Below are 66,731 nucleotides of genomic sequence, written 5' to 3' on the forward strand. Positions count from 1 at the left end.
TTACGTTTTTCATTTGTGAAGAAAAATGTGTGCATTTAACTCATTGAGTTGTACAGAGCAGCTACAGCAGAAAAACTTGGGAAACACTGCCCTCTTTTGGTAACACTATAAAGAAGCAGAGCAGATCATAGTCAATGCTCTACTGATCAACAACTATTTAAGTCAGGCAAGTCCATGTTTAAACCATTTTAGTTAGATAGTGTTTAATGTCCAACACAAGTGTTACCTAGAGACAACTTCATCAGCAGGGCTGTGGTTTCTCAGCAAGCACTGCCTTTCCAACTAAAATGTGTATCTTTTGATTGGACTGAAGTCAACTTGGCCGAGCTGTAGAAATAACTTTTTTTTTGATGGAAAAACAAAGGATAGCTATCATGTAACGCCACACAAGATAAAAGCTGAGCGTTACAGCCAGGGAGAGCTCTTTGAAGTGAACTGGTTTCTAAATGCCCCACCAAATGTGGATAAAAGTACTTATTCTTGCCTTGTTTTGTTTTTCCACTTAGAAATTGCATGACCCATGTTTCCATGGGTGTTTAACACCCATGAATGCTGATCTTTGTTACATTGTCTGTGCTGGTCACTGCTGCGACTACAAAAACATGTTATTTGTGTTATTTTCTTCATCTTTTCTGCATCTTAGTGGATTATCTGCACATACCGTAGAAACAAAAGAATGAACCATCAAGCTTGTACAATTGAAATATAATTTTATTATAATACATCAAAAACATGAACTGCAATAGCATAGTCTGATTTTAGTGCAACTTATTCTGGCAAAGACAAAGCTCACTGAATGTGCACGCTGTTTATCTGACACCAAGTTTACATGTATGACAGACAATATTTGGGTGTGATTGACAATAGCCAGCCTTGTTATGAAATGTGGCTAATTTGTGCACAAATAAGAAGTTGGGAACTGGCCTGAGTGAAACAGCACTTGCAAATCATCTTTGTTTGATTCAACCTATGTGTGCATGACGGTATGTTTGCCATAAAGGCAACATCATCTGCTCCATCTTAGGAAGTATTTTAACGTAATCATCTTTTATGCAGCTGATCATCTGAAAATCCAAACTATCGTTTATCTGAATTCCAAAAAAAAAAACACTCCATGCAACATAAAACTGAATATTATTTGCAACTACTATTTTAGCCAGGTCCAGGTCAGGGTGAATGAGTATTTTAGAATAAGGTTCTACTTTTTGGCAGTCTGGAGACGCTCGCTCACATTCTCCCAGTTGATGACATTCCAGATAGCCTTTACATAGTCTGGCCGCACATTTTTGTACTGTAGGTAGTAGGCATGCTCCCATACATCGATACCAAGGAGGGGGATGAGACCTGAGGGTCACAGACAGGACATCATTACTCTAAGAGCTCTATTTCATAAGGGTCTTATGTCTACTTCAAAGCTGTTTTCAACTGACCTGTAGTTCCATGCAGAGGATCCTGATTAGCACAAGCGGCGATACGAAGTCTTCCACTGTCCTTGTCGAAGCCCAGCCAGCCCCAACCCGAGCCCTGCACTGCCACTGTGGCAGCAGACATCCTCTCCTTCATCTTCTGGAAGGAGCCAAAGTCCCGCTTAATGGCCTCCATCAGCTCCCCTACAAGGAGCGACACAGACAGTTGCTACTTCAGGGCAATACTACATTAAAAGCAAAAAAAAAGAGAGAATATAAAATCATTAAGCATTTTCAGTAAATTAAGTTTTAGAAAGTTTTAGACCTTTTCATTGCCATTCTGTTGCTAGGGCAACAGCTTTGGTCCAGGTATACATACTACATGAGCTGCTGTTCACTCAGGTCCAGCTAGCAACCTTTTGTGACCATGTGAGAGCTAGACAGATGCCTTACCCTGTGGCTCGCCTCCACCATTTGGAGAGAGGTTTGTCCAGAAGATAGTGTGATTAATATGGCCTCCTCCATTAAACTTTAGAGCCGGCTGGAGGGCAACCTGAGCCGTCACATCTCCTAAAATAGAAGTCAAATGTATTGTTTTGTGTGAGCCACATGAATACAATTGCAAACACACATTTAGAACACACTGACGTTAGGACACATACAAAAGTTTTCTGCACATAAATGTTAAAAAAATTGTACCCTGATAGCCAACATTTAGATTAAAACACGATGTTGTAAAGTGAGTAGTTACTGTGAGTTTGGTACCCTTTGCTAGCGCCTCCTGATATTTCTCCTCTGTAACGTTGAGGTTGTTCACATATGTGGCATGGTGCTTGCTGTGGTGCAACTGCATTATCTCTGCATTGATACTGGGCTCCAGGGCACCATAGTCGTAGGTCAGGTCAGGGAGCGTGTGCTTCTGCCTGGATGCAGCCGCATGGTTTACAGTTTGGCTGAGGCCGGCTGCACACCTGAATCGAAGCAGAGGACACACTTATCAACCATTGCTATTGGAAATAAAATCCAACTTTTAGTCTGGTTGAGCTGCTGGATCTTAAAACGTAACTATCCCTATTTTCAAAACTCATGAGATACTCCTATGATCTAAGACAGTCTAAACATATTAGTAAACATGAACAACTCCCTCCTTAATCTCAAAATTAGAGCACCAATTGTGACGCAGAATTATCAATTAAGGTGGTGCTCCCCTTTAAGGGCATTTTTTGTTTCCAAATATGTAAAGACACAAACATAACTTGCTAAAAGCTAACAGTGGTGTGCGAATAAATTGCACAGCATTAGCCCAAGATAGCCTGGCACAGTTAGATCCGATTGGTTCATAAGCCCTGAGCAACCAGCTCTAAGTGACCTAACTGTAATTGTCTGGTGTTGATTGTGGACTGACGTAATGTTACAGTAAGTTAGTTCACCTATACACTGGTGGCGCTGAGTTAGCTAGGTACGAACAAGTGAGTCCTAATTTAATGACATTCAATTAACACTTGACAGGATAAGCCAGAAGTACACCACTATCTGGTAGTTAAACACAATCCTTGCCGAGCTGCTGAACTAGGTTAGCATCGTGGCTAGCTAACTGTTAGCTCTGAATAAACAATTGTCTCAAGTTCATGAGCATTCCCTGCTAGCAGGAGTCAGCTGTCCTAATTAATTTCGCTCTTTGAACAGGGTAATGGCTCTAAATAGTAAGTCGATATTCGTTTTACCTGCGTATCTGGCCAACTCTGCACAGCATGGTCATAATAGTGCTCACAGGATAGCCAGGACAGAGTAACCACACTTGTAACTGCCCTTGAAATGCGTTTCACTTGACAGCACAGCCGACCGTACCATTATTATCCTGTGGGGGTGTTGACGGGAGTGTATAGGAATGAGATAAACCTAAACTGGTACAAATTAATGTACTACTCCTTTCAGAAATATTGATAGGTTTTATATAATACATCGTGTGATGAATAAGTGATGTATCGAAATATACGGTGTTTAAATAAATCCCTCCCTTCTGTATAACATTTTTTAATTCACCCTATTTTGTTATAGAAATAATATGCTCGTGTCTATGAATTATATTGCAGTCTATATCAGTTTTGAAACATACAATGTCAGAATAAACAAATCATACATAATAAAAGGAAATAAGGTCATAGAAATTGTAAATAATACGCACAAGTTAGCATGATTAGCAAAACTACCAGCAAAACACCATGATCACGTGATCACCTCTCCTACCACATCGGAGGCAATCCCAGAGATCGTCTATGACAACGCAAATGAATCACTCAGAACAAACCACGACACCTTAGTATTTCTGATACTTAGCAATTCATCTGGACTACATACTTACATTTTATGGATAAATAAGAAAGGCCAAAACAATAAACACAACCAACACAAATCTAAATATATTAAATGTATTATGTTAGGAGATTAAAGGATACATATATAAAAAAAAAAACTAAGAAGCCTTGTATTAGTTTTTAGCTGCGATCAGTGCATTGCTTACAAAAATATACAATTATTATTATTAATCAACCTACTAGTTCTGCTCTAAATTACATAGCTTTCAAATATGTGCCATACACATTGCAAATCTGAAATTACAATAGAAGTAAAACTAAGAGCATGAGGAAATACCATGATTCCATAACTTTCTTCTAAATAAATAACTATTTATTTGGGCCGAGGTAAAGTTATTCATGGATGAGGACCATGTTCTCCAGTCATATTTCAACGTACGTCTCAGCTACCGTTATTGATTCTGAAATCGCCGCGGAGTGAGACATCTGTTTTTCTCTCCCCCCTCTCTGGTTGTACTCTGCAGCAACGCGAGTGCAGCAGCTCGACCACTGTTCTGCCGTCAGCGGAGGAAGATGATGGTGATTACGCCGAAGCGAGTCAACCACACATAAATCCACGGCTATTTTTAACGTAGTTGCAATTTTGCGTCTTGTAAAGAATTCGCGAAGACAAAGAGGTTCGTGTAACGTCGAAAGAAAACGGGCCTGGTAAGTGCTTTGATGGGGCGAAGGCCCGAAATCTGCAGCCAAGAGCCCGCTAGTTTCAGGAAAAGGAGCGCAAGGGAGGGAGTCATTTCCTTCACCGCCATTTTGTGATAACAAGGAGCCGAAAACAGAGCCAAGAATTGCACGCTGCCAGGCTGTACATAAAGGAAATATCGTAGCTTTACACCGTAGTTTTACAGCCTCTATTGTTTTGCTAACGGATGCTAAATGTTATTAGCGCCCGAGAGTTGACCTTTTTATCGCTTATTTACGTCCCCTTGCCATCGCTGTTGCCTGCCACACCAGCTAACGTTAGACTCGACAGCCCTTATTGACCGGTAGTGTTAACTTTTATTTGGTCGGCCGTGCAGTTAAGTTGGCCGCCGGCACACCTTTTTTTTCAAGCTTCGTTTGTTATTCGGAAACCACAGCATCTGTAGCAAATCGAAAATATGACCTGCATGTCATATTTGACTGCGTTGTAGACGGCCAACGCGTTACAGCTAAATATGATGCAGGCGCTTCAACACGCGACACCAAGCTGTGATTAATGGTGATGCTCTTTCTTTCATTTCTGCTTATAGAGCTCACAATGACCAACGAGGAGCCTCTTCCCAAGAAGGTGAGTGTCTTTTTGTAGTTCTCTGATCACGAGCTCCTCTGTGTCTAAATCTGAGTTTACTTATTGATGGCCTTTAGAAAAAATATCAACAAAAAAGAAATCTAACCAGTTCTTGTTTTTCTTGTCTTCAGGTTCGCCTCAGTGAATCTGACATGAAGACCTTGACCAGAGAGGAGCTGTGTTCAAGGTAGATGACAAGCTCTGCAACTGCAAAATGACGATGCTCTGGGGAAACTTGATCTCCTCAGATGGAGCTGTTAATGTTTACACATGTTCTGCTCCTCTCAGGTGGAAACAGCATGAGGCGTACATCCAGGTCCTGGAGGCAAAATATACAGAGCTATGTTGTAAGTACACCCGCTGCTACTTAAATGCAATCTCTCACGATGTGACCTCTCTCGCCAGTAACCACTGCATTTTGCAACACTGTGTTTGGATGTTGCCCCTGATGCCTTTCCTTTTTTCCCCCCTCTCGCCACCGTCTTAGCCAACGACGTGACCGGGCTGAAGGAGTCGGAGGAGAAGCTCAAGCAGCAGCAGCAGGAGTCTGCACGGAGGGAGAACATACTGGTCATGCGACTTGCCACCAAGGAGCAGGAAATGCAAGAGTGCACAGTATGTATCTATTCCTCCGTCTTCTTTGATGCCTGCTCAATGAACACTTAGGCAGACTTTTATTAAAACTACAAGGTATCACTACACTATAGCTTGTGTGCATTCATTATCCCGGGATGTAGGCTAAAGGTAAAGTGTGTCAAGGAGGGCCATCTCTAGCTCTTATCAGATTGACAGCTCAGCGGATCACCGAGTGGCTTTACGGTGGCACATGCCATTCTTACAGGGCAGCTGACGTGAACATAACGCACGCATTCACACGCTGCTCAAGGCTAGAAAGGTTTGTTGTTTCTATTGCTTATGACCGTTGAGCTGTAATGGCTAAACTCACAGCCTTGAGGCATATTAGTTGCACCTGTTGCCTCTCGTATAAATATATTCAAATAACTTTTGTGTGGAAATTTGAGGTGGTCATAGCTGTGACTTTGGCAGGTGAGTTCTGTTTGTTTTGATCTCGTCTGGTATTCTTCTTTGCTGGGTGTGTCCAGGAAAGCATTTCATTTCTAATAGCAGCTATTGATATAGATTAGAAGTGGCTTTGGTTTAATATAACATTAATAATATAAAGTATACTATTCATCTTAATAGCCATGACTAATCATGCCGTTTATTCTCCCGAGGCTCAGGATTGAAAAGTTATCTGAAAACCTATTAAGCTAGATTTTAGAACCAGAATATTTAAGTGCATCTGATATTGGGGGAAATTGCTAATGTGGGTCAATTAACTGTAGATTGCTAAAGGATGAAACAATCAAAAGTTCTTAATTTCTAGTGATATAGCACACTTAACTGATCAGTAACACCCGTTTGTTTTATCCTGCAGACCCAGATCCAGTACCTCAAGCAAGTCCAGCAGCCGAGTGCGGCCCAACTGCGGTCATCCATGGTGGACCCAGCCATCAACTTGTTTTTCCTCAAAATGAAGGCTGAACTAGAACAGACTAAAGACAAACTGGAGCAGGCCCAAAATGAACTGAGTGCCTGGAAATTTACACCTGATAGGTAAAGACAATCAAAATAACCCCCCCTCCCCCCCAAAAGTCAAGACTTCCTCATGCCCCCCACCCTCACTCTCACTGCAGGCATGCAGGGACAATGGTGGGGGGGAAGGCTGACAAATGCTGTACTCACCACGAGGCTCAGACTTTACAGAAAGCCAGTCACTGCAAAACAAAACTCTTTTTGTACTCTTGCACTGTGCCAGCTACATATCACATAACCTAAAGTGAAAAGACAGTATGGTCAGGTGACACTTGTGTTTCAGCTCTCCCCTCGTATCCCCTCACCGTCCAAGGGCCTGAAGGAGTCCGGACTGTTCCTGAAGAGGTGGTCACTCACTTCCCAACACGGATATGCCCACCCGCCCCCTCAGCTCAAACCAGACAGTTCCCATATTAAATAGGGGGGTTACGGTGGAGGTTGAGTCAGGCAGGGAGCGTCCCTAGCCTAAAACAGCAATTGAACATTTGACAGACAATTCTCATACGGCTTATAAAGACATTTAACTGTGGATTACGCCACACACATACCCTCTAGTCTGCCTGAGAAACAAAAAGACTTTTTGGACAGTCTAGATACATTGCAGTAACATGAGGAAAGTCTCTAGGATTAAAAGTAAGACTGTGGGGGGAAGAGCCACTAGAAATAAGACTGAGCGGAGCCAGATCCTCGGTCCACAGAGGACTGTGGTTCAGGGATGAGGGTCCAGTCGCCTGTGTCTTTGAACACGGGCCCACTCACGGTAGAGTGTATTTACATGTTTTATTTTGTGACTTGTTTCTTTTTATTGCCATTTCATTTGATCTTTCTCTTGTTTCTCCGAAACAAACACTTACTGCAGTGTGTGTGTGAACCCAGACGCATGATTGGCTTTAAGTTACACTTGTACAAATATTTGCACTATTTTTGATGAATTAAGCTTTGCTTAATTCTTCACACACTTCCTGAAACACACTGCTGTAGGTGCACTGAGTCCTGTTTTCAAGTTGTGAATGCCAATGTCTTTAACAAGTCATGTTATGAGTTGATGAGAATGTATTTACTGTATTTCTGTGTATTTTTGTGATTGACCTCACAATCTCTCCCTCAGCCATTTACGCTAATAGCTCATTATACTTTCTTTCTCACCTGTGTGGCAAAGATCTTAAGCCACTGTTTTCAGAATGAAACACATGTGCAATCTGTTATGTGTTTTCCTGTCTTAAAAAAAACGAATTCATACTGAGGTCTCTCACACTTCTGTGAGGCTGAGATTAGAGCTGGCAGTGTGTACACCGCCGTTTGAGAGCTAAAAGCATGTCTCCCCAGTCCTCTAGGGAAAATAATGGTTGTGATCATCATCACGAGAAGAAATGCAGCAAATGCCGTTGACTACATAATGTTCTGTGCATAATTGCATATTGCATTTATGACGAGTAAGAATGCCACCTGGTTTTTGGCTAGTTTTCCAGCTGTTACCACTGTAAAGACTGCTTCTATAGGTTATAGTTGCTGAGGTACTTGCCGTTAATGTTTCCTTTTCCTCTGGCCAGATGACTTTCCTAGGCATTTATAGACTTAAGTAGATGGCAGTTACTTATGGTTTTAAATAACATGTTTGCATGTCAAATTTGGCGTCTTGATTAGGGCTTTTGTAATGCATAGCAACAAAAACGGCTAATGTAAAAATTACAGGTGTGCTGGACTGTTGGAGAATTCCTTGACCTGGTGTGAAGTTGAGAACGCCTTAAGCTCTTTGATTTTACTGCTGAAATACTTTCTCCTGTGTGTTTAAAGTGATGACTACACAAAAGCAGTGCCTGGTTCTGCAGTGAATATTTCCTTCATTTTTTTTTTTTTTTTTTTGCTACTCATAGTTAAGGTTTGATACTGAAATTGTAGGGTTTCTTGCAGCGTGTCATTCTAATATTACTCTGTTCCATCATTTATTCTGCTTTTTCCACACAGTGCGTTTGAATTTGAGAATTGGCCGCGTCAGAATTGCTACTGTTGTTTTTAACTTGCTCACTTTTCAATAAGCAACATGGTGAATTAACTTAAAGTTTAAGAATGGATGCACAGAAATGTGGCTCTACGTAGCTTGTTTTGGGATTCAGCCACAATGAGGACCTTTATATTTTTAATACATACTCATTATGTAGCTTTAAATTGAGTTAGAGAGAAAAAAAATGTAAGTTTGTACTGTTTTTACAGAAAAAGATTGATATTTATTTGTACAGAACAGGTTTATGTCAGTGATTATTTTATAGCATTGGAATCTGATGAAAAGCCTGAGTTATTTAGGGATGTCCGGGTTAGTGTTTGTCGATATATTAGCAGTTGGAACAGATTAATGGCATCTCTTTACCTGTTGTTTGTCTCCTGGTTCACTGTGTGATGTGAGACTTGTTTCCCTTACAGCCAAACAGGGAAGAAACTGATGGCCAAGTGTCGAATGCTGATTCAGGAAAACCAGGAGTTGGGTAGGCAGATGTCTCAGGGACGTATCGCCCAGCTAGAGGCTGAGCTGGCCCTGCAGAAGAAGTACAGTGAGGAGCTCAAGAGCAGTCAAGATGGTGAGAACATGAGCAGCATCTACATCTCATCATTTTTACTTTAACAAACGTGACCGCTTGTCAAACGTACATATTTTAACATTCTACTGTCTGTTGATTTTCTTTTACCTTTTTCTATGTTCCTTTGTCTCTCCCAGAGTTGAATGACTTTATCATCCAGCTAGACGAGGAGGTAGAGGGGATGCAGAGCACCATCCTCGTCCTGCAGCAGCAGTTGAAGGATTCTCGCCAGCAGCTGACTCAAACTCAGGGCGCAATAACCGGAGCAGGACCCAGCAGGACTTCACCCACTGCCTCCTGCTCGTCTGCCGAACCGTCCACCCAGCCCGAGCCGGCCTGCACACCCTCCGAACCAATGGGCAAAGACTACAGGAGGGTCTCCAACGGACCAAGCAATGGCAACTCATCCCAGAGGAGCGAGACCACCACACCCAGCCTTTACCGGGAGGTCAGCAGCACCGAGGAAGACTTTCCCATGTCCCCCATGGTTTCCAGCCCCGGCGAAACTGAGACCAAACTGTCCAACCACTCGGAGGAGGCGTCAGGGAGTCAGACTGCTGCTGGGAGAGTTGGAGGACCTGTGGGTTTCGGGAGCCAGCTGAGTGCAGGGTATGAGAGTGTGGACTCTCCAACAGGCAGCGAGACATCATTGACTCAGCACTCGAATGACACAGACTCCACCACCGACCCCCATGAGGACAAGGCTGCCCTGGTGACCAAGGGCACCAGGACTGCAGGGTCACGGCACACTCAGAACGGCCTGGACTCCAGCACGAGCGACAGTGTGGTTTTGTAATGTACTTTGACATGTACAATCTTTTCTTTTTTTTTTATACAATATACAAACAAGGCAACAAACGCATAGTCTGTAACACAGCGCTGCTGTCCGAGATATTTTGTTTTTCGCCCTCCTCCCCTTGCCTATCGTGATGCCTCTGTCACATTTGTGTTGTTAAACAGGGATATAACAAGTATGGGTTAATGTTAGATTTGAATTGAATGGGTGTATGATTTAAAACTAGTATGTTTCATTCTGCTGTTTCTTTGAGCATGTCTATGCTGTTCTTGTTTGAGCTCTTGACACTGAATTCAGGCATCTGGTGTTGTAACCCATCGTCAAAAGTCAGTAAGTATCACTGAATTACAGTAGCTTCGCAATATTCAAGGTCATTTTTAGATGTTGACTGGTGTTTTGTTTTGTTTTTCTTTTTTTAAATGCAATTTTAATTTTTCATTGACAAAAAATTCTGTTAAAAAGACTGTTGAATTGTGAGTAGTTTATTTGCGATGTTCATATTATTCTGACTTCAGTCCTTTTCATGTACTGACCAAATACCAATAAAGATTTTTAATACTACAGAGTAAAAGCCATTATTACTACCCATCTAGAACATAAAACTCAATCTCATGACTGGGATGACCTACTCGTTCATCTGGAGCATAAACATTTAAAAAGCCTCAGCGTGTTTTTGCAGAATAAAAGTATTTGACCTTTGCCTTATCACTTTACTGTAATGAGAAGGTGATGCATGAAAAAGGGGGTTTTCCCTTTTTGTGTCGTGACTTAAATCTTAGTTTTAAATCTCTTGCATACATTTCAGATTAACAAAGGGTAACAGTTATGATCAGACTTTATTAAACGCAATATTATAGTAGTACAAGGAGACTGAAGGGATGGAAAATAACAGGAAATTGCATGTGGTTGAATGAAAGCTGTATAAAGTTTGTTACACTAACTGTTACAGTAAAATAGATACTTAACATTTGAAAAAAAATTCTTGATTAAACAAACATGTTTCAACATAAATTCAGCCCAATGGAACTTCTCCTCCCAAACACACGGTGGCACTGTGGCGCATTTCTCCACCAGTCACACACGCACACATCCTACTCGGTCCGGTGTGACAGGACACCGACAGACAGAGAGGTAATCAACAGAGTGCGCTGCAGTCGCTGCGGAACAACTGGAAGCAAGACCTTCATCTTCAACTTCTCAAAATGAGCAGCGAGTCTGTTGTCATCGTCTCTGCCGCGAGGACAGCAATAGGTAAGAGACAAACGTCCCATTTCATGCCATACGCGCTCGTTTTAAAAAAACAGCTTGCAAACTTTGAGACTTCACTGTTATATTACGGCTGGTTGTCGCGGTGGTCAGAATGAACCGTTGCGGGCATTCATTTTGAATTAAATCGTTTCTTTGTAAGAGATTCTTACAAACACGCGAGCTGCTTTTTTAAAGATGTATTCTCTCGTTTAATTAGACGAAGTGCTTGGGGGCATTCAATCAGACACACCGAGAGCTCTGGTTGGTTCGCTCACGCGTTAGGAGTGTTCCGTGGCCAGTGATTGGCTGGTTGGTGCTAGTGCCACGAGGCGCGAGCGTCCTACCATTGGTTATCAACAAACATGTCGCTAGGTGGGCGTGTTTACGCTCCTAAGTGCTTGAACCATAGAACCACAATAACTGGGTTCGCCCTATCTGCTCCTCACCTTATCTGCTCCGTATCAATGGTAAGACCTGGTTATCAACCAAGCGGGGCCGAGGAAAACCGGTTTGATTCATGCAAACCGGTTTGATTCATGCAAACCGGTTTGATTTATGCAAACCGGTTGAGTCTGTATTTGACACTTCCGTAAAAACATCAGCAACCTGTGCCGACGGCGTCACGGAACTAAATCCAACTTGTATTTGTATAATGTAAATTAATAAATTAGTCGATCGAGAGAGTTTTTAAAGTTATTTTTTTGACAATGTTGGGAAAATAAAGAAATATATATAATATAATAAGTAATGCTTATCTATTAAATATGTATATACAGTGCTATATGAGCACATACAGCACTTTATATATCAGAGATCCAAAGATGCTTCACAACTTAAGATAATAGCAACATATGGGAAAAAGAAATGATGTAAAGGAGGAACTAACTCACCTCAGAAAAATGGTTGTGTGAATGAATCCAACGGCATCAGTGAACAGCGGTAAGATCTGCTTATCTGCCCTCCTTTAAGTGGGGAAAGATGAGTATGCACCATGGTGTAAAGTTAATCTAAAACACAAGGTATGTAGACCACAACCAACCCCTAGAAGTAACCTTAAAGAACTCCCATTTGATAGTGCGTTTCCTCTCCACGTACACTGCTGGATTATAGATGTCCCCGATTATGTGCTCATGCTACAATACCTTCCACTCAATTTTTACACAGGGTCCTTGAACGGTGCTCTGTCCACTGTGCCTTTGCCTGATCTGTGCTCCGTGGTGATCAAGGATGTTCTGAAGCGCGCTGGCGTGAAGCCAGAAGAGGTCTCCGAGGTTATCTTGGGACACGTCCTAACAGCAGGTGAAAGAATTTCTATATTCCATATAGGCTAATATGTGTTGTGGTAACGGTTGTTGGGCAAGATGTGGCTTCTCTTTCGCAACATATCCACTCACTCAACACTTAATTGCATTTTCCTCTTTCTGTCCTCAAGGTCATGGGCAGAACCCGGCACGTCAGGCCAGTGTTGCCGCAGGTATTCCCTACCCTGTCCCGGCCTGGTCGTGCCAGATGGTGTGTGGCTCTGGGCTGAAGGCTGTGTGCCTGGGAGCTCAGTCCATCCAGACTGGAGAGTCCGCCGTGGTGGTGGCCGGGGGCATGGAGAGTATGAGCAGGGTAGGTGACGACGCAGCTAGCGTCAAAGGGGAACATGAAACTGCAGTCAGTGTGTGGGTATCGTCCTTAAAAGACTATTATAAATATACAGGAACAAACCTGTGGTCCTGGCAAATCATATAAGCCATGAACTGCCTTTCAACACGGGGCAAGAAAGAATCACAAAAAAATAATAAACTATAGTTAAGAGTTGGGTGAATATGACTTGCACAAAGAGATACATTCAGATAAGAACACAGAAATGTTTATTATGAACGTTTTCTAGCAGTCATTGTGTGAAGAGTTATATTGCCTTGATGATAAGACATCTCAACTGTTCCACCTTAGACTCCTCACACGCTGCAAATGAGAACGGGTGTGAGGATGGGCGACGCCTGCCTGCAGGACGCCATGGTGAGCGACGGCCTGACGGACGCCTTCCACTCCTACCACATGGGCATCACAGGTGTGCACGGCTGCGAATAAACACTCCCACACATCTTGGTGTAGTATTTGTTGTTGTGACACACCCTCTGAATATATTTTCATCAGCTGAGAACGTGGCAAAGCAGTGGGAAGTCAGTCGAGAGGAGCAGGACCGGTTTGCTGTCCAGTCCCAGAACAAGACGGAGGCTGCACAGAAAGCTGGACATTTCGATCAGGAGATCGTCCCGGTCGTGGTGTCGTCCAGAAAAGGCGAGAAGTTGCCCAGTGATTTATTTTCAAGAAATAGTCTAAAATGTCCTTGGTGGGCACGCATAGTAACGTTAGTCTGTCATCTTCAGGTCCAGTGGAGGTGAAGGTGGATGAGTTTCCTCGCCATGGTAGCAGCATGGAGAGCATGGCCAAACTCAGTCCCTGCTTCATTAAGAACAGCAGTGGCACCGTCACCGCCGGCAACTCCTCAGGTTCCACTTTGTGCTCCATCATTTTTTTTTTTACCTGTCCCTGAGGTTTATCTCACTAAGCAGATGTCTGCCACTGCTGTAGTTTTTAGAGCCAGCTCTGTCTGAATGCATGTTTTTGTTTTTACTGTAGGTATTAATGATGGAGCGGCAGCAACCGTCCTAATGAGCCAATCAGAGGCTGTAAAACGTGGTCTAAAACCCATGGCCAGTATAGTGTCATGGGCTCAAGCTGGCCTTTGCCCGTCCATCATGGGTACTGGACCAATACCAGCCATCAGGAAGGCGGTGAGAAATCGGAAGCACCGAAATGGACGCAATTGGGGAAAAATGGTTCTTTGTCTTATTCATGTCGTCTCCTGTGACAGGTTGAGAAAGCAGGCTGGCAGCTGGACCAAGTCGACTTATTTGAGATCAATGAAGCGTTTTCTGCCCAGTCTATTGCTGTGGTTAAAGAGCTTGGCCTGAATAAAGACAAGGTAACTCTCGGGGCCCAGCATCATTAACAGTATATCGTGTCATCTTGAGATTTTAACTTTGAAGCTGTGTTTAAATTAAAAAACAACCAGTGTGGAAACTTATCATTTGTGTCCTGCTCTCCTCAGGTGAACGTGAGTGGTGGCGCCATCTCCCTGGGTCATCCCATCGGCATGTCTGGCTGCAGAGTGCTGGTGACCTTGTTGCATGCACTTCAGAGGACCGGAGGCAATAAGGGCGTGGCGTCTCTCTGCATCGGAGGAGGGATGGGCATCGCTATGTGCGTGGAGAGGGTTTGAGATGAAAACCTGCTTCGCAGACTGCACTTAATCTTTAATGTATAAAAGGGATACTTAAACTCATTGTTTACACTGCGGGACATAATGTAAAATGCTTTACCTGGGTTTTTCCAATCACTGGGCACAAGACGGAAGCGATAAGCGTTGTAATTGATGGATCTTATCCAACAATAGCCTGGCATTCTCACTGTGAACTTTAAACCCCCCTTCCTCAGGTTATTGTCGTGTAGAACGTTAATGTTTGAAGATTAAATGTCCAGATAATGTAACTCTAATCTATCCCAACAGCTTAAACATATTATGGTATTAGATATGCTAAGTAAGGACCATAATGGAGTTAGTAGTTGTTGGCAAGTAATCCATGAAGATCATTTTTTACTTGTAGTGTAATTTATTCCATCAATGATGTTTCAAGCTCTATTTAGGTTTCTCTGAATACAGATTCTGATCAACATTCCACATCCTATTCAATGACGCAGACAGCAGCCTTGAAAGACAGCTAAGTGGCATACGGCTAAGCATTCTAGCATGTTCTAAACTAGTGCTTCCTAATGTGTTTGTGAAATGCATATCAATAAAGAATTATAAGCCATAGAGTAAAAAAAACAACCTTGTGTGAAACTAATTTATGAAAGCCTGCACAATAACCACAGCTAGTCAATGTGATTTAACAAATGGTCATTTCCAACCATTGGAGCTTTATTAAGTGTCCGAAAAACCACTTACAGATCCTTTGGAAGCGAGAGGGAGTGGGAGAACAGTAAACAGGCAAAGTGCACGGCCTACACTACAGTAACAAGCCTCGAAGAGCCCCTTGCTCATAAATACAGATGAACATATCAGGACCGACCACAGCCTTTTAACCCAGAGATCCCGACTGCACTGCCTCCTGGTACGATTGCCCGCCCTCCTTAGGCTCTGGGAAGAGTTTGATGAGGTCGTCAATACGAAGGATGGTGATGGCAGCCTCAGTGGCAAACTTGAGACTCTTTGTCTTGACCATGGTGGGCTCGTACACGCCAGCCTGCCTGTTGTCACGAGGCTTGCCGTTGACCAGATCCAGACCAATCCTACGAGACAATAATGAAGTAACATATTGAATGTTCTCTGTAACGATTAGCTCACCTAGCAGCCGAGTAAGTAAAACTTAATTAACTGTATTTAAAGTAAGAAAGATTTAACATTTTATAGCTTCAAGCAGGACGGTGTTCGAACTGCAACTAACTTTTTCAAAATCTTTTGATTTGATTTACTGACGAGTTTGTTCAATAAAAAAAATTGCAAAGACTGGGGGAAAATAAATAAATCACACGTAAGAACCCAAGGCGACTCATCCAATCAATAGTCAAAAATGCAAAGATGTTTATTTTAATACGATAGGCGTTTAAAGAGAAAATCGGCAAGACTAAATGTAGCATCAACTCTGCCTAACTCCAGCAGATGACTAAATCTATAGTGCCACTTCCCTAAATGGAAACGTATTACAGTTTCATGACTGGTGCAGTAAGGAAAGACTCACCACTTGAGGTTCTTGCGTTCAGGATTAACCTGGGCCTCATTGTGGAAGGCCCGAAGCTTGGCCACCAGATCCGTGGAGTCCTGTGCTGCATTTACGGCCAGCGTCTTGGGGATGATGAGGAGAGACCGAGCAAACTCGGCAATAGCCAGCTGCTCTCGTGAACCCTAAAGAAACAAATGACGAGGAAACAGGATTAACACTAACTCAGCTGCATGACTGTTCAAACAAAAGGGTTTTCATAGGAAATGGCTCACCATGCTGGTAGCATAATTCTCAAGGTAGATTGAGAGAGCTGCCTCAACAGCACCACCTCCTGGCACTACAGACTTCGACTCCAACACCCTCTTGACCACACAGAGAGCATCATGCAGTGAGCGCTCCATCTCGTCACACATGAAGTCGTTGGCCCCGCGCAAAATGATGGATGCAGATGTGCGTGCTTTGGTACTGAGTGGATTCAAGGTTAGGAGAAAGGACCAGTAGAATTAGCATGTCAGACTGTATATTCAGATCATACCAATGATTTTCATTCAATCATTTAACAGAACTCCTGCTGCTACAAATATAGAGGTACAATTTAATGCACTGAAATGTCCTGATCCTACATATGTACTGAAATAACTATGCATTTGCATTATGTTAGGAGTACTTTATCATTTCTATAAAGTATTAAACTATAGTTGCAGTGCTTACTTCTTGACAAGGATGAGCTCGTCATCACAGACACGTTCTTGCACGACCTCCTCCGCCTGGCCAAGCATAGTGGCCTCGAACGTCTCCTCTCCCTCCAGATTGGTCAGAGATGGGCAGACGGTGGCTGAGAATGGACAAACACGACCATCGTCATCTTGATATGCATTCATTTAAACCACGGCATACAACGGCTTGACCAAGCTATTCAAACATGGACACAGATGTTAAGACTTAACACCAAAGCCAGCACTCTTCCACCTTACCTCCTGTTGCCTTGGCGATGCGTTTGAGGTCCTTCTTGAGAACCCTCCTCACTGCCATGGCTCCTACATCAACAAAGTACTTAAGACACATGTCATCAATGCCACCGGTGGTCAGGATAACAGTGGCGCCTGCTGCCAAAATCTTTTGGATCCTCTCCTTGGTGATATCACATTCCCTGTTGCAACAAAATCCAATATTGATTTAGTTTCACCGGTTATATTTAGCTACAATATGAAACAAAATTGTCCAGCCCACAAATTCTGGCAAAACAGCACAGACAGAAACTGCTGCCTTATATTGGGGCCGTCTATACTTTCTCCCACGCGTATCACTGTGTAAACTATGGATTCAGCATCACAGCAAATTAAAATGGGATCATACCTAAGGATGAGTTTGTGGAAAAATAGCACATACCTTTGTCTGATCTGGTCAAGCTTCTCTGGGTCATTGATAAGGACTTGGACTCCCATCTTCATCTTGGTCTTCTGCAGGCTGAAGTCCAGGCAAGCAATCTTGGGGTTGAGGACACGCTTTACCATGCCTTTGGAAATAAAAACACAAAAACAGCATATTCAACAGGTGAAATGAGAATTTAAACTTCTTATACATTACAACTCAACAGTAGTAGGACAAAACAACAATAAGAACCGGTATTTTACTTTGGGCTATTACTGCATTGTCTGGTTAGAAGGTAGTGGCGCAGTTTACAAACTACTGCGTCTACATTCCTTCAACAGCCAGTGTACTGTGTCCCACGCGTATCACTGCTTACGTCATCAGTTGAAACATAGCAGCAAATTTAAATGGGAGTTTAATCAGCTGCAAAAGGTAATGCTTAAAACATTACACAATGCTGTTAAGTACATCCTTGTGTTCTACATTTCATATTCAGGAATCTCAAGCAACCAACATAGCAACATCATACCTTGTGATCCAACTGTGCAGTTCAGTGCATAGCCATTGACCAAGAAGCTCTCCTTCTGGCTGCGGCCATGGGCTTTCAGCACATTTACAGAATTAATGGGATATTTGGCCACCCCCTTGCTGTCCACAAACTTAACAGCGGTGGCAGCATCCACCACCATGTCGGCAAAGAAGTCTGAATCACTGAGGGTTCAGGGTTAAGGCAGATAATGGCTTTACTCAAACAATAAGTCACTGTCTGCATATTTCAGCAAGACAAAAGTCAGTGGTCTTGTGGGTCAGAACCAATCAAACATTTTAAGCACTGTGCAGCAAAAAGGATACACTCCGATGATTTTAGAGGACATGGATGTCTTGGCTGCATTGATTAAGCACTCTCTGCCCAAGTCATCTGTTCCGATAGTGAGATTCTCATTAATGTAGCGAACTGCTTCCCTGGAAGATGAAAAGGCAGGTTGCATGTCAACTTTCTGGACAGATCTGAAGCAGCCAGTGATAATCCATTTAGAAACTTTTGAACAGAGCAGAGTAGTTCTCAAAAAGGGCCTCAAACCACACAGACGAACCTTTTTCCACACAAAACTGGAACTCATCAATAATTTCATACCTCAGTTTGTTTTTACTCTGCAAACAAATTCAGAACCACCTCAGACCACGTATGTGCACAACGGATGAAGGTCTGGCGGCTGTCGCCGTTTTACTAAATGCATCTATTATTTAAACAGCATTTATTCAATAAGGCTTTCTGCAACTGTGCAGAAATACTGAATTAAGAGAATGAATAGACAGACAAATGAAAAAAGCAGCTTATTTGTAAGCCAATAAGAACATTTCTACACACAGTGAATGAAGCCCAATGTTAGCATCTTACTTGCAAGCCAGACGATATCCACTGATGACTGACGTGGGGTGAATCTTCTGCTTCACTAGCTCATCTGCGCTCTTGAGCAATTCTGCAGCAAGAATTACCTAAAAAATGTCAAATTATATACATAAATTAAAATGGACACTGGCTTCATATTCCAACTAGTAGTATTTATAATACTTTATTACAACACCAACAAACATACAAAGATACAAGTTCCATATTATACCATCGTTTCATTAGGAGTGGCAGAAATGAGGCTGCTCAACCCCTTCAGACATTGAAGGACTTTTCTCTTTCCCGTTAGCATAGCCACACATCCGTAATAAAAGGCAGATGCATGGTACTATAACAGGATATTATAGTTCACATTTTTCAAACCAGAAAAAAAACCTGAATTCTTCAATATGTGTGCAGCAAGAACCATGACAACAAAGCACAGTCCATTAGCCCAGAGAGTACAAGAAGCTTGTGACACTTCATTGGAGCAGCTGTCGACCCTACTCACCACAGACGTGGTCCCATCTCCGACCTCCTTGTCCTGCAGGTCGGCCAGTTCACACAAGACCTTGGCGGCTGGGTGCTCCACTTCCAGCAGCTTCAAGATGGTTGCTCCATCGTTGGTGATGGTCACATCCTATTATATAATATGGAGGGAGATTAATATGCAACTCAGGCTACAATATTCGTTATCACAAAAAACAGACTAATGAAGGAAGAGGTCCTTTGTACAACAACCATTTTGACATGTCACAGCAGGACAAACACAAGCGTAGTTGATCATTGGGACAGGGATATAACTAAATTGATAATACTGTGTTTACCTGCAATTACATGTCAAAATTGCTAATGTGAAAAAAGCAGATAATGTTGAAGGTGACACAGACCCCAATGTCGTCCACCAACATCTTGTCGAGGCCAACTGGTCCCAGGGAGCTCTTGACGATGTTGGCGATGGCTGATGCGGCCATGACTGCGAAGAACAAGAAGGAAGCTTCTAGCCAATAGCACTAAATAACAAGTAATTTACTTTTAAAGAAAGCTGATGCATCCTTTAAAATTACTGGCTTAACCTATAATACATATGTCATTGACATGTTCCGTCATTTTATTGAGTGGGGTTCACTGAAAGTAGTAGCCACACCTTCAGACCATGACAGTGTTTTTCTATCCCATTAGCATAGCCGTCCATTCATGGTGATGCGAGTGGAAGGTACTGAAATGGGATTTTGCCTGCATAGCTAACGCTGTTGGCGTAAAGTGCACATTGTGTAAAAACAGCAAACTTTGCAGAGCTATTACTACAGACGGAGCCGATGCATATACCATACCTAGCAAAAGTTAGCCGGCGTTAGCATTAGCCACACGTGTGGTACACGCACTAAATGAAATCACTTCTCCCATCGACCATTCGTGACGCACAAAAAATACATTCAGTAAATATGAACCGCCAAGTAAAAAGGCAGCATAACTCACCATTTTGAGTACGAACAGACTCGCCAGTTGTTCTCTGGCCGAACACATTTAACGGACCATCTAAGAGCGACATTTTGGACCACCACACAACCAAGAAGAAAGGAAGCGACGCGGTGCACTATGGGTAAACCGGTATTAAGCAGAACGTTCGAGAAAAAAATCAATTAAAAAATAACGGAAATTACAGTACAAGGGCTTTTCATTGCGTAAAGCATTTCAACACTTAATTAGTAATGATGTTTCACGACAACCAGTTATGTTATTAAATTAGAAAAGAACGCGTTATATTATTTCTTATAAACTACATTTCCCAGCATGCCTTTTCTTCTTCGTAGATTGTGGCTGGAAGTGCGCCATCTGCTGGTGAATTTTAATTCAGTTTCTTTTTTCCTTCCATCATCAACCGCTTATCCTGTATTCAGGGTATTTTCTTCCCCCCCCCAAAACTTTATTTTGAACAATTAAGTATAATACAGCTTCTCGCAGGAATAAAGGCTCTATTGACAATACATAAAGGTACATACATAGAGAAATAAAAATACAATGTCTGTGATTTATTGATAGGGTCTCAAAATACAAATAACGTGTATGTTTTACTGCTAGAAGGGGATAATGCCTTGCCTTAAGTACATTTTTAATTTATGATGTATGTACGTTATTGAAAAATCACGTTTCACAGTGCTGTGGAAGAATCTACAGACGTGTCGACTACAGTATGGATTCCCCCCATTTTTAATATAAGCATGTACTTCTTTTACTGTCTTCCAATGTTATCTACTACTCCCTAATCTTAAAACATGATTTCTCCATGTAAGTCCATGCAGGGGCATCAGCAGCATTTGTTATGTGAAAAAATAGCCTAAATATTAATAATTGAGAGTGCATTATTAATTTACACAAGGCTTATTTTTCAGCTACTGAAATTATCCACGCCACCCATTTCTTTCTCATGTCCACCATCTTTTTTTTGTTTTAAAATTTTTTAGTTTTCTGTGTAACTTCAGAGGGAAGTCAGTGACCTGGCCGACGGTCAGGCTGAGCCAATCAGATTGGACAAAAAGTGGAGCAGTCCGAGTTGGGAGGGGCCACATCTCACAATCCTGAACTTAACCCAAACACTAACCCTAAACCTAACCCCAACCCTAACCGTAACCTCATCCCCAATTTTGACATTTCTGCTTATATCTTGGGAACAGAGGGTCGTAGAGACTCAGCAGTGTGACGTCTGACCTAATTCGACCCTTCTGAACACACCCGTGTCTCTACGACTTACCGTTCCGGAGATACAGCCAAAATAAAAAAGGAATTAACCCTAACTAAATTTCTGCGAAACCAGGAAAACACGGAGTGGATTCCTATTGATGTGGATATTCTCTGATAAAGTGGAACGGATTTGATCGTGAAGCGATGAAAAGAGCGCTGGAAAAATTAGACCCGTCATGCACTAATATTTTAATGGCAAATGTGTGTGTTTGTGTGTGTGTCATTAAATGATAATCAGCTGCTGTTGTATATTTATTCAATGATGAACCACAAAAACACAGAGATGAGTTTAATCTGAATTTATTACCTCCAATACATTGTTTTGTTGAGCAATGACAACTAGGCAGTTAAAAAAATACAGTACTTAACTTAAACATTAAAGCATTATAAAGCATACCTATGGCATACAAGAATAACTTTCCTAAAATGTACATCTTTACAAAGTGTTTACAAATAAAACATAAAAAAAAGAGAAAAGTGCAAAAAAAAAAAAAAAAAATTCCCACCAGTGAAACAAAAATGTACAATGGAAAAAGAACATACTTCATATTCCTAACTTGCTCTTGATGCATATTTCCTGATATGAACATTAGGCCATGATATCCGTGCTTTTCAACTTTTCACGTGTTGTTGTGATTTGGAACTTGTGTTAAGCAGTGATAGAAAACCTACATCGGAAAATATTCACAGTATTTAATTCAAATTTTATCTGCACCCCTAAATCTGAATAAAACACCCTTTTTTAATAAATACTTTATTTTACAACTTGATTGTGGCTTGAGTTATAGTGATTAAGACCAAAATACCAGGGATGCTTTCAAATAAATAGGACAACTGAAGTTATATGACCGTGTGTCGCAAATTCTGGAAGAGAAAACAACTGTGTTGCATGAACCTTATTAGAGTGATTGACAACTATCTCTCTGTGGCTTTCTTTCTGTAACCGTGGATGCATCATCAGTAGTGTGACAGTTGGGAGTGTCCCATAACGTAAACAAAGTAACCAGACTGTCCATGTGAGAGAAAAAAACTAAAAATACACCAAATACAGTACTGTAGAATTTTAATTAACTCTCCTTAATGTTCTCCTTCGTGGTCCCTCTTAAAAACAAAAGGTTAAAATTAGTATGATTTGGAGAAGAAAAGATGCATATTTCACTCCACATGATGGACGCCCCCCAGACCATAACACGTAAAAACATCTCTGATTTCCTCACATATTCAAAATAAATATGAAGCCCTACGGTTTCTTATAGATTATCTAAAATACCAGCGTCTTCTGTTGATTTTAAAGCATGATGCCCTAGTGATGACCAAGGAGGCAGGTAGAGTGAAACACAGTAACTTCAAATAGACCTACAGGTCTGAGCCTATTATACTTAACCTACCGGATCTCAGCCGACACGTTTACTTTACAGCTGCATCGTTTTATCGCTAAGAAGCAGTTAAAAGTGACAATCCAGCCTGAGTTGCAAATGTGAAGATCACACATTTTGAAATGTGTTCAGAGCAGTTTGATAGTGAAAGCACGATTAAAAACACTAAGCCACCACTGAGCTCCTACGCATGGTTAGGATATAAACTAGTGCTGAAAAATGCAGTTAAAATAACCTTACCAATTAAAAGAAAGAGCTTGCCAAAGGTACGATGTTTGATGCTTGCACTTTGACACACTGGGCACAGACGAGAGTTTATTCCTCACAATCAGTAACAGATACCCTGAACTACTGTAACCGTTAAACAGTTTATTGGCACTAAGTCCTCCAGCAGAACAAATTCACTCCAACAATCTCTAGGCGATGAAAATGTTTGAAATCCTACAAGTGCTGAGGCAGCTCACATGCAGGCTTCGACTGTTAATAGTTATCGTGTATTTTACATTGAAGGAACAGGAAGTTTCACCTAAGTTGTTACTAATATGGCTGCATCGGCTCTATGTTGAGAGATATTCGTGGATTATGATTTTGTATGATGGAGGGGACTCAAGGAAAAGCAGCTGTGTCCTTTTTGTTGCTATATGCTGTGTGTGTGTGTATTTATTTGGCTTTTATTTGTCATATAGACTCAGGCGAAGCTACTGGAGCTCAGACACTGAAACTTCTCCCTCAGAGACTGGACGATTTTAGGTTGGCTCTGCGGCGGCTCGCTCCACAAGTACTTCTCCAGATGCTCGGCGTCCACCGACCTCAGGGGGTCGCAGGAGCGCACCGGCGTGCACGGCAGACTCTGCGAATGGACGAGCCCCCCCCGGTTCTGACTGGAGAGAGCCGACGAGCCGCCGCGCCGCTGCGCCTGCCTGTCCTGCTCCTGTTCGCTCTCGTCCTCCGAGCGGATCTCGACATAGTCATCGTCGTCTTCCCCGTCGTCCTTGAAATTGGCCAGGTAGTTCTGGGTGGCGGTGAGTATGCTCAGGGCCGAAGCCCGGTTCAGGACCACCACCTGTCGCCCGTCGTGTAACGTGAGGTCCGACTGTCCCTGAGTGGAGCGCTCCGGCAGGCTGCTTTGCCGGCCGGTGCGACCCAGACTCGGCCCGCGGAGTCTGTCTGTGGGTCCGTTACATTTGACGTCAGGCGGGGTCTGCTGGCTCCCCAGAGAGCTCAGGGACTGACAGTGACCCGACGGCGAAGACGGAGCGTTGAAGGAGGGATGTCTCTTAATGGTGCTGTACACGTGCTCCTCTTTTTCGCTCGGCACCGACACGCAGGAGCTCCACCTCTGGGACGGCGGCGTGGTCGGGGAGGCGGGGGAGGCCTGGAGGGAAGGGATGGAGCAGGCGGAGGTGAGTCTGCGCTGCGGCGTGGAGGACGCTCGGGCGTCGTCCAACGCGCTGGACGAGGAGACGAAGCTGGCCAGCTCCCCGTTGCTGTAAGTGGAGTGGAGCCAGTCCTCCTCCAGGGAGGTCTCGGGCAAGGACGGAGAAGACGGCAGACCTGCGTGGGTGTAATGTGGGCCGGATGGACCTGGAGGATCCTTAAACATGACCTGGTCGTAGAGCTGAGAGTACTCTGCTATCCTTGCACCTGGAGAGGGAACACAGAGGTGTGAATAGGTGATGCTAATATATATACATGAGATTTGCACAAGTGTAAACATAATGATGGTTTGAGGGCGATTGTTGATTTACGACTATAAAAATAAAAGTTTTGTGTTACCGATGGCAGTGCCCCCTTGTTTCTTCTCTTCCAAGATGGCCGCCAGGTCTTTTTGCTTCTTCTCAGTCCTGCTGCGACCACAAGCGTCGCCGGGGTCCATACTCCTCATGCGCAGCAGCTGGTTGGCTTTCTTGATCTTCTGGCTGTACTGCCGCGCCATCAGAAACACCCGGTTCTTCGATTTGTCCAAGTCCGACTCCACGGCCTCGCCCAGCAGGAGAGAGGAGGAGGCCAGGGGTGAGTCCAGGCCCGCCAGCTCCCCTGGAAACAAGCTGTGAAAGTCCTTGAGGGGAATATCCTTTTGAGGGGCGTTCCGTTGGGGAAGCTCCACCAGGTCGTCGTCCTCCAGGCGGAAGCTGCCGCTGCTGAGGCGAGCCAGTCTGCTGCGGATGGTCTTCACTGTGCCCGGGAGGGGCTCCGGGGTGACGGGGAGGGGGCGGGGCGTAGAAGGAGGGCTGCAGGTTTCTTCTGCAGGGGTGACCTCGCTTTGAAGGTCGGGGAGGTTGATGACCGGGATGGTGAATGACGGCACGGAGGTGACAGGTGGGGGTTTAGGCTGATGTGTCGGGGGACTCTTGGTTTCAGGACTGGCTGCTTGGACACTAATAACAAGGGGGATCTTTGCAGGGCTGTTTTTGACCGAGGACGCCTTCTTAGGCGACTCACTGGCACTGACGGGGAAGGCAGCAGGGAGTCTATCCGCTTTCTTCTCATTGATCTTAATGTAGTTCTCCAGATCGTTCCAGATCTCGTCGACCTGCTCCGACATCTTATCCCCTTTCTGCGAGCGCTGAGAGAAAGTCTCGGAGGCGGACGAGGAGGAGTAGTCCGGCTCGGACAAACACGGGACGGGATGGGAGGCGTCCGGTCCTTCATCCTCTCCAAAGTGGAGGCTCTCCTCGGATGCAAACCCTCCAAGGCTTTCGGTCAGGTCGTGTTCAGAGGCCAGCAGACTGTCTCTCTCTTGTTTTCGTTGGCTGCCTTCATTCAGTCCTTTAAGCTCTGTGGATGGGGGCTCCCTGAAACAGATGGTGTCGTAGATGTTCTCCTCTACTATCTTGAGCTCACATGTCCCAAATGGCCTCCTCTCTTGCGTGGAGGACCGGTTTCTCTCCGAGGAAATGTCCGGTTCGATCATGCGCTCGGCGACCGCAGGAGCCTCTGGAGCATTTAGTACCCCTGCTGCTTGGCCTTGGGGACCCTGTACATCTGTAGACATTTCTTTCCGTGGCTGACTTTCCTCAGGGTCTCTTCTGACGAGGCCCATACTCTTTAGGTCCTCGTAGCTGATGTTGTCGTACACGTTTTCAATATCGTCTAACGTCAGCTGTTCAGCCGAGGACGATCCAGACAAGTCGTTGCTGGAGGATTCAGTGTGGATCACTTCCAAGTTGCTGTGACCGCCCTGGTCATCGTCAGGACTCTGTTGACCCTCTGTAGCCTTCTCTCCCGCGCTGCTTGCCCTCCGCAGGACTCGGCCCCCGTCTGGCGGAGGGTCGATCTGCACGGTGGGCACCTGTTCAACGTGCCAGCTGCAGGGCCGAGCTGTCTTGGGCGACCCAGTGGCCCTGGACCTCTCCGGTGGCGCCTCTGGCTCTGGTCCGCTTGGCTCCGTCGGGACAAACATCTGGTAGATGTCCTCGTCCTCATCGTCGGGCTGCATGGTCCGCTGCCGGGTGGGGAACATGGCCCTGCGAGCGCGGTGGTCTGCCCAGATGTTCCTCACAGAATGGTCGCTTTCTGTGACCGTTACCGCGGGAACGGGGGTGTCTGGAGGCTCCTCCGTCACGTGACGTGTCCTGAGAAGCGGCGGGTGGTGACTGCCTTCCCTCACGAGGGTTTCTCTGGCTCTCTGCGGGAAGGGAAACCAGAAGTTAAGAAACCAGTAAACACACAAAGATAGAGGAGAAAGCACCATGGTGTATTTGTGATAAATACCTGTAGGTCTGTAGAGCTCATGTTGAAGACTTTCCACTGTTCTATACTGTCGACAGACGCCTGAGGGTTCAGCCTCTTCCTGATGCTTTTGCCGGGGACTCTGAGCCGCTTTCCTCCTCCCTGGATGCAGAGTTTTCAGCATTAACATGTTTGAAGGACCATGGATGAACGTGGAATCGGACACGTAATGTACGTCTTTAAACTCACCAGGCCACTGTCATCTTCATCATCCGCATCTTGCTGATGTGGCTCCTCTTCTCTGTCACTGTGGTCATAGTGATCGCTGGGGTCCAGAGACTCCTGTGATTGGTTGATGAGGCTGCGGCTGCGACCGATGGTGCCCAAAGCAAGCTGGGACATCGGCGAGAGCAGGGTGGCGCCCAGACTTATCCGCTGGAGAGGAGACAGATCATTCACGAGTTTGGGTAAACAACCTCGGTGGGAGAGTGTGTGTGTGTGTGTGTGTGTGTGTGTGTGTGTGTGTACTCATGTTTCATCGTCTCTGCCTATCACTGACCTTGTCGCTGTCTGTGTTGGCAGCATTCTGCTTCGCGTTCTTCAATAGTTTTGATAGAGGTTCTGTAACGCAAATGAACGATTGATTCTTGAAGTTCATCCTTGTGGTGTGTAATTCTTTTAAACACAGTAAGTGTCTTCAATGTCTTACCTTTCCTGCGTCCCCTCCGGGTCGGACCCTCCTTGGCCTGAGGGGAGTCCTTCTTGTCTCCATTAGGGCTGTAATGGAACCCGGGATGATCTAGGGAAATGACAGACGCCAGAAAAAACGTGAGGATTAAAATGCTTGAAATATAGCTAAAAAAGCAACTTGTATCGTCAAATGTGTTTTTAGTGAAATTATCCATAAATAAATAGACACTCACGCATTGCATCCATCTCCAAAATTGCTTGCTTAGCCTAGAATTCAAGCAACAAAATGAGAGAAGAACAAGTTAGATTACGGATGACCATGAACCTTGACACTAGGTGGCGCCACATTACAGTCATCTCTCAACGATTGGGCTCTTATCAAGTTTTATTAAGTTTGACACTTATCAAGCAGCCCCTTTATGTAATCACAGTGAGCCTTCACCCCTGCAGAGGAATCCTACGTTTCCACCAAAGGCAGATGAAGAGACAGAAAAGTGATTGTGGTAAAATCAGTGCACGTGGAGGGAAAGTGAGGAGAGGAGGGGGATAGAAAGATGGAGATGAAGGAGAAAGGGCAGTGGGCGTCACATTTGGAATACGTCCCACCCAAAGTGCGTGTTTACGCCGTAGGTGAACAGAGAGGGAGCTCTCCGGAGACGAGCTGCTCTCACCTTGGCAGGGATTTTGGCCGGATGGTTTTCAAGTATGAGCCTCTTGAGGTGTAAGATCCACATGCGCTTGTCCTGCTGCGATTTGGCCTGAGGGTGAAACATCAGAGGAAAGATAATATCAGACACGGATTAAAAGGCAGCTTTGGGATAAACCCCTTAAAAATCTGGAGAGTGGCTTCCTTACATCACACGGCTTATCTGTTATTTTTCTGGGCTTGTCCAAAAGAAACACACAGTTGGGAACAACAATGGCAGCCATTAGCCTCTAAACACTCAACATGTCTGAGCAACTCCGTGAGCCTGGACACCTGGAAGCAATCTTCACACTTTCTGATTGCACTTTTGCTCTGCGCTGCTGAAGCGAAACATGTAATCACGTTCACACTGTTGGTGTGACGTAAGCTCGCTTATGTCATGTTGCCGTTACCTGGACCGTGTGCTGGAGTTTGGGATTCTTGTAGTGAAACACGCTGAAGCTCAGTGGTTCTTTGGGAATAATCTCCACCAACATCAGGTTACAGCACTGCAGCCAGAAGACAGGTAGAAAGGAAGTCGTGTTAAAAAACGCCGCAACGGAGCAAAAGCGGTTTTGCGCGTCCTGCTTCGAGAAGCGCGACTGACCAGTATGTGAGCCTTGTACGTGAAGGTTTCTTCTCGCTTCTTGGTGATCAGCAGAAGCTTGTCGAACAGGAAGAGGGTTCTCTCGTTTTTGGCTCGCTGCAGACGAAACGTTCCTTCGAGAACCAACTCTCCGTAGCCGATGAGATCGGGGCCCTTCCAGTTTGTCAGAAGGCTCTGGATTTCCTGCAGAAGGCACAGCGATACAGAGTCACGTGATTATTTTAAAAACTGTTGCTGATGTGTTGCATAAATATTAAATAAAACGTGTGCAAAGATAGCAATAATAATACTATTTATTATAATATGAAATATCACTTGTATCACACTTTTTTAGAAAGTGCTCTACAACAAGACAAATCAGAACAGCAATAAGCTGAAGAGATAAAAGGTGGGAATCTAAAGAAAAAGCCTGGAGGAGGATGTTTGTGGTGCTGCCTGGATGGAGGGAGAAACTATAACGGAAGGATCAGGAGAGGCCAAGAACAGAAACATAAACCGGTAAGACCTAACGAAGCAGACAGAACAACAAACTGAACATATTTCTATCGAGCCAATCCCATTCTCCGGAGTGAGAACGCTTCCACACACATTCCTGTATTCATCTGACCTCTTCTGGCTCTCAGCTGATAAAAGAAACAAGCTTCCCTTTTATGTGCTTATACAAGGCCATCATTAGCCCAGTGGAAAACACAGCGACTTGCGTAAGACGTGGGGAGGATCAGAGAGCCTTGGCTTATTTAAAGCGAGACTTCACATAACTGTTCTGCAGAGCGTTCAAAAAAATGTGGCTCCTTGGAAAGGTTTGAATCCACCGCATCCGGTTTAGTTACGGGAAAAACGAGAGAGTGCAGGAGGTGATCACGCGCTCAACGTTTAATGGGTTCAGGAGAGGTTGTTACACCTGCTTGTACACGCCCAACTAGATTCAAATCTTTTGCATCAAGCATCTTTCTTATTTTGTGCTTCTTTTTTTCCCTTTGCTTTCTCGTACCTGCAACCGGACGGCATGCTCGTGCTTCCTCTTCATGTCGTTGATGTGCCAGGCCACTCTCTGCATGGTGTCTATGGCTTCCTGCACAACCTCGTAGGTCTCGGTGTCCTTCTCCATGTGGTTGGCTATCTCCTGCACCGAAGACACACAACGCACATACCGTAAAGCACATACACGCAGGCGCCCGTGTGTGCGTCTCTACACAAACGCACACGTTCATGCATGCAAAGTGGACGCACAGGAACACACACACTGAGCGCCATATGTCTAAACATTTGGCTTCTCCAATGGAGACCGTCACAAACGTGTCCATTTGTACTGGGAGAGCCACAAACAGAGTGTGCTGCACTTGCAAGTGTGTGCCTGCGCTTGCATTTCTGCGGGTAAAGGGTAATTGTTTGTGCGTAAGTGTTTTTTTTTTTTTTTTTGGGTCGTAGAGTGAGACGTACATGCAGCAGGAGGTGGTACTTGAGGATCCTCTGCACTGGCTTGAGCAGGTAGGAGCCCAGGGGCAAGGAGTGCCTCAGAGATTCCTGGCGCTCGCGGAAAAACTTGGCCAACGCCTTGTTCCTCATGCACTCCGTTAGCACGGCCACCGACCTGCGGAGGCAACGAATGAGATATCAGGGACGTGTAGTAAAACCCTAATTTGACAGTGATGACAAGTTAGAGTTGTAATGCGTGTCCGCATGGATGATACCAAAAAAAAAAAAGGACTGAAAGAGAAGACTGATGAAGATCTCCATCCGTTTGCCTTTTGCTGACATTAATATGAATATGAAATTATCAATTTGAGTGTGATCTATGCAAAATAATACATTTGCAGCAGCAATGTACAACTTACTGGTTACTGTGTGACCTACTGGGGAAGAAAGAGGCTTCTTCACATAGAAGGAGGCTGTGTGCGTGTGCATACATATGCACGGTGGAAAGAAAAGGACAAGAGAATGACAGTTGTGCCCAAACTTTTTCTGTGTCGTGTGTGTGTGTGTGTGTGTGTGTGTGTGTGTGTGTGTGTGTGTGTGTGTGTGTGTGTGCGTGCGAGCGTGCACGTGCATGTCTGAATTCCAGTGGAGCTTCACACAGGCCTCACATTGTTCTGGAGGAAACCCGACCTTAGAGTGCAGCATGACCATGATACATCTGCAGTGTGTGTGTGTGTGTGTGTGTGTGTGTGTGTGTGTCTCCCATGTGTGTGTGTGTCTGTCGTGTGTGACCTTGGTTGGGGTCACCAGCTGTGGTGTGGATGTGGGAGAAGGTCTATCTTAAACAGCTGACAATAGCCCCTTCACATACACACACGCACACACACACTGTCACACACAGACACACACACACTGTCACACACACACAAAATCAGCATTCAATTAGTCATCATTAGCGTCTGAATAGTTTCTTCCTCCACGTGCCTTTCTGATCACACGCCGTTGGAAAAAGACAATAGAAGCCAGAGGAGAAAGTGTGTGTGGACGGTGCGGCGTATCTTGGCATGAAGACAAGCCTCACGTCACACACACACACACACACACACACACACACACACACACACACACACACACACACACACACACACACACACACACACACACACACACACACACACACACACACACACACACACACAAAACTCCCCCTTATTCCTCCCAGAGGAGCCGATCACAAAAAAAACAAAAACACATTAACAGCGTTAGGCATGATAAGGTGACAACTATAATACCCCGTCTGTCAGTGTGAGCTGTAACTCTGTCAATAGGCGGCGAATAAAAGAATGGAGGAAATGGGGCACGGCGGAGGGAGGGGGGGAGGGGGTTAGGGGGGGGCCCTGAGGCACAACTGACGGTAGACATTTTGACTCCTGCTGAGGTGACTTCTATGGAGCATGTCAGTTTATCAGGCAGGGGGAGAAGGGCAACGCATTGATCGACACACACAATGGAGCTACGTGAGACGCTGGGAAGACGGTGTGTGGAGGTGAGATCGAGATAGGGTGACAACAAGAAGATGGGTTTTGTGTTGTAGACGGCTGATAGCACAGACACACACAGACACACACACACACACACACTTTGGCGGCTGTCTTACCGTGGGTAGTTTGTGCAGTACTGAGTATAAATGTGGAATTCTTCACTCTGTAAAACACAGCAAAGACAAATTAGGTGATGCATTCAAGTACCAGGATATAATGCGAGACTGGAGAGGGGAGAATGGGTCATCATGTAACGTTTGTGTTTGTGTGTTAACTATAATGTCTAATAATAAATCTTTATATCATGTGAGAATGATTTGAACACAGTGGATGCCTTGAATAGAACATTTGGCTTTCATTCCTAAAACACAGCAACATAGATGATGATTAGATATAATTAGGGATACAACGATACCCCCCCAAGTACTGTCCTCCAGGAAAAAGCCAATGGAATTGGATTTTTGCAGAAGTTAAGTTAAGTTACGCTAATATAACATATAACATATCATTTTTATGATTTCTGTAAGTAAAAAGCCAACATATCATCCAAGCAAAAACCAAGGTCTTAGGATTCATCACTGCTGCACTCCATTAATGTTCAGAATGTTAAATACAGCTCTTTTAAGGTCAGGCTTTATCGTCCTCTGCCTCAGCGGTTGTGCTGTAGCTGCAGTTGCTCGTTGCAGTTTTGATGACCGGCACAGTCACTTCATGTTTACGGCTCGTTACAGTCCGAGCCCACAGACAAGGCCTCCTCTCTCCTCCGTCAGCCGCTACTAATTGAAAGTCAACCCTCTAGCTTGTGATTAGCCTGCGTCCTGGCCTTCAAGTCTCTGTTGATCCCAGCAGCCCTGTGCGCTCAGATTATATATCCCCTCATACCGCAACGCCGCCCCTTTAATAGAGACTTTTCCCACCTTGCATGCCTGTCTGAACATCAAAGACATCAGAGACGGCATGACTTATCAAAGCTCTCTCTCTCTCTCTCCGCTGTCAGACCTTTCCTTCCCATCTCCACATCGTTCTCTCTCCCCACACTTTCTGTACATCTCTCCCCTCTGGCCATGCTCTCCTGCAGGCCTGGAGCTGAACCCTTTCTGTTGCGTAACACAAGAATCTAATTGAACTCTGTTTGTGTCCATAAATACTTGTGGTGGTGGGGGGGGGGGGGGGGGGGGGGGGTCACAGGATGCAGACAGCCATTAGGAAGCAACATCATAAACACACTGGGCAAATGACAGAAGTCCGTATACACACACACACACACACACACACACACTTTGTGATTCATACTAAACTAACAGTATCTAGTATGCGAGTGTAATTTTTCTTGCTGTAGGTAAATAAACATTCCTATTCAAGGCATCCCACTGACATATACCAAACACAAGAACGCACACAAACGCACGCAGACGGTCTCTCTGCGATCCGTACGCCCGAGGTGCTCCGTGGGAAACGTCCTAAATTGAAGAGCAGAACTCTCCTCCTCGTCTCCAGCAGTCTGCCGCCGCAGACCAGGCCTAAACGCAACCAGATGTGCCACCATCGATTCTCTGACGACCCGCACCAACACACGCTGCTAATGCGCGCTCTTAATACCCCTCTGCAGCATGGACACGAGACCACAGCGCACATGAATGCTTCTATGGAGGACGGACACACACACACACACACACACACACACACACACACACACACACACACACACACACACACACACACACACACACACACACACACACACACACACAGACTTTGTCATTAAAGCTGACACACTCTTTGAACCCAACCAGCAGACTCTGAAATAGATCAGATCTATGATATGCTTCCCTTTTAGAAATATACACAAGCTACGCTGAATCATATAATCATATCTAAATGCTGCATGTGAGACCTCGGGCTCTCATACATGATGAAAAATATGAGTATCATGATACAAATTATATAGAAAGATTTTTTTTTTTTTTTTACTGTTTTGGAGCGGTGGCCACTAATCACTACTCTGTGAAACGCGAAATAGGGTTGAGTTGCATCAGCGCCGACTGATCATTTTTAATGAGAAAGTCATAAATCAGCAGCTTTTTGTGGATTCGTCAAGACCGGACCGGTCACGGTGAGTCATCAGCTACGCACTGAACACAACCGGATCACTTGGGGCAAAAAAAAACATAGTTCTTGTTGTTAATACGGCTCTCTGTACTCGCAGTCAGCATGTCGCGACCCATAAAACACGTTAGAGGCTCAGTCATCACGTAACGCGGTTAGGAGGGAGTCGAACAGAGAGGAACATTAGGAGAGATGGCCAATTATCTGAGAGAGAGAGAGGCAGAGGAGATTTACAGATCCGTCTCTTCTTCAAACGCTGTGCTGGGTTGGGATTCCTGGCTGCTCAGACGAGAAAAGTATTATCTGCAAGTGTGTGTGTCCATAAGTAACTGCTCTGGTTGAGATTGCATTCCTCACATGACATTTACCTAGATGGAGTACAATTGTATTTGGATCTTCTCTTTAAATCCCAGGGGAAATGGTCAAACGTCATCTGCAGAGGCTCCAGAGCAACTAATGGACAGTTTGACTATTTTGCAACTATTTCCAAGGTCAAGAATGGACTTTCAGTCTCAATGGAAGCATGTATTCGTAAAGCAAACTTGGTTGTTTCGGGTTAAACTTGACAAGCATGGATGCACCAGAGTAAACCTGTGTACTGTAGCAAAACTGTGTTTATGCTTATTAAGGAAGTACAACAGAGGAGTGTGTGTGTGTGTGTGTCTGTGTGTGTGTGTGTGTGTAGGATAGGACCTGGAGCAGCAAGTCAGGAGCTCTTCCAGTAAAAAAAAGAAGCTATCAGAGGCAGGAGGCTGCAGGCAGGATGTGACTTTGACTTCAAGATGTGGAGATTTGCTTTCAGGTGGCTTTGGCCCCAATTTAACCGGCTAAAAGGACTTTAAAGTGTTTTTATAATGGATGCAGGTTGGCTACAGAATAGAAGCTACTATGGATCTGTGTCAATTATGCAGAGTGCTGTTGTGTTCGTCAAAACAGCAACAGCTGCTGTATTTTGGGAGTCTGCGACTTGCTTTTATACATACGGTCAGACAGTTGCTCTGTGGTGTTGGGTGTAATCGCAGTCGAGGAGGGAGGGAATGTAAAGTGTTTCAGAGGAAGCGCTGGAATGCAGCACATTAACATGGGACATAATCATGCAATCATTTCTGGGTTTTGGGGCCAGGGGTGGAATAAAAGCTGAGACACACAAACAGAGGGACCAGTGATACTTTGACAAAGTTGCTGAGTCGACTTTTTCTTGATGAAGCACTGCTATTATACTCTCTAGTAAAAAAAAAAAAAGAAAAAAAAAAGGTGATTATATATTTGGACGGCCCTTAAAATTCCTCTGGAGTTGTCCTTCCTCCCGGCTCTCCTGCTCACTTAAAACTCACATTCCAACCACCAAAATAATGCTTCTGGCCTCAATAAACTTAACTGACTTCATGTGGCGTCTTCACCTTACAATAACATTTTCGATACTAATGCAACGATGTTTGGAAAGAATTAAGGCGACCGCCTTTACCTTGGATACGAAGCACTCTGCGATGGCCACAGGGTCCGCGTTGCACTTCTCCAGATCATGAAGAAGATCCCTGAAACAAACACAGGGCTCAAAGTAAGCTCAATAAGTGTTTGACTTGAAAATCAGCACCCACAACTTCCTGCTTCTTAATCACACGAGAACACAGACGCTCTCCCACCATTCATTGTTCTAAACCCTTTTTCAGAAATTAGGTCTAAGGGCACTCGGCCCCGAAGCAAATGAGAAACTTCCATGAATTCAAACCCCCGGCTCCCGTGTGTGGCTGTGCATGGGTATAAGTGCACGCTGTGGAAAACAAATAATAAAATCCTCCGTTGGGAGTTATTGTTTCATGGCTGCAGCATGAGGTCACTGTGTCCGCTTTAAACCGCTTTTTATGTTTCCTTTTTACTGGCTGGTTTGTCTGCGCGTGACAGCTGAGAAATGCTAAAGGTGCGGAGGAAGAGCGTGCGTGTTTGTGTCTCCGGACCACCAGGGCTGATGCTCAACTCGCCGTCTTCTCTGAATATGCATGCAGAGTTTAGAACGGTGCCGGAGACAAATATGCAGACAACACACAAACACACCTGACTGCCACACAACAACAACAACACCGCCCTTCCCAGAAATGACCAGGTGGCTCGGCTCAGCTTCACTGTTTGTTGAGCCTGAGAGACACAAGGTGTCGTCTGTATACGCAAATTTAAAGTCAATATCAGAGTTATGATACTGTATTTTGCATAAACAAGTCTAAATCCTTGAAAGCCAATAATGAATTTTACTGAAGTGAAGCTATGTGGAAATGTCTGTTTGCATATTTTTATGAAATCTCTGACTCATAACGTTCCATAATATGCCTAAAAATCACAGAAATATTCCTCACATCAGCCAAAGCCTGTTCTTATTACCTGTAACCATTTATTCAACCCAGTATAAATGTGATGGATATGGTGTTTTACTGTCAAAGCGTTCCCATCGCTACCACTCCATCCGTTATGACCCGAATGCAGCATTAAGTCCAAGTCTGCAGCTGTGTGGACGTCTTACCTGTTGAAGTGGTAGATGTCCTGGATGTTGCCGAACAGGGAGCCTTTATCCTCAGAGCTCAAGGCCAGCCGAGACTGGTTACTGATACACTCCAAGTAGTCCTGCAGAGAGAGAGATCGCAGTCGTGTTAGAGCTTCGTGGATGACATTTTCATTGCATTTCACGCTCTGTGTTAAAGAGTAGTCACATTGTCTGAACCGATAAAACAAATTAAGAACCTCCAATTAAGTGTTTGGAGGTCTCCTCATCAACTAATCAAATACACTAGAAGGTAAGGTCTGGAATCCTAGAGGTGTACGGTATAGTAGCTTCCAGATACACAGCTGAAGGAAATACACTTGATATATGCTTTCAGCTTTAATTCAATTTAACGAGGGAGAGATCAACACAGACATTCCAATTATGTAAAACAAGGCCGGGTGTAATGTAGGTCATGACAGCCCATTTGTGTACGCCACTGCCTGATCACTGTATTGTTGTTTAGTGTAAACAGCTTGATAAGGAAACAACACAGGCCCTCTGGTTTAGTGTAAAAGGATCCCCGGGGGCCAGGTTTAACATCACTCCTTGTTGAAAAGTCTGTTTAACTCTTAAGTGAGGAGTACTGATTCAACAGCAGCCTCAGGTCTCAGTCTGCCCTGCAGAAAGAGACAGGCAGACCAGTAGCCAGAACCACTGATTGTTTTACCGGCAGCATGCCGATTATGCAACGTGAGGAAATCACATCTACTGCTGCAGGCTGCAAGTCATTTGTGTTGCGATTCATTCCCCTCCAGCTGCAATTATTGTTTCGAGTTAATAAATCAGACAACCAAGGACGGAGGAAGGCCCTCAATGCAGCCGTGTTCAAACTTTAAACCAGGAGCAGGTGTGGGTCGGGGGTTCGGGAGGAGGAAGCATGCTGCACGGTAACAGTTTACATCACAACACCCAGAAAGGTACCAGACTGCCCTGAACACGCAACCACACTGATCACTTCAGCACACGCAACGAGAGAGAGAGAGAGAGAGAGAGAGAGAGAGAGAGAGAGAGAGAGAGAGAGAGAGAGAGAGAGAGGGAGGCTCTGCCCGCTCGTCCCCGTCTGTTTGCTTAATTTCCAGTCTGCTATGTTGGTTTCTGTTCCTGGTAATGTTTTATGTATTTAGGCATCATAATGATTATTACGATGATAGCTGAGCCGGAGCAATCCACCGCTTGTGTGCGATTAGGCAAACAGAGGGACGTCACAAAGACTGGAGAGTTGACAGATGCCATGTTGGTTATTAAGGGTTTAAAGGTGAGACGAGAACTTAAGGCCAAGATTTAGGTTTTTTTACGGATTTGAGTTTCAGAATAAGACTAACGGGCATGTTTGGGGGGGGGGGGGGACGTCAAAGGGTCACGTTTAGACTTTGTTTACTATCGGAGGTAATGTGTAACGTGATGCTTTATTAGCCACAGGGTCACGGATCTGACTCGGCCTGACCCGTTCACTCATCACACTCAGCCGAAGCCTGACGGAGCTCAACAATGGGCAGCGTTCAACACACACACAACACACACACACACACACACACACACACACACACACACACACACACACACACACACACACACACACACACACACACACACACACACACACACACACACACACACACACACACACACACCTTCAGGTACACTCCCTGCCAAGCATCAGACAGAACATGTACAAACTTGATATTTTTTCTTGCGTTAACCATTAACCTCCTCAAGTGCACACTTTTCCTTCACACCAAACAGCATATCCCTCATCCTGCACCCAAGTAGGAAGTCATTCCTCCAGACAATGCCAAGTGTAAACATCCAAATCCCATTACTTTCCATGTTTCTGCGGGTCAAGTGATGTTCCCTCGAACCTTATTCCCAAATTCCCGGTCAGCTTCAAATGTGCTGGCGAAGCGTTCCCGGTGTGGGAGTGGAAAACGGGGGAAAAGAGAGGAGGAGGAGGAGGAGGAGGGAGAGAAGGATCATGGCGTTGTGTCTGAGGTTGTTTGTGGATGATGGATTGGCCTCATTACACACACCGATGGAGCTGACGAGGGCCGATCGTGCACGACTAACACACACCCACACAGTGTCCACACACCGGAGTGTACCCCCGGGAACTTAAGGACACCTTCCAAAGTGACACAACCAAATAGAGGAATGCTAGAAATCTCCACGAACACAACAGAAATCAGTTACAAAACAATGGGAAACTAAATATGGCAGGCGTGTTCATTATTCTCCTGGAAACAGCTCTTGTTTTGTCAGCAACTCCCATTGTGTTCGGTGCGACTTGCAGCCATTTCTGTATTTGGTGGCGTTTCCTGTGTTTGGTTGGGTTTTTCCATTTATGCAACACGTTTCTGTTTTTGGTGTTTTTGCTCCATGTGTTTCCTGTATTTAAGTGTGTTTTCTCTTTTTATGCAACATGTTTCTGTAATGCAAACCGCAGAAATGTATTCAGTCTTGCACCAACAGGAAACGTGCAATAACCTACATGCACTAGGAGTCATAAATCCACGGTTCTCAGGCAGGCAGAAAGTGTGTGTGGACTATAACACCACCGCTGACAGATGAAACACAGGTGAGCCCAGGGGAGTCTGGGTAAATATTTGTGTTAAGGCTGTCACACCCTCTTCTATTGCAGGAAGCAGCATGGGGGTGAAGGGATTATTCAAACAGGGGTTGCAGGACCAGCTAATATAGGACGCTGCTGCTAATAGATGGGTCGATGCCGTCCTGCAGCTCCTGTTTTTTTCCCCCCTCGCTGTAAGTAAACGGTCATGTTAAAAGCTCTATTCACACAGATACAATCGGTGCAATCCATCCTCTGTGCACTCACTGGAACCGTCATTAAAAGGAGTGAAGAAAGGCTAAATGCATGTGGCTGGTGAAGAATTAGCTGTCTTGCCATGTAAGTGTGGTCTACCAGGGCTGGGTGGTCTGCTCCTCTAATGGCAATAGGTGGTCTGCAGAGTAGAGGCAGTACAGGGTTGTTAAGTACAGCTCCTAAGCTCTGCTCAGTGTTTTCCTAACCCACTTTGGACATTGTTATCTCAGAGCTAAATCCCTCTATCCAACTTCCTCTCTCTCTCTCCACCCCCCCTTCCCCTCACCTCCAGGAGCAGCAGGAGATGTTGGGACATCGATCAGGGGTGACAGGCCGAAACCGCCAATAACCAAACTTCACTCTTCTGAACCCGTCGCTCGGGAATATGAGTTTCCTGCTTTCTTTTGACAACAGCCACACGTTTTTAACCCCAACTGCATACAAGTACACACACTGGCCCGCGAACCGACGGCCTCGAGTGGGGGAGGAAATGAATGCGTGATCACACGCTCGTACACACGTGCAAAATGCAATTTAATAATAGTGGACAGCGTTGGTCATTTTACATCACACTCAATCCGAGCTGCAGAATGCAAAACACACATCGCACGTGTGCGCCTCATTTCTTTGCTGCGCACGATATGAATTTTGAAGACTCGAACCGAATACAGCTGAAGAGAAGAGGAGGGGAGCAACCTTTGATCCAAAACACTGCACCCAATCCTCAACAAAGCCACTAAAGCACTGACTAGAGGCAATGTGTATCCTGCCAGTTCAAAGCCAACCTCACAAAACGAGTGTATTCATTTGAGTGTGTGCATACGGGATTTTGTGTGTGTGTGTGTTTAAAAACCGTCTAAAGTTTTGAATGTGTGCCTGCAGCACAAAGGCAGTGGTTTCGTGTAACTCGGCTAAACCCCGCCCGCGAGCGCAGGTGACCTTATTGTATTGGCGGTTCCCAGCAGGCAACGAGGTGTGTGTGTCACGTGTGTGTGTGTGTGTGTGAGGGACAAACCACAAAGACATAAAGGATGTGTGTTATCTGGTGATTTAAAGCCCCGTATTGCTCCTGACGTTCCACCGCTGCCTGGGCCTCAACAGGGTCAGCGGGGGAATATTTTAGTTCAAACATGGGACCTTCAAAAGATTTTAAACTGTCTTGCTCCTATTTCAGTGCCTACCTCTATTTATGAAATAAGTGGGGGCAAGATAAATCTTAGGGATCCAGAAATTATTTACAGAAAAGCACAGCAGAATAAGATATAATCCTGCAAACACAAAATAAAGACACACTTGAATTCCTGTCCGATTCTTCCACTTCCAATTTCTTTCAGCTTGTGCGTAATGAACACGTTACTGTGGTCGAGTGTTTCCTTACCTCTACGATGCTGCGTAGGTCCTGGACGTAGGTTCTCTCTGTGTCCAGTATCTCCTGCACCACCCGGTCCACATACGTCCTAGGCCCCTGCACCTGACCCGTCCGCTCTCCTCCACCCGGACCCACCTCGGGCTCTGAATGTTCTGTCGGAGTCTGTCCACTGCCCTGTCGCCCCTGTCCCTTCCCCGTCTCCGCCCCTCCATCTTCTTCCTGGCATCCCAGCTGCCGGGCCGGGACCAGTTCCAACCGAATCGCCCCGGAGTCCTGGTCTGAGGTCACCGGGTGACAGTGGGGGGCGGGGACGAGGGTGGAGCGGCTGCCCAGCGAGCAGTGGCTGTCCCGGGAGGAGGCGGAGGAAGAGGTGGAGCTGTAGCTGATCGGCCTCTCGGCGCTGTCGGGCGAGGAGTCCATGCTGAGGGCGGAGCAGTAGCGCGAGGAGGTGTGGCGGAAGGCCGGGTTGCGGAGGCAGCGGGCCGGAAAGTCGACGGAGCTCAGGACTGATCCGGAGTCCGGGACTTCAGGAAGGGGAGGCAACGCATCAGGCAAGTAGTTGTAATCGTCTAGGGAGGAGCAGATTGAAATGGTTAATTTTCAAGCATGGAGATGATGGAAATGAGTATCACTCGTTACCATGGGAACCTTCCGAAGTTGCTCAACCTGGGCTCAATGTTGCATGAACCACTGTATTCAAATATAGCTCCTGAACTGGACCTCCTGGTTTGTATGTCGTGAAGCAACGCAGCCCTCCGAGTCGTTGTGGTATCTTCGGTCAGAATTTCCCCTAAAGTGAACAATAGCTCTACCTATAGCATTTTTTAAATATATGGTTGTCATTTGTTATCATGATGCCGGGTTATAATTACTGCAAACAAATAAGACCATCTAGACAAGCTGTTTCTGACATAAATATTAAATCTATTAACCTAAATCACATGACTCTAAAAATGAATGCCCTAACGATCCACTGATGCTGTGCAGTCACACTGAGCACGGCCGTTAAAATTCAAATTAAATTCACGCGTTAGACAGACACCGACTCTCATAGCGAGCGCTAAAAGGAACTCACTGTAAGTAACTTCTAACAGTCACAACACCACTTTCATATTCTCACAGTCTCGATCTGTTCAGCGTCCCGATTCCTGACATTCCAGCCGACCGCAGCCGGACTGACCACCCGCCGTACGGGGACCACTGGCCCTCCCAGAATCCTCCTCGTTTTCCACCCAAAGAAACATTTCATGGACACACAGAAACTGAATGTAATGCAAGCGGTAAATTACGTGCGAGAGCATTTTTTGCAGCGAGACAGAAGAAAAGATTGAGTTTAATGACGAGATTAGGAGTGTAATGCTGAGAACATTCGGAGGTCATGAATGAGAAGCCTATTTCCACCGAGGAGAGAGAGGTTTGTGTGTGTGCGACTACAGGGGTCTATTTGGCGTCAGGCCGGTGCCAAACTGGCTCACAACCTTGTGTCTGAGGAGAGATCCGTTAAGATATGATTACTGGCTCCCGAGGGCCTCGAAGCTGAAGGGAAACCACACATGCAGCGTATCGGACAGGAGCCTTCCAAGTTTCCCCTCTGTGTTTTCCAAGGTCTCGCTTCACAGAAAGGCCAGCTTTGATGGGAAGAACAGGGAGCAAACAAACAGAGCGGTGGAGCGGTGGAAGGGCAGCAATGAGAGAGCTGCATAGCGGCTCGGTGGGGGTCTTTATCATCAAAGCTGGGTACACCAGTGACCCGGCAGCTCTGGTGTTGTGGCAACACTGGGGCACCGGTGGCCTATAGGACGGTGTCGCTCTCTGGCTGCCAGCAGCACCGGCTCAGCCTAAACCTGTCTCACTTCAAAGCGGCGGAGATCACAGGCTCGCGTTCCAAAACATGGAAATGTGAAACTGAGAACAAGCTCAAAGAATCCCGCTCCCTCACCTTTCAAATGGGCACCTTGGAGGTCTTTGTGCTATGGTGACGCCCCTCCAGCAGCAGCTCGCTCGTCAGACTAGCCGTGGGAGAGATCACAGGTTCGATTCTGGCAACCCACGAACACACTGATACCAAGTTACCCTAACCTGCATTTCCCCTCTCTAGCTGGGTATTTAATACCCAAGTGTAGTCTTTTTGGCCACTAGGGGCAGAAGAACAAGCTTAAATCACTGCATCTAATGTTCTCTCACGCTTTTATTTGCACTCAGAAGGTAACCCAAGTGTTTGGAAATCTGGTTTTTGAAATCCACATCCGACAAGGAGGAAGGAGTCCGCTACGCCGAATTGCTTTCTCTCGTTCTAATTCATCTCCACCGCCGCCAAGAAAAGCAGGAAGGAGCGTCCAAAAAAAAAACGAGGTGGCACGAAATTGTATTTTCTTCAGACGAGTTGGGAATTGATTGACTGTGCATGCGTGTCCACGTGTGCATCCATCCAAACGTGTGCACTCCCCGAGCCTGACCCACTTTTTAACAATTACAGATCAGAAAGGAGAAGGAATCTGCTGGGTGAAAACACACACACACACACACACACACACGCTTTCAAGTTACCGTACACAATGCACAAAGGGTTATATTATATTACATACCATGACATTAATAGCTAACTGGCCATGTCATTTGCCCTTTGACAAATCTATAGTATATCCGTTCCTTATCACAGTAAGTGATATATGTTCAACTATACCGCGTGTGTATGTTTCCCCCAAACTGCATTTACTTTATCGCTCCACAGATAACACTAACTGAGCTAATAACTTAATGGTCCTCACGGCAGCTTTTGCGTAAAAAAATAATGGGTGGGCAGGGTGTGCACACGTGCAACCTACACACACACACACACACACACACGGAGAGCAAATACGGAGAGGAACCGTGTTTCCGTTTGCTATGAAACCCAAACACGACAGAGAAGAGATTGCTCCATCTTGTGTTTGCCCAGTCCCTCCTTCCCACCTACAGCTTCGTGTTTGGGGCACACCCTGGCCGTTTCCTGGGTGAACTGGCTCTTGTGCACACAGCACCCCCCCACCCTACTCCTCAACACACACACAGACAGTGAGCAAAGATGGCCGAGCTTTTAGTTACCCCCCCCGTCCAGATTATGTTCCACCTGATCCCTGTAAATGATCTCTAATTATGCTCCTAAGCATGCAGGTCGGGACTGTTTCTCCTCTCCGTGTGTGTGTGTGTGTGTGTGTGTGTGTGCCCGGATTAAGATAGTGTGTGAGGGCTGTGTTTTTTCAGCCAGAGCCTCAACAACTTGGCTCAATAACGGGTTTTCATTTAACTCGGGGGAAAAAAAGGACAAAGAGCAGCCCGGGCGCTTTATTATTCAGTCAAGTTTAATAAGGTGAACATCAGGCTGGTCTGGAAGGCAAACAGCGAGATCTGGGAGGAACCAGACTGAAGCAGACAGTGTACACACCGGGTACAAAACCCCGACTAAATACCGTGAGTCACATGTGGTGTTTTTTGCTCTTCAGGTTACAAGTAAACACAACTCGCTCACAAAGACTTGCCATCTAAATGTACGCGTTTAGAATTAAAACAGAAATCTGTATGCAAGAATCTGAGTAGTAATATGATCTTTAAAGCACCATCATGCCTACAAACAGAATACTCAACTTCCATGATGTCATGGAAATGAATTTTCATTTGAGATACAATTAAAAGCAACTATTTGGAAATGCATGTTTTTCTATATTGTATATTATCTTCACTTAGTCCCTCAAATATAAAAGGAAAAGGCACTTCCCATTTAACTCTTATTATTTGTTGCGAATTAAGATGCAAATACAGCTAAGAATCAATCAAAAGCACACATGAAACATCAGAACACTGTCTGTTCACGTTCATTCAAACACGTATATGACTCGCCAACCTCGCTACCGGGCCAGCCAGGTTTAATGACTGATGCTACACTTAACCCGTCCACTTCAGCCGCGCTCTTTATGGTCACCTGAAGTGCTCTTTACGCTGGAGTGGTCAGCAAACAGCTGTCAGCACCCTCGTCTTTTTACAGCCCTGATGATCCTCACAAAAAAAAGCTCAAACGACTCTGGGAGTGTTTTTAAACTAGTTTCCAGTATTATGTCACACAGATGGATACAGAATCTTTATTCTAGGTTGCGTGGTGAACTGACAATGTTTGGTATGTTTCAGCAACGGAGCGTACACGCAGCTTCCAGGGAGTATCCCTCAGCAATAAAAGTCAACCCTGGAAAATCAAAGAGGGGATTTTACTCTGGAAGGACTCGAACTTTGAAAAATAGCCACTTGGGTTTGGCTGGCTTTCAAAGCTCACATTAGATCTGGCTGAACTTTGGAAGGCATTGTTGCTGCAAGAGGAACGGTGCAGGGTCAGTCTGGAGAGGAGGAATGATTTCAGTGATCAATGAAGGATCAGATAAACTGTGGATTAGGTGAAGAGGGGCCACATATACAGATCGGGTTTAGGTAGTATGACATTTAAAACGAAGATAAATAAATCAAGAGGATGGTGCCTTCAGGTGGCGCTCGACATGCTAAAATGTGACACGTAAATTTGCCTCTTTGAACAAATGCTTACTCTTGACATTACAACGTGTAATTACCTCGAAAAGCAAAGCCAGAGACTTTTCCCTCTTCAGATCCATTTGCCATGAACTAAATGACGACGACCAAAAGGCAGCCACTGCACACGCCACCAAGTAGTCACTTACATGACCGAGCCACAAAACCACTCGTTTGGTTAAATGCACTGTGCTACTTTCTGGTGTGAGGATGCATTAAGAAAGAGTCACATATCATAGAGACGGGGGAAAGACCCCGCCAATCAGCTGACAAACCACCTTCCTGCTTTTCCTTCCGTCTCACCCGCATCCTCTCTTACTTCCACTTGCTCCCTCCATGAGCTCTATGAGCTCCACAGGACATTCCTATGGGCTCAGACAATGCCAAGCGTATACTTTACTATGTAAAAATACACATCGTCTGGCCAGTATATACAGCTGTGCCGTAGTCCACCAGGGCTCATATTTGGTTTTGGAGCACACGTGATCATAAGACTTCTTCCTATTGGCACTCAAAATGCTGAGTCTCATCCAAAGGGACCTTCTAAGAGGATGTTATGATGTCATTAAACCTTTAAATTGCCTAAAAAAGATTTAGTGGATGCATTTTAATTTAATTCTGAATGTCCATTCAGGATGCAAGCAGGAATGGCAGCTCCTGCCTGTTTTTGAAAAGAGAAAAGTTCCACCTAAAACACATTTAGGATTAAAAAAAGGAAAGCGAACATCCAACTGAAACAGACAAAAAGAAAAAGGTGCCATATCTGGTCTCAAGAGAGCATGAAGTAAATCAATCTTCTAATATGAGGCCACTGACCAGCTCAACTACTTGAAATAGTCTGTTAAAAAACAGCTGCAAGACCTGAAAATTGCTCAAATTTGAGTAAAAAGCCTGGAGACAGAAATTAGTTAAATGACAGGACTTGACTGCACATCTCCCACTCTTTGGTCATCCTTGTTTGTCCGTGTGGAACAGTGTTTATGCTGCAACCGACCAGATGCCGGCAGAGTTCAACGCCATGCAGCTCATGGCTGAGTTCACAGTCTTAAGGCACCACATGAGTTTGGATAGAAGCACCAGTAAGTTGGAAGCCAAAGCATTGCAGCGACATAAAGCCCGATGAGGTCTTTGTCTTCCTTTTTGGGAACATGTTGGGCTTTAAGCTGCGATTTAATGAAACCTGTTGGGAAGGGAACATGTGTGACTTTGAGAGAGTGAGAAATGAGGAGGAGAGGACCCAAAGGAATGAAAGTAGGAAGAAGAGATGAGAAGAAAGGTCAAAAAGGTCAAGCACCACCCACTCTTTTCTTTCCTCTTTTCCATTTCCCACTCGGCCCATCTCATTTTGAATCTCCTCATTTGTAGTCACTTTACCCCTTAAAGGTTTTCTAAAAAAAATCCTCTCGGCATCTTTTAAAGCACGAACGTCTGAGGGTTTTCGGATCCCTGCTGGCCGAGCAGAGAAACAGCAGCACAGCGTCCTGGCGGTTTGTTTAGTTACGGCCTCACTTCCGTCACGTCCACTTAAGGGTCAGTCTCCGATTCTGATAGAGACGCGGGCCTGATCTCAACTGACGCTAAGGACCTTTAAGTGTCACTTAGGATTTCACACCGCGGGCGAACAACTGAGGAGGAGAAGAACAAGTAGAAGAAGTAGAAGTAGAAGAAGAAGAGAGGGCGGCGCTGGGAGAGACAGGAGGCGTTTTCCCACTGAGCAACTCATCACCGGGTCAACAAAGAGCCGCGCTGGCCGGGACACACATCACAATGCAGATGTTTCGGGAGGAAGAAAGGACGAGAAATATAAACATTCCTTCTTCTGCGTTCAAGCTCCGACCATCTCAAGATGGTATTTCAAACATCTCGACGCGGTGAAGACAGGAGTTTAAACTGGAGGTGTGACTTAATAGACTCCTGTGGCTTTCATTGCCCCACAAAACACGGTTTACGTAAACACCCGCACAGCCGGGAGGCTAATTAGCAACAAATGGCTTTTTCTCACGATAAAGCAAACCGCCGAAACGCCCGCCTGGTGAAGATTCTCTGTTTGTCATTGGACGTCAGCGAGGAATGTGCAGCTGAGTTTGAGCTGACAGCGTTCGTGTTTCACCCTCTGTGGGGGGGGGGGCGAAATAGGAAAATGTCCACCTGCAAACTTACACCCCCCCTATTTTCAGACACACTCACACCCATCCTTGGGACTCGTGGCCTCCCTCGGAATGACACACTAGCCTCGTTCTTTGACCCCATTGGATTGCAGCCACTGGACACACACACACACACACACAAACACACACACTTGGGTGGACATCGCAGTCTGAGAGAATGAAGAACTATTGATTCGCTTTCAATTTTAGACAGATGACTCCTAAGGGACCTGCCCCTCCCACCCTGCCTCCCCCTCCACCCATTCCAGCCTACACAGGGCTGCTTGCACGTGAGTGTTCAGAATGGGGGGCAGATGTCCTCCCAGAGGACCGGGCTAGCAGGGTGGGAGGAGGAGGACGGAGGGGTCCATTGTCTCTGGCACCTCTAAACCAAAGAGTTTGCTCTAAACAGTAATTATTCTCCCCCCCCCCCCCCCCCCTCCCCTCCTCCTCCTCTTCTCCGTTCTACTCCCCTCTATCCCCATTTGTTGCCACCCCCAACTGCTGCCCTCAAGGCTCTAATTTGGGTCACAGGCTGCAGAATGGCATCCCAACACTCAGTCAAACCTACACCCAGCAACAGGAAGCCCACACACGTGCTGACCTTAACACACACGAGACAGAAAGCACAAACTATTCTGCAGTCTATTTTATTCTCTTACATGTGTTTGTCAGGGAAGCATATAGCTATGTTTTGTTTTCTGCGGTTTCCATGACATCTGAACCGCACCGCCAGATCGCAAAAAAAAGAAACAGAAGAAAGCTGTGTGTGGCATCATTAAGACGTCCGCGAGAAAGCAAACATTCAGCACCGGGGGCGAGAAAACAACCAGGAGACGCTGTTCATACAACTGTACAGCTGAGAGACGGACGCTAGAAAGGCGCTTCACACACCGCTGTCAGCTGAGGGGAAAGATATCACACACACACACACACACACACACACACGCACACAAAAGAGCCACCGAGTCAAACAGCCATCAACGGCTAATAAATGGAGCGTTTCCACTTGAAAAGAACCACATTCTGTATTTCTGGTGTGATGCCATGATAACTTCCTCTGATTAGAATCGATAGCTGCTTCGTTTCAGTAAACAGGATATTATTCTACATGGGGGTATGGTTTCAGTTACACGCAACACCTTTGACAGCAAGATCTGGTCCCACCACATCAGAGGATCACTTCACCTCAGGAACAAACGTGTGTGAGCGTCTATAATATGAACATGCTGGGATACATCACTGAACATATTTGAAGAAAGAAGAAGAAAGAAGAAGAAAGTAAGAAAAAAAAGCTGTTGCTTACCGGTAGGCATTGTGGCTTGGCTCCAATTCAATGGTAATTAGAACATATTAGTTTTATTAAAAAGAGGTTTAAAAGAAAACAGGATTTCCCAGAAAGGTCACATATTCCAAAGTGTACTCCCAGCAGAAGCCTGGAAAAGTTCCCTTTAGATTTCCAAATTCATTGTGAGTCCTTTCTGTGCGGTCTGCTCCTCCAAAATACACACAGGAGCATAAACGCTCTCAGGTTTTCTCCTGAACACGCACACACACAGCATACACACACCACACACACACATTCAAACACACTCTTCTGGCTGACGTCTTTTCTTTCTCTCACTTTAGTTTGCTAAGGATCTCCTCTATCTGAATGCCTCCCTCCCTCTCTCCTGTGGCAACACATCCACCGCCTTCATATGTGTGTCTAAAAGTGTCCATGTGTGTGTTTGTGTGTGTGTGTGTGTGTGTGTCAGAGTGAATGGCCTCTGCTCTCTCCTGCTCCCTCCCTGCTGGGTATTCCCCTCCCCTTGACTCCTCCTCCCTCTCTCCCGCAGCAAATTACAAGGAGCTGGGAGTTCCTCTTTTTTTTCTCCTCTCTTTCTTTCCCTTCTTTTATCTTCTCCCCCTCCCTCCCTCCATTTCATTCCCGCATCTTCGTCTCTCCTTCCAGAATCAAACTTTTAAGCTTCGGTTCGCAACGCTTGTACGGCTGGCGGCACCTATTGTGTGTGTACGTCTACTACAAGCTCAGCAGGCAGCCGGGCCGCTGCTGTTGGCGCACAGCTCCAGAGATCACACACATACGCACACTTTACAAGGAGGAGAGAGGAGGAGGATGGGGGGGAGGTTATGGCTGATCAATAGAGCCAGTTCAAACAAAAGCTCCTCGTCCACTGCACCGCTCATTGTGTCCCAGATCAGAGAAAGGCTGGACTGAACGAGCACCCAAAATGTCAGATTGTGGGATTCAAGGATGAACTACACTAACTTTCCAAACTTACTTTTGGCTTCTTTTTTTTTACAATCCCTTACTTTGGGAAATAAAGTGTTGACATTGTCTGCAAATAGAAACGCCTCAGTGCGTCTGTGTTTAAAAGGCACGCAGATTTTCACAAATTAAATTCACTTTTACTCGCCACACTCACCACCAGGGTAATTTGGTCTTCCAGACTTAAAAAGGCATACAACCAGCTTTACAGCCAGCCTCGTATCATTACAGTGTGGTTGTTATACAGAGTTAAACTTCTCTCCATCCAAAAGGCCCCGTCCGTTTGCTCTAGATCTTCTCCCAAAGTCAAAACAACCCCTGTGAGACCAGGCAGAAGGCGACAGAAACAGGAAACATTGCCAACTTTCGATACTTGAGCTCAAAAGTTGTTTGAGTTTTGTTGGTAAATAAACTATGTGTGTGTGTAAAGGCCTGAGTGACTAAATGATCCAATAATCTGCAAGAAAGACAAGCAAATATGAAGTCTAGATGAAATAAGTCCTTTTTTGTTCTTTGGACCCCTCAGATTGACCTTATGACCCCCTCATAGGTGTTGCGATCGCCCGGTTGGGATCTTCTGCTCTGAGGGTGTACAGTTTAAGAAAGCAGGCTGTCCCATAAAGAAGACACGCGGGAGACAATAGGCCCGCACGCTAAAGCACATGTGTCGACTATTTGTCGTCCCTCTTTAAAGACAGGGACTGGTCCCAGCAGCATGGGGTCCCGCTAACACCACCCCTTCTCCTCACCACACAATGATAGAGACCCCCTGGACTATCCTCTCACACACACACACACACACACACACACACACACACACACACACACACACACACACACACACACACACACACACACACACACACCAGACCCCAAGTAGCACGACCCCTCTCTCTAATGGTCTGAGGGTCCGTTGACCCACGACGCCCCTAAATCTCCATGCCCAATCCAAATACTGTGCCCCCCCCTGCCACCTCCACCCCTCACACAGACACACACAGCCCATAATGAGCACCTCGGGCCCTGCAAACACACACAGAGACGGAGCGTCTCAACTCCTTGGTTCAGCCAAGCACGACCTGTCGATGACAGAATCCTACAGCAGCAGGGCGACTTATCTGATCCCCGCCCCTCCCGCCCCCGTATGTTCCGACAGCCTCCCTGCAGGAGATCGACCCGGGAAAAAAAATATTGTTCCGCTTTTACTGGAATCGCGACATGAGCTGCAACACATGTAGCAGATGCAAAAGAGGATGAAAGGGGAGACAGTAAGGCTAAGGACATTGGGGAAACAAATCAAAGATTACCTCAGTGTTTTAAAAAAACTTGAAAACTTTCCTCAAAAGAGGGTCTCATGAAATATCCTTCACTTGTTGTGGTAAATGCACATTTTATAATAATTTTAATTATTGAAATAACCTGCTGATTATAGTTTATCAATCGTCCATTCTGTGTTGCTACTATTCGAGAAATAGTGCTACATTTGGGAAAAGTGCTAGATTAGAAGATTGATACCTGGTTAGCCTAGCTTAGCATAAAGACTGGAAACAAGGGGAAACAGCTAGCCTGGCTCTATCCAATGGTAAAAAACCTACCAGCACCTCTAAAGCTCACTAATTAACACGTCGTATCTCATTTATTGAATCCACGCATCAACATAAAAACAATAATTAGCTACCCAGTTGGATTATGGGAAATGTAGGATACATTTCTGGAGCTTGTTCCATATTAGGGACAAAGTTCACAGACTTTATAGTGGTGCTAAATTGCTGATTATTTATCAAACTAAATAAATGAATAATTGTTGCACTACTTGCAGTCAAGTCGATGTGTTTTCTCCCGACGCAGTGTGAACACCTTCTCAACGCGCCTCACTCGCTCCAGTGTCATCCCTCTCCACTCGAAACTACAAGCTACACACAGACAAACACTCTCTAACGGCCTCCGCGCTCCCAGTCAGAATTGATGGTTTGAGAGTTTGCGGTGTTGCCAAGATGACCGTGGGCCACGGCGCCGTGGTTGTCACTATGACGACAGCGAGGCATTCATCTCCAAGGCAGAGCGGCATGTGGAAAGACAGTGAGAGAGAGAGAGAGAGAGAGAGAGAGAGAGAGAGAAAGAGGGAGGGAGGGAAGAAATGCTTATTGTCAATAAACCACTCCATTCCTCATAACACTTGGGCAGTGCAAACAGTGAAGCAGGGCACAGGGTTCATACACACTCTATTCAACTTTTAGTGGTGCACGCACACACACACTCACTTGTGTTCCGACAGCATTGTAAACCCGACTTAAAAGACCAAAGCCTCTTGAAAACGGTTTGGTGTGTGCATACAATAAGAAATAAAAACTGTCCCCGTCCACTTAAACATGTCCTGGAGGAGGAGGGAGGGGTTGTTGATGGTTGTTGTTGCAGTGTGTGTGTGTGTGTGTGTGTGTGTGTGTGTGTGTGTGTGTGTGTGACAGCCTGACAGCTTCTTCATTTTCTCAGCTGTCCACAGTTTAAAGCGAAGGCTGCGTTACTGTGGTAACGTCCGCAGCACATAGCTTAACTGGGAGAATACAGAGGGACTGAGAGAGACTGTGTGACTAATGACAGCAGTTTGTGGGTGGAGGGGTCATTCAGATACAGTTTCCTCCTCCCTCTGTGAACCCTGTCCGTCTCTGTCACTGGCGAGATGGATCATCAGCAGACACAAGCTCTCTTTCTTTCTTCTCTCCTTCAAACAGACTCTTTAAGTGTCACAACGCTTGAAGGTGGGGGCATTTCGATTGCCTCTAAACGGCTCTCAACATGGCGACGCCTCATAGCTAACGGTGCTAACAGCGAACACGCAGGAACACGGACTGAGTGCACGCGAGGCCGGCCCGGCTACGTCAACAAAGCTAATAGAAGGTGGGATAACAACACACACAGAGGGACAGCACCTTCAGTCTCTGCTCAGACTCCACTATGTCTTTACACGGCAAATGTTTGTTCCTGCTATATTCATGCTCTGAACGTCATATATTGTTCCTTTAAAGCTTTGGTTCTTGCTGCCTGACCTCTTCATTAACCACTTAACACGGTTTTGACCTCTTCTCCCCCTTAGAGTAAAAACTGTTCCTAACTGACACTATTATATGTTACGTATCCAACTCCTCCAAATTTAGGAGAAATCAAATATACCAATGTTTTATGACAAAACACCTTAATATCAATATTGTGACAATATTGTAGAGTTGAACATTGGTGCCTTAACAGAATATTCACACAATGAGATTTTTGATAGTCATTATACTGACATTACTGATTAAGTGGGTAAAGGCAAATAATAGAATAGTTGGAGCAGAAAACCAGGAAAAGACAACACTTCACGACATCCAAAATCTAAGACAATATCAAGTTTCATTTCATGATATCGGCATAACACTGAAATTGGTTTCTTTGCTACCCAACTTAATTTGTCTGTGCCTTATCATGATCATGTTTAAAAGATACGGACAGTGACTTTTCGTTGGAAATGGAAAATTAACAGCTATCTCCTGTGTTACATAATATCATAGTCTGAGTGAGTCAATTTCTTGTAGGGACACATTTTATCATGTTGTTTTGCCCCAACTGAATTGATTTTCCCTTCCCCAGATTTACGAGTTTTCCAGATTCACTGACGGTATTCCCTCCGGCTGCAGCAGTCTGCTCGCGGTGCCAGGACAAGTCCAGGAATTTCTGACTCCAGCCGGCCAGAAATCTGACCGAGCCACAGGCTCGGCTTATACAAGGAGCAGGAATCCCTCGAATTTGGCCGGAGCGGAGGAGCGCCCGAGAAAAACAAGGAGTGTCTCCGCCATTCCAACAGACTAAACAACAGCGACACAGAAATAACTACAGCTGCTACGTCAACAACAACAAGGTCAACAGATAACGTTAGAGCAGGGTGGCACCGCGGCCACAGCCGAACCCAGGAAAAAGCATTTACGACGGGAGATAATATCAGTATTCAACTATGCAGCGAGATGGTTTTCACATTAAGAGACAAGGAGATCGCCGGGAGGAAGGAGCAGAAAAACAGGTGGTTTATAGGAAACAACAACTTTCATTTCCTGTCATATCGCTCGCTTGTGGGGATTACAGATGGAGATACCTTTACATATCAACATTAGAGCTCTTTTTATTGAGCTTGTGTAGCATGCAGTCGATCTTAATTAAATGTCAAGAATGAAAACAAAGTACCGTGCTTGTGTGTGTGTGTGTGAGCAGAGTCATTGTGTGCGGAGTGAGCATGAGAGCGTATGTGGCGGATATGCGAAGGAAGCTGTGTTTGGCCTCAGATTAAAATGCAGGACGAGGGTCCTGCTCCAGGAAAAGGAGACCAGCAGAGCGCAGACACCGGGGCTTTACTCCCATTAGGGAAACATGTGACACACACTAGAATAATACAGTATATATACAAATACAGTACCTATCTATATTAACGATACTATCGCAATATAAAATAATAATAGTAGTAATGTGCTTTATATGCACAATTATGTCATTTTTTTACCCAAAAGAATATCAGACATGTATTAAAAAGTAACCAAAGACAACACAGCCATAACAGGTTATCATAGATAATATGTGAACTGGTGTTTTATCGAAAAAAATCAAATGTGACCATTGAAAACATGGCGTAGTCTACAAAGCGGATCTTAGACACAAAAAATCTGACCTATCATTCAAACAACAGCCAGCACACAAGGAGGGAAACAAAAAAGAAGAAGAAGAAAAAGATGAGATTCAGATGACCAACAATAAGTGACAAAAACCATGAGACCATAAATCTTAATCATTAAGATTTATGGCTTCTGAGTCACACATGACAACGAATGAGTCCATCCCATTTTATGTCCCTCAGAAGCTGGGTGCTCCAGTTAGAGCTCCCAGAATGAGGACACACCACAAAGGAGAACACACACACACACACACACACACACACACACACACACACGTAAGAGTATGTGAGTTATTCTATATAAATACTATAAAATAAGGTAAAAACTGACAATAATTATGTTCATTATCAAACTTTTGTGACAGTTAACATCTCATTTACTATTATTAAAAGTAATATTTCCAACCAAAATATGTTAAAACTGCTCTGACAACATTGTTAAATCAAGTGTCCCTTCTTATTCCATAGAAATAACAAACACACTTGTTGATCATCATCTCAGATACGCCAGAAGGTGAAAGTATTATTATTATAATACGTCTATCCAGCATCGACTCCCGTTGGTCCAAACTGGTAGTCTAAGCGGTGCAGCAGCACCTAATCAGACGAGTGGGCTAAGGTGCCATTAGAGTCACGCTAAATTGACACTTCGGACCGAGTAATTGGAGGTCAGGCTGGATTTGCCGGAGTCGACCCCTGCAATTATGATTAAATGAAGAGTTGGGCCGGTGAGCGGGGGGAAAACTCTGCAACCCTGTCGTCGGAGTCCAGCTCTGTGTCCTGGCAGTCTACAGCGCCACACGAAGACAACGACAGCTCACCTCAGAGAGAGATCACTCGATCAGCCTTTCCTCAGCCGCTGGTATCCCAGTATCCCGTCGTCACAGGTTAGATCCATGTCCAGGCGTTCAAAAAGTTTCACACAACACCACACAGGCACAGAAACGCTGACTGAGAGGCTCGTGTCAAGGCGGCCCGGTCCGTGGTCCACCCCTCTATGAGGTCAGTTCAGAGAGAAAGAGAGACACTGAGAGGAAACAGGGAAACAGAAAGAGAGAGAGACGGGTGGGGGGGGGGGGGGGGGGGGCAGATGGAAGCAAAACACAACTGAACTGACTGCCCAGTAGGAGGGGAGGGGGAGAGAGGAGCTCGCACATCCAAGCAGCCCACTTCCTGACCAATTACTGCTGCAAGACTAAGTCTCTCTCCCTCTTTCCAACTGGGCCCTCTCTCTCTCTCTCTCTCTCTCTCTCTCTGCTCACTTTGCGGTGTGGGATTGCTGCAAGACCTGGACAGTGGCCAACGTTGCGGGCGACAGAAGTGAAATTAACACTGGGAAAAAAAAAAAAAAAAGCTAGAGCAAGCTGTCGCCGAAACTGTGACGCAAACACAAGAGGAGCGACGGCGATCGAGAATTGAACGTGAGGTAATAGTCATTAACGGGAGTGTGGGCGGGTGAGACAGAAAGCTGATGCAGGAGGAGAGAAAAAGAGAGCAGTGCAAGGACGGGCCGTCTCGTCCAAAAAAAAAAAAAAAAAGGAGAAGAAAAACAGGAAAAGTGGGTCAGATTACACAGGGCATCAATTTTGAGCCTCCTTCTGACTCCCCACTGACACTTTCAATACCAGAGCTTCTTGAGTATAAGTGGCTCGAGGGGGAGACGACCCCAACAAACAGCCAGTGAGCAGCAGAGATGGCAGGGCTCAACAGTGCAACCCGCTGTGAGCTGGTCCGTATGAGCAGACACAGAACACATCCAAGCCAGTGGTCATTGTGTGTGTGTGTGTGTGTGTGTGTGTAACGATCATTGTTCTGCATCCGAAACAGGGCAGGATGGAGGAAAGTCCCCTTTCTCGGAGCCAGTGGCTGTTGTTCCTGCCTCCACGTAGCGAGACTTCCTGGGATTGATGAAGCAGCCTCCCGGCCCCGTCAGCACACACACTTTCTCGCTTCCACGTTTTCACCCGTCCCAGACGTTTCATTTCGGGGGAAACAAAATTGCACGTGGTTGCTACATCGACCTGTGATAAAGAAACCAGCTCCGAAAACGAATGACCCACATCTTTATCGAAACATACACGTCGAGAATGCAGTGACTAACATGAGGGACTCTTCGCCCCTGCCATGTTTGACCTACTGTAGCAGTCGGTCAGCGACTTGCTGCTCTGATCCTAACCTGGATAAACCTACAAAACAGTGCCAAGCCACACCTCGCACTTTAAAACACACGGAGACAATGACAGGCATTGGTATCGTGTGTGAGGAAAAACAAGCCGATGGCCGGCTGCCAACAGGTCGGTCTTATCATTGTTTTTATTCTGCTTCAAGTTCACTATAAGTCAGTTTGTCAAACAGAAAATGAAGACTATTCAAACAGTTTAACACAACATTATGGCTTAAGGGTTATTCTGCGACTGAGTGATTGAGGTTTGAGGCTATAAAGAGCAGATAGGAAGATCCAGCAGAGTTTTGGACACAATTAAAATCCTCAGAGGTTATAGGACATTTTTCACTGTGATTTTCAGACCAAATTGTAAATCAACTAATAATAAATAGTAACATGTTTGTCTTCCAAAATCCAGCATGCACTGATGTCATACGCTACATTCAACTGTGTGATCATTCACAGGAAACCTGTCACATCCCATTCCAGATAAACTTGGGGACTTGCCTCACCAAAAAAAAAAGACTGAAATTCAGAATAAAATGGCTGCATGTATTGGAAAAAAGGAAAAGAGGTCAATGTATTTTTGGCTGAAGTGACTGCTGGATAGCATTGGGATCATTCAAGTGTTGACAGACTGATGTTTTCTCCAAAAGCGAAACAGAATAAAAGTGGGAATGTGAGTTACACAGCAGCTCGGGACCTCCAGGAAGGAAAGCCCCCATTTCCCCTTCCATCGCCGCTACTTCCTGCCCGTCTTCAGCTCCGAGTTTAGTGATGAAGGAATCAAACAGGATGTGACATCATCGGGCAGGTGAATCATGTGTCTTTGTCATTCCAGCGTCACCCAAAATGACACTTTTATCTCCTCCGCTCAGGGATTTCCTGGTTGCATGAAACTGACCGCCCAGGAAATGCTAATGAGGGTGACTTATTTCCAGTTTCTTCCCCTGATTTTGTTCCTCTGATGTCATAACGGTCCAACACACACTCGCATATAGAAGTAGTGCAGTTTCTTTGTACAAAAGCCTGAAGTGACTTCCTGAATGAGCGCTGCGTCAGCTCCGAAAGACTAAAATAATATATCTCGGTGCGGTTTGAAAAGTGTAACTGACGCCCACTGTTATAAATATGAACGAGGCATCATAGTGAGTGCATGTGTTTGCCATTAAGATTACAAACTTTACATTACAGTTAGAAACGGAGACGAGGCCACAACTCCACCGCTGGATTGCTGCAGTCGGATGTAGGAGCCAAGAAAACATTATTGCTCAGACTGAGATGAAAGCGGGGGAGAGCGGTGCAGATGCGCTTGTGTGCCGGCATGTCTGCGTATGTGGATTTGAGTGGGATAAAGAGCCAGGAGTGCATGTTGGCAGGTTCCCTTTGACCTGCGGAGGCTTTATTTCGCTCATATTCATATTGGGCTAATACTCTGCCTTTCCCATGCCAGTGAAAACCCTGGAAGCCGAGCCCTCTCCTCTCTTCGGGGAACCTAAGATGTCACTGCACACAAAAGGAGCCGTGAAAGCCGTCCAACTCAAGCAGGGGCTATTATTTACAGTACCAAAAGAAAACCGCTCTTCTACTGAACAGCAACCCCCCCCCCCTCCCCCCAATAATGCTTCCCCTATTTTGCCTTTTTCCAATCCCTTCCTTTCATTTTTTCTCTCTCTAGCTTCACTTGCCTCTTCAATCGTCTCTCTCTCTTACACTCCCGACCCACCATAATAGAGTAAATAGTGGGTTTTGTAACCAGTAAGCCCAAAATTAGGAGTAAGCCCTGTAACTGTGGCTTTTGTAAGATCTTCATTGAGCTATTCAAAACAGGCAGAAAAATCCACACTTATCATATAAGTCTCTCTGGGAGGAAAAGCAGCATTGGGGGGGGGGGGGGTTGATATTTGCACACAAATTAAAGATGCAGACGTAATGCATGGCTGAAAACAGGGGAAGGTCAGCCCATTAAAATCCTTAAACCCTACTCCGTTCTCTGAAGTGTTGCAGGTGCATCCATGCATCCATACTGAACAAATGTCATCAATGACGCAAAATGTTGAAATATGACAATTGATTGAACACAAGCTGATCCCTGATCTGCACGTAGTTTTCATGAAAGTGTGGAGTGACATTCACTTCAGGTATCAGCTTAACAGGTTTTTAATAGTTGCTTAGCAAAATGATACATGGCCAGTTTGTCGTTGGTTTTTTTTATTTTTAAGAACGTGCAGCCTCTCAATAACAAGCTACTGTATAAACAGAAGTCCGAACTGTGTATGAGGTCACATGTCGCTGTAATAACAGCTGGACACCAACTTGTCTACGGCCCGTCTAAATAAAGTTATTAAAAGGCTGTGGAACTGGAAGAAAGTCCCTACCCTCATGTTTACAGTGAATACAGATGTTAGAGGCGGGACTTAACTCGACCCAGATGTGACGGAGAGGAAGATGGGCCCCATCAACACTTCAACACCCCCAGACACCCTGATGGCATTTTCTACTTTCTGCGTGTCAGCAGTTTCCAAATAATATTTACAAGGACCCAAAATTCTGCACGCTGTGATCACTTTCATGTATGAAATTTCAGTCCTTAGATTTGCATTCATTTCTTACCTTGTACGAGTTTATGAATTTATTATTTCCACATGTTTCTTTCTTTCTGGAGTTAAAGAAATGTGTGGTAATAATAATAATAAGCTGAAATTTAATTTTCTAATGGCCAAGATCAGCACTGTTCCTTTAACTGTGTTCAAGTGGTAAATATCAAACTCTTTTGAATGGCATTTTAATAATGCGTGGTATGACAGTACGTGGGATCATGAAGCCGCCATCATGAGGTCAAAATCAGCAGCTGAAACTGATACAAACAACTGTCCTCTATGTGCTGAGAGTTGAAGTTGCCATGTTTGTGCCGGATTTGAAGCTAAAACTGATCTGCATCATTACTCTCATCATTTGACTAAAACGCCACCTCTCTTTATCTCCATCCCTCTCGTTCTGTTGTCAGTCTTTAGGTTCGCTGCAGAGTGTTTCAGCTGAACAGCGTAGGAGCTGGAACAGAACTCTGGATCTAAGAGCTAGTGAGCGAGAGCACTGTTGCCGTTGTTTGCACTCTTGCAGCGTGAGCAAACTTGAGCAAACGTGAGCAAGAAAACAAAGGTTGTATGAACATGCGTGAGGTGAGGCTGGTGAGAATACATGGCCCGGGTCTATATGTGGCCTGGATACATGAGAGCCAAGGAGAGAGCTGGATGGAGGAGGGTTCTTTATTTTAAGCATCACTCCCCTGCGCACTTATCACCAGGATGTGATTTAGAGACAAGTTTCTAACCGAGCTTCACTGCTCATAAAGACCTGCCGTCAGGTTTTACATCGCACTGCTGACAGGGGGAAACTAAATATCTGAAGAGGTAGAGATTTGAGGCAGCTGATCACGAGGGTTCACAACAAAAGAAAAATGATTTGAAAAAAAACAACAAAAAAACAAAACCCAAACAAAAACAGAGACATCAGTTAAGGCTGCACCTGTGGATTGCTCAATACAGTGCAACTTCCTAAAGTACAATTCATTCACATCAAACAGGACACACACAGACACACAGACACACAGACACACACACACACACACACACACACACACACACACACACACACACACACACACACACACACACACACACAGCACAAGAACTGCACTCATGCAGACGTAGGAAGCTATTTTTACACCACTTCCTTTTATTTACCCTGCTCATTGTTCAGACCACATCTGCTGAGGGCCAAGGGCACAATGGCCTGTCCATATAGCTGACCACACACACACACACACACACACACACGCAGCAGTCAGACACAAGCCAGCATTTAGAAATACCCAAAGCTTTTGTTCAGGGTCTGAGTGATCAATTCCAAAAGCTGATACCACCTGTTCCACAGCCTGACATTCTTGCACACACACACACGTCCAAATCTGCATCAATTCACAGTCGCCTGCACACAAACCTGCACAGATGCCGTATGTTAGTTCTATTGGCGCAGTAGGACATTTGGCTAAGTGCTGGAGACGACAGCTCATTACAGCCTGTCTGTTTCACATCAGCTGAAATACAACAGGAAGTCAGTGAGGGTCTTTTAAAAAGCCACCGGACAGCACGTAACCTTCTTGGCCGAGAGGCTGTCACAAAGCTGAAGAGCCTAGTGCATTAGACCATGTGTCACATATAAAACAACAAGTCTGTTAATGTGTAAGATAAATATTGTAGGACTGACTGGACTCCGAACAAAAAAAGACATGTAATGACCTTCGATTCCCGTAATTCCCCCAAAAAACCTTCCCCGTCACTTTTAGCCATTTACTCTGAGTTATTTCCTATGAGGACGGGAGCTGCCCCACTTGGCCCCTACGGGGTAAACAACTCAGATCGGTATCGTCCCGACTCTCCAACCAGTAAGCCACAAGGCTACAGTGGTCCCGGGGTACAGGAAACCACGACGGTTTCATTTTCAAACCACTAACCCGACCAGCCCACCACAGATATCCATAAATCATATCCAGGTAAACAATAACATGTTGTAAAAATCTGCAATTCAAGGTCGTTTACAAAGCCTACGCGTTACAGTCGCTTATCCAAAAAGGCTGCATAATTGGTTCAATGACGAGGATAGAAACCTTTAAACACGTGATACGGAGCATTTCAATTGCCTCTCAACAAACTACTGTTTGGTGAAGCTGGAATAACAACACACACAGAGGGACAGCGACTTCATACTGCACTAAATCTTTAAAATTTGCAGAACAAATAAATAGAATCTCAGCAAAAAAACCCATTGAAAAGGATATTTTATGTACTGCAGGAAATAACCAACTGTAAAATGCATTTAAGGAGAGAATCATTTATACTGCAGTGTACAAAACATTTCCTGGGTAAACACACTTCCAGACAAATACCACCCCGGGGCTCTTCCTTTCTCCCTATAGGACCTCATCCACGCCGAGTGGTGGTTAGATAATAAACACACAACCCTCGTGTTTTCATGAGGGTTCTGTACTTTTTGGCTGGCACTGCAGGAATAGAGGCTGCTCCAGCTTTTCTCGCTCCCTCCACATATTTTCTGTACAGGAAACAGTCGTTTGTCAACACCACACATAAATTATGTTTGCTTTCGGTCTTTGACTGGAATTTTTCGGCCCATTTGGCCGCAACATGACAGCTTTGAGAGCTGACATGGGATACGTGTTTTTCGGAGCCAAGCAAATCGTAAAAAAATATGGGTTGGAGGAGCTGATATTTATGGTCAAATGTGAAAAATGCTTGCAATTAAGATTAACAAAGGAACAAATTTGACACAGCATAACAAAATAACAATATACTATAATTAAAATGGTTAAATGCAGATGGTGGGTGGGTAGAGTCAAAACTGACAGCATAAAAACGCTGTGAGGCTCATTCAGAAAGCAAACGTCCAACCGCCTCTTCTAATCTGCTTATCTGGGCATCGCCGCTGCACCCCGGCGCTCTGAGGGGGTCGGACCCCTGCCCCGCTCCAGACGGGGGTTTCCCTGTCGAAATGCTGCACAACAACAAAACAAAGCCATCATACTGGGGCCGATGGGGGGATGTAGGGGGAGCATGCAGGGGTGCAGGGAGGGCGGAAAGTGAGAGGAACAGCTGCTGAGTGGGAGAGTTGGATGAGGGGGAGGACAGGGGGAGAAAAGGAAAGCTGAAGGAAGGAGGGCGGGGAGGGGGGGGGGTCTCTCTTTCTCTTTCAGTGAAATAAATTACTTTTATGTTTGCGGCCCGTTCAGGCTACGCCATCGTTAGGGTGAGAACCCCCCTCGGCTCTCTCTTTAGGCATACACAAATTGAAAAGCGCACAATGACGCAGCTTATAGCTATACTGTTCCCTCACAATACCGGCTCAGTGTGGAGAGTGAAGCAGAAGTGTCTGGAAAAAGCGTCGGCATCCTAACGTGCACAAAACACAATCGCGGTCGGAATTCTTTTGCTTTGCTGGATCTCCCGTCTCTCCGTCTCTGAAGGATTTTCCTGATCAGAATCAGTGTGTCTCTTGAGACGGACCTGCTAAACACGAGGAGCTGCTGTCAAGTCAAGAGCTGGAGGCTGGCCAGGTGTGTGTGTGACTACAGGTACTACAGGTCACACATTTACCTGTTTTAAATCCAGGTTTATGGAGTCGTTAAAAGGTACACTGTGGAGTTTTCCCTCTTTGAGATGGAAACAATTTGGAAAACCTTCAAAATGGCAATATTAGCAACACAAGACTGGATATTACACTCATTTATTGCTCTGCAAAGTCATAAAGAATAGCTGTAAAATGTATTCTGCTGAGCATCAAATCCTTCACCCGTCACGTCAGCAGGCGCACATCGGTGCTGGAGAGTAATTCTCAGGATAAACGTTACCTCACACATTTACGACGTTATCAGAATTTTATCGGACTTCAGACATTAACAAATAAAACACATTTTACAACACCTTTGACCTGTCGCTGGCTACCTGACGGTTGCTAAGCAACAAAGCAATGACGTACAAGTATGCGAGCTAAGGTCTACACAGCGAGGCACACTTCATACACGCCTTGGCGACATCCAAATACAGCTGCTCGCTCCACTCAGCCTGTTGCCATAAAACTCCATTCAGCGAATCGAGAAGTAGAGTGGAAACAGAATTTATTTGGGGTATTTTGGTTACATAAGACAAGCTGGTTAGTCTCTATTTTATTACAGAAGCTAAAAAAAAAGAAGTTTTGTTAGTTACAATTTGCCAACTTCCTCACCACGGCTTGTTATTTCTGTTGGCATTTAATAGGCTGACTTTCTTTCGCTCTTTCACTCACTTGCCCTATAACCTCTTTCCCTTGGAAGCGCCTTTCACATGTACATTAAAATGAATGGGAGGCCAGAAATAGTGCAGTGAATTGGGGGGAAGGGGGGGGGGGGGGGGGGGGGTCTGCAGACATAACAAAATCAGGGAGGAAAGTAGCCAGCCGCATATATACAGGGCCTTGGGGAGTATACTTGGAGGAGGTAGAGCAGCTCCGAGGCCAACAATGGCACACATTCACATTCTGGTTCAACCTCATTATTGAGCAAACCTGAGTGGAACCGCACTGCTAAGAGTTCTAGTATTCAAATGATTACAAAAGCTGCAGTGAATATGAAAAACTCTCTCCCACGTGAACCGTATCATCGACAGAGGCATGGCTAGTTGTTTGAATTTGGGGTAATTTAATCACTTTGAATTACTTATTGATGTGTAATTTAGTTGCGTGTATAAATGATGACTGAAAACAGACAAAATGCCGTTGCATCACTTGTTCCTAGAAACTATTATTAGTATCCAAACACTGACGATGTTATCAGTCAATGAAATGGAAAGTCCCGACGCAATCCCCCATGTCACTGTCATAAATTCATATTCAGTCATCAGACTTTAATCTGCCTTATTTATTACTTGATGAAATCTGAGGTTGGAGGTTAACCAGACACGGATCCGCCCTAGAAGACAGTTACAACAGCAGATACCATCGATTATTTCATGGTTAATAGAAAGGAAAAGCTCCGATGGCGTGTGCAGGTAAGGACCCTCTCTAACTCGAGCAGTTTATTAACAGGTTCCCACTGCCAGTCTAGGGACGTCTAAATAAAACTAGAGGAATTTCCACCGCAAAATTCAACGACATAGTTTCCCACTTCTCCAACCTGATAAACTTAGCAAGGAATCTGCCCGTCTGGCATCAAAACGCTGCTGGTTGTCAAGGGGACATTCTGTGTCAGTGGTGAGCTGGTGACCCCTGACCCATCCTGGCACTCTCCTTCCTCTTCTCCTTCCGCTTAGCCCCCCCACCCCCCACTATGAGGGCCATATAGAGCTTGGGAACTTGGCTTAAAGCTGCTGTATCGCACAAGAGGCACAGCTATCACATTATAAGTGACTTGGACTTTGACTGATGTTGCTGGTGGAATAAAAATGAGTCCGTTAAGAAGAGCTGTGTGTAAAGCTGTGATGAGATCGCTGGGCGGTCCCATGTGACCTGCTTTCCCACAATGCTTTGAGGGTGGATATGTTTGTTGAATCGCAGTATTCTCAACACATTCTTAACGTATGAAATATCTACGTGGAATATGCATGTTTTTTTTTTATAGTTGTCATGTGAGTATTGGTCGATTAGAAGAGAAGCACTGTAACATCTATGATTTTATGGGGAAGTAAATTGAACCATGCACCACCAGCAGGATAAGGCAGACCAAAGGTACATAACACACACACACACACACACACACACACACACACACACACACACACACACACACACACACACACACACACACACACACACACACACACACACACACACACACACACACACACACACACACACAAAAGGACAAAGTGCCACATTTAGCCACTTGATAAGCGCGTGTGTTTACATGCCCTTATTACACAGAATTAACTCTCCAGTGTCGGAGTCGGTACACACTCAGCAAAAACGCCAAGCACCACATTCAGCCCTTCATAATGTTTACAGTCCCTTAGTGGGCAGTGATAGCGTCCACAGCTGTATAATAAGTGTGTCAACGGGCCTGCACTCCCGTATATAGCCACTACTGTTAGGATTCCTTTCATGTTATCTGGAATGAGCCGTGCTGCATTCAGAGAAGGAGTATTTCAGTCTCGCCCTGCCCCTGACCTCTGACCTTTTAGCCTTTAGTTTACACGACCACGACCTGCGCTGGGGAGTGAGCTGGGAAAGGCAAGTGTATGGGCAAACACTTCCCGAAGCTTCCGCGGTCAACACAAGAAGCAAACAGTTGTAAAACTTTGCATCATCCACTTTTTGTGCAGGAAATAGGTGTTTAAAAGGCCAGAGATATATGGTCTTTTTTTATTAAACGTTCTTCTCCCTTGTTGAGACCTGGTGCCTACATTGCCCACAATGCAACTTGACTGCTCAGCCTGAGATCCCAGAGTTTCATACTAGTGGCAGGTAATGGTTAATCAGTGTCAAATTGGAGCTGCTTGTAGACTTTTAGTCTTGTCCTGTAAGCACTGAGAGGTATTGGGATGATAAAATATAATAAAAAAAAAATAAAAAGGTGAATTATGACAGAAAACATACAAACATGTACAACTATATAGAAATTGCATTAAAGGCTTTGTACATTGTAATCCATATGATTACAAATGTTTGCAGAGTGTCCCTTTAACAAATTGAATCCACATAACTCCAATCTTTCTCTTAAGAACAGCCCTTGTTCAACCAGGTGGGTTATTCTTAAAGCATGCATTAAAATATCTTCTAGGGTTACCATTTTCAATGTTTAACTTTCCCTGTCCGCGTCACAAGCCTTGTAATTATGCGAAATGTGTTTTTACAGCAGATCTCTAAAGTGCTTTAAGTGGCGGTTCCTAGTATAGAAAGAGCACGAGAACACACATGCACTGAAATCACAGCCTATAGGAATGTCTGCTGGAATATTTTCCCCTGCTGAACAAATACAAACACCAGTGTGTGACTGTTATCAGATGCAACAGGATGGGCCGTGACATACAGTACACATGCACGCCCTTACAAGCTTCATTCACACTCTGAAGTGGTTGCATGATGAGTGTATGTTTCATATATGCTCCTTTGGCAGCTAAGGTCCAGTCCATTGTACCACTAGACTTCCATTTTCATTGATCCAAACCACACACACACACACGGATTCCCACGGACACCCACGTTCCAGCACAGACCTGAAAACCTGGGATGACCCGAGCCAGAAAATTACATTTGGAAACATGTCATGTTTAAGCACCATCAGCTGCACAAGACTGACCAAATTTAAACTATTTTAAAGGGGATTTACAAGAGTTATTTTACATGATGTTTTTCCAATATATAAACATGGCTAACGAGCAACAACAGTGCAAGACAGTAATCCAAATTTTTTTTTAAAATGGTGACTGTAAAGTAAGACAACACAAGCATCAAACAGTATTAAAAACATGGCACACAATACGAAAATAACTTCAAGGAGAATCATTATGAAGAAAAAAAACACACAAAAAAGATGAATACTATTGAAATTGTGTTTTGGTATTTGCTTGGTAGTCACCTGTGTTTGATGGTGGTGCTGCCAAGAGTATTACCATGGAAACTCCTTCATATTTACAGCATCGGGGGGGTACAGGATGACTAACATTTTTAAATTTGCAGCTCTATTATTTGTGCACAGTAAGCCAGCCTGAGACGAAAGGACTTTACTTAAACAATCAGCATAACAACCAGTCCAATAAAATATAATAGTACAATGTACGCTCCAAAAAACATACATCTACATCACACAATATACTTTATGACTCAACGACACTAAACCTCTGCCTTCTTCTGACGTTCACGTCACAACATGCGAGGCAAGTTCATGTGATGATCCTCGGTGTGTAAATGTCAGTAGAGATCAGGTCAACGTCTATGTGGGTTAGATGCAATCTGCCTCGAGGTAAGGAGGCCGGCTTAGTTTTACATCTAGATCAAGTCCTGACAGAGG

The 66,731-nt window shown here is 45.0% G+C and overlaps 5 protein-coding genes across 8 annotated transcripts; 2 read left to right on the forward strand and 3 right to left on the reverse strand.

Moving 5' to 3' along the window:
- Positions 1-690: 690 nt before the first annotated feature.
- Positions 691-3,251, reverse strand: sod2 (superoxide dismutase 2, mitochondrial). The gene is made up of 5 exons (XM_084029999.1): positions 3,131-3,251; positions 2,172-2,377; positions 1,860-1,976; positions 1,431-1,610; positions 691-1,344 (listed from the first exon to the last, which is right to left on the reverse strand). Exons 1-5 carry the CDS (start codon positions 3,163-3,165, stop codon positions 1,199-1,201), a joined length of 684 nt encoding a protein of 227 aa, XP_083886125.1. The 5' UTR covers positions 3,166-3,251; the 3' UTR covers positions 691-1,198.
- A 1,010-nt stretch (positions 3,252-4,261) lies between these two features.
- On the forward strand, positions 4,262-10,574 carry wtap (WT1 associated protein). 3 transcript variants are annotated; one of them, XM_084030763.1, is made up of 8 exons: positions 4,268-4,429; positions 5,011-5,048; positions 5,180-5,235; positions 5,337-5,395; positions 5,536-5,663; positions 6,487-6,665; positions 9,063-9,217; positions 9,355-10,574. In XM_084030763.1, the coding sequence occupies exons 2-8, from the start codon at positions 5,019-5,021 to the stop codon at positions 10,011-10,013; spliced, it is 1,266 nt and encodes a 421-aa protein (XP_083886889.1). In that variant the 5' UTR covers positions 4,268-4,429; positions 5,011-5,018; the 3' UTR covers positions 10,014-10,574. The 3 variants fall into 3 exon arrangements, with proteins under 3 accessions (XP_083886891.1, XP_083886889.1, XP_083886890.1); XM_084030765.1 differs by lacking the exons at positions 9,063-9,217; positions 9,355-10,574 and having other exon boundaries at positions 4,262-4,429; positions 6,487-6,699; XM_084030764.1 differs by lacking the exons at positions 4,268-4,429; positions 5,011-5,048; positions 5,180-5,235; ... (1 more) ...; positions 5,536-5,663; positions 6,487-6,665 and adding an exon at positions 6,672-7,404.
- A 532-nt stretch (positions 10,575-11,106) lies between these two features.
- On the forward strand, positions 11,107-15,141 carry acat2 (acetyl-CoA acetyltransferase 2). The gene is made up of 9 exons (XM_084030570.1): positions 11,107-11,264; positions 12,426-12,560; positions 12,694-12,875; positions 13,203-13,320; positions 13,407-13,550; positions 13,640-13,762; positions 13,893-14,047; positions 14,128-14,238; positions 14,365-15,141. Exons 1-9 carry the CDS (start codon positions 11,216-11,218, stop codon positions 14,533-14,535), a joined length of 1,188 nt encoding a protein of 395 aa, XP_083886696.1. The 5' UTR covers positions 11,107-11,215; the 3' UTR covers positions 14,536-15,141.
- A 57-nt stretch (positions 15,142-15,198) lies between these two features.
- Positions 15,199-20,416, reverse strand: tcp1 (t-complex 1). The gene is made up of 12 exons (XM_084030569.1): positions 20,277-20,416; positions 19,688-19,773; positions 19,309-19,437; positions 18,807-18,904; positions 18,260-18,370; positions 17,937-18,118; positions 17,426-17,552; positions 17,011-17,186; positions 16,748-16,871; positions 16,309-16,501; positions 16,055-16,218; positions 15,199-15,605 (listed from the first exon to the last, which is right to left on the reverse strand). The coding sequence occupies exons 1-12, from the start codon at positions 20,347-20,349 to the stop codon at positions 15,395-15,397; spliced, it is 1,674 nt and encodes a 557-aa protein (XP_083886695.1). The 5' UTR covers positions 20,350-20,416; the 3' UTR covers positions 15,199-15,394.
- Positions 20,417-21,823: 1,407 nt separating this feature from the next.
- Positions 21,824-55,119, reverse strand: LOC311026422 (pleckstrin homology domain-containing family G member 1). Of its 2 annotated transcripts, none has more exons than XM_084029983.1 (17): positions 54,837-55,119; positions 40,362-40,921; positions 36,145-36,245; positions 35,098-35,167; positions 31,643-31,689; positions 30,010-30,160; positions 29,561-29,692; positions 28,570-28,752; positions 28,376-28,471; positions 27,949-28,035; positions 27,511-27,544; positions 27,297-27,386; positions 27,147-27,208; positions 26,837-27,022; positions 26,630-26,749; positions 24,692-26,543; positions 21,824-24,559 (listed from the first exon to the last, which is right to left on the reverse strand). In XM_084029983.1, exons 2-17 carry the CDS (start codon positions 40,770-40,772, stop codon positions 23,604-23,606), a joined length of 4,578 nt encoding a protein of 1,525 aa, XP_083886109.1. In that variant the 5' UTR covers positions 40,773-40,921; positions 54,837-55,119; the 3' UTR covers positions 21,824-23,603. The 2 variants fall into 2 exon arrangements, with proteins under 2 accessions (XP_083886109.1, XP_083886108.1); XM_084029982.1 differs by lacking the exon at positions 54,837-55,119 and adding an exon at positions 48,357-48,752.
- Between the last annotated feature and the right edge of the window lie 11,612 nt (positions 55,120-66,731).

Source organism: Eutrigla gurnardus (assembly GCF_963514095.1).
Source record: "Eutrigla gurnardus genome assembly, chromosome: 16".
NCBI lineage: Eukaryota > Metazoa > Chordata > Actinopteri > Perciformes > Triglidae > Eutrigla > Eutrigla gurnardus.

Excerpts from the sequence above, each read along its gene's own strand:
- sod2 (XM_084029999.1), bottom strand. The coding sequence starts at position 3,165 with ATGACCATGCTGTGCAGAGTTGGCCAGATACGCAG. Across the intron at positions 2,378-3,130 it reads AGAGTTGGCCAGATACGCAG|GTGTGCAGCCGGCCTCAGCC; the intron begins GTAAAACGAATA and ends GCTTCGATTCAG. Across the intron at positions 1,611-1,859 it reads TGGTGGAGGCGAGCCACAGG|GGGAGCTGATGGAGGCCATT; the intron begins GTAAGGCATCTG and ends CGCTCCTTGTAG.
- wtap (XM_084030763.1), top strand. The coding sequence starts at position 5,019 with ATGACCAACGAGGAGCCTCTTCCCAAGAAG. Across the intron at positions 5,049-5,179 it reads AGGAGCCTCTTCCCAAGAAG|GTTCGCCTCAGTGAATCTGA; the intron begins GTGAGTGTCTTT and ends TCTTGTCTTCAG. Across the intron at positions 5,664-6,486 it reads AGGAAATGCAAGAGTGCACA|ACCCAGATCCAGTACCTCAA; the intron begins GTATGTATCTAT and ends TTTATCCTGCAG.
- acat2 (XM_084030570.1), top strand. The coding sequence starts at position 11,216 with ATGAGCAGCGAGTCTGTTGTCATCGTCTCTGCCGCGAGGACAGCAATA. Across the intron at positions 11,265-12,425 it reads TGCCGCGAGGACAGCAATAG|GGTCCTTGAACGGTGCTCTG; the intron begins GTAAGAGACAAA and ends ATTTTTACACAG. Across the intron at positions 13,551-13,639 it reads CGTGGTGTCGTCCAGAAAAG|GTCCAGTGGAGGTGAAGGTG; the intron begins GCGAGAAGTTGC and ends TGTCATCTTCAG.
- tcp1 (XM_084030569.1), bottom strand. The coding sequence starts at position 20,349 with ATGTCGCTCTTAGATGGTCCGTTAAATGTGTTCGGCCAGAGAACAACT. Across the intron at positions 19,438-19,687 it reads TGTTGGTGGACGACATTGGG|GATGTGACCATCACCAACGA; the intron begins GTCTGTGTCACC and ends ATTATATAATAG. Across the intron at positions 17,187-17,425 it reads CTTGACCAGATCAGACAAAG|GGAATGTGATATCACCAAGG; the intron begins GTATGTGCTATT and ends TTGTTGCAACAG.
- LOC311026422 (XM_084029982.1), bottom strand. Across the intron at positions 36,246-40,361 it reads ACCTACGCAGCATCGTAGAG|GACTACTTGGAGTGTATCAG; the intron begins GTAAGGAAACAC and ends CTCTCTCTGCAG. Across the intron at positions 29,693-30,009 it reads AGTACCACCTCCTGCTGCAT|GAGATAGCCAACCACATGGA; the intron begins GTACGTCTCACT and ends TCTTCGGTGCAG.